Consider the following 60,948-nt stretch of genomic DNA (forward strand, 5'->3'; position numbering starts at 1 on the left):
GACATTGAATTTTTAGTATTGTTAGGTGGGGGAGGAGTAGGCGAAGGGAGAGGCTGAGCAGATAACAAAGGCTGTGTGGGAGAGGAAGGCTGAGGAAAAGGCAGAGAAACTGAGGAAAAGGCAGAAAACTGTGGCAACTGCAGGGGGTCACGGGATCGGCACACCACCAAGACGGCACGCACCAAGGCCCAACCACCCCAAACAGTGACGGTAACATAATTCCTTGCCGGGACCAGCTCCCAGAATGTTGAACCAACATGATCCCATACTTTTACATATACGGTTCCTTTTTCAGGAAACCAAGGACAGTATTTTTCCACTGCCCTGAATAGAGTGACCATATTTTCCATGGTTACTCGGACCCTTCCCTGTTTCAACAGGTCTACATCTAAGGTTCCTTTTTCAGGAGACCAAGGACAGAATTTTACCACTGCCCTGAATAGAGTGACCATATTTCCCATGGGCACTTGAACCTTTTTCTGTTTTAACCGGAGTTTAATATAGAAGAGATAAGTATAATTTTTATACTCCGTGTGACCCATAGTTAACCCGGACCATACACAGACTACTCGAACACATGTATCCGTGGACCCAAACCAATGACATTTCTCCGCACCTACCAAAGGGAATCGGGTTCCCACATGCACTTAGGAAAAAAGAAAGACCACGTGGGCACCAGATATTGGGCGAAATTCACCCCCGATATTTCACGTAGGTTCTTTTCTATTTTCCCTAAGTGTCGGCCGGTCTGAGAAATAAAGGGACAGAGTACAAAAGAGAGAAATTTTAAAGCTGGGTGTCCGGGGGAGACATCACATGTTGGCAGGTTCCATGATGCCCTGAAGCCATGAAACCAGCAAGTTTTTATTAGTGATTTTCAAAAGGGGAGGGAGTGTACGAATAGGGTGTGGGTCACAGAGATCACATGCTTCACAAGGTAATAAGATATCACAAGGCAAACGGAGGCAGGGCAAGATCATGGGACCACAGGACTGGGGCAAAATTAAAATTGCTAATGAAGTTTTGGGCACACATTGTCATTGATAACATCTTATCAGGAGACAGGGTTTGAGAGCAGACAACCGGTCTGACCAAAATTTATTAGGTGGGAATTTCCTCGTCCTAATAAGCCTGGGAGCGCTACGGGAAACCGGGGCTTATTTCATCCCTCAGCTACAACCGTAAAAGACAGCCATCCCCAAAGTGGCCATTTCAGAGGCCTCCCCTCAGGGATGCATTCTCTTTCTCAGGGATGTTCCTTGCTGAGAAAAAGAATTCAGTGATAGACCCTCTTCATTGTATCATTCCCTCCACAGTTTGAGTGTCTGGAGAACCTGTGAATACAATAAAATATCACTTCTGTGATTATGTTACTTTAAATGGCCAAAGGGAGATTGTCTGAGTGGGCCTAATGTTTTCACATGAGCTCTTTAAAAGCAGAGAACTTTCTCCTGTTGGGTGGCAAAAGAGGGAGTCACAGATTTGAAGTACAGGAGGGATTAGAACACAAGGGAGATTCTGTTACTGATATGGAGAAGGCTCATAGTAAGGAACTTTGAACAACCTCCAGGATCTGAAAGTAGCCCTTGGCTGACAGCCAGCTAGAATGAGGACCTCAATTCTACAATCAAAAGAAATAGAATTCAGCCAAGAACCTTAATGAGCATATAAGCAGATTCAACCTCCAGATAAGATCCTAGCCTGGCTTACATCATGATTTCCACCTTGTGAGACAGAACTCGGCTAAGCCCATCTGTAATTCTGACCTACAAAACTATGAATTAATAAATGGGTGTTGTTGGCTGGATGCAGTGGCTCACACCTGTAATCCCAGCACTTTGGGAGGTTGAGGCGGGCGGATCATTTGAGGTCAGTTCAAGACCAGCCTGACTAAGATGGTGAAACCCCATCTCTACTAAAAATACAAAAAAATTAGCTAGGCATGGTGGCGTGTGCCTATAGTCCCAGCTACTTGGGAGGCTGAGGCAGGAGAATTGCTTGAACCTGAGAGGCAGAGGTTGCAGTGAGCCAAGATTGTGCCATTGCACTCCAGCCTGGGCAAGAGAGTGAGACTTTGTCTCTAAATAAATAAATAGGTGTTGTTTTAAACCACTAAGTTTTTGGAGGTTTGTTTTGGCAGCAATAGAAAACTAATGCAGAAAACTTAGATGATTTTCATACTGGAATTAGCCAAAAGCACTTTAAATTACCATTAATATAACAGACGTAAAGGAAATGGATTAAAATATGAAGGATTTCAAAATATTTGTAATATCTAAAAATGAATGAAATATTTATGCTACAAACTGAAACAAAATACAGTACCCAGGAACTTACTGTATGGGTTTTAACAGCAGATTGGACACAACAGAAGACAGGATTCATGAACGTGAAGACAAGTCAATAGATTTGTCTCACGGGGAGGGAAAAAATGCAAATAACACAGACAGTGTTAGGCATTTGGGACACAGCCAAAAGGTAAAGCACATATAACTGGGGTCCCAGAGAAGAGAGAAACATTGGAACAGGAATAATATTTGAGACAATGGTTAAAATTGATAAAAATCCAGTGAAAGAGATCAAACTATGGGGTCAAGAAGCTTTGAGAATCCCAATTCAAATAATATACCAAAATTCATTTCCAGCCATGATGGAGTAATCAGGTCCAAACTTACCCACCTGCTATAAACAACTAGAAATAATATATATACACTATATGAGGTAACAGTTTTTGTATATTGAACAAAGGCAGCACAGGATTATAAACCTGAGAAAAGGAAAACAAATGAGGTGAGCTCTATGATTGCCCTGGCTTCCTGCCTGGAGGTACTTTGCAAAATGTGATACAGGGACGGGGGTTTGAAGAAGAACATGATGGTTCACAGAGTTAAGAGGTCAGTACTCAGGAAGTCCAAAGCTACTGGAAGTTTCAGCAGAAAAGGGAGTTGTTGACAAGAGAGAACAAGAGAAATCTGCATGAGGTCTCCTTGGGTTTGTAACTGAATATTAAGCTGTGTATAGTGGAACTCCACGAGGCAAGGGAAAGAGCAGTTGGGGAGCTGTAAGCTGAAGAGTTTCCAGAGGTCACACAGGGATGGAATGTGTGAGTTCTAGCAAGTCAGAGTGGAGAGTTCTTGTCAATCACCCCCAGGCAATCAGTGGAGACCCCACGGGAGTCATGTCTTAGTAGTGGGGATAAAATAGCCCTCGAAGGGAATGGGAGAAAATTTTTGCAATCTACCCATTTGACAAAGGTCTAATATCCAGAATTTACTAGGAACTTAAACAAATTTACAAGAAAAAAAAAACCATCAAAAAGTGGGCAAAGGATATGAACAGACAGTTCTCAAAAGAAGACATTTACGTGGCCAACAAACATAGGAAAAAAAGCTCAACATCACTGACCATTAGAGAAATGCAAATCAAAACCACAATGAGATACCATCTCATGCCAGCCAGAATGGTTATTATTAAAAAGTCAAGAAACAATAGATGCTGGTAAGGCTGTGGAGAAATAGGAATGCTTTTACACTGTTGGTGGGAACGTGAATTAGTTCAACCACTGTGGAAGACAGTGTGGCGATTCCTCAAGGATCTAGAACCAGAAATACCATTTGACCCAGCGATCCCATTACAGGGTATATACCCACAAGAATATAAAGCATTCTACTATAAAGACACATGTACACATATGTTTACTGCAGCACTAGTTACAATAGGAAAGTCATGGAACCAACTCAAATGCCCATCAATGATAGACCGGATAAAGAAAACATGGTACATATACACCATGGAATACTATGCAGCCATAAAAAGGAATGAGATCATGTCCTTTGCAGGGACATGGATGAAGCTGGAAGCCATCATCTTCAGCAAACTAACACAGGAACAGAAAACCAAACACTGCATGTTCTCACTCATAAGTGGGAGCTGAACAATGAGAACACAGGGACACAGGGAGGGGAACAACACACACCAGGGCCTGGTGGGAGGGAACTTAGAGGACGGGTGCAGCAAACCACCATGGCACACGCATACCCATGTAACAAACCTGCATGTTCTGCACATGTATCCTGGAACTTAAAGTAATAAATAAATTAATTAATTAATAAAAATATCCCCAGAGGGAAGGATACCATTAAACTTACCCTAACAAAGGTACAAATCAGTCTTGAAAGAATGAAGCATCTTAACCACTTGCTAGAATGAAGTCCAACATTCTTTAAGGGAATACAACAAAATCTAGCATTCGACAATGTAAATTTATTATGTAAATTTATTTAATATCCAATCAGATATTAAGATGTGAAGATATAGGAAATGTGATGCCTAGCTAAGAAAAAAATCAGATAATGAAAATAGACCAAGAAATTACAAATATGGTGGACTTTTAAAAATCTATTAAAATATTAGAACTATTCTTGAAGATTGAAAGGAAAGGTGAGGAATGGAAGATAACTTCATGTCAGAAATGATGCAACCCAAAACACAGAGGAATGAAAGCTTTAAAATGCAGAAAGAAAAAACAAAATTGTTGATATAGAATTCAAAACCCAGAAAAAATATTCAAAAATGAAGGCAGGCCAGACACAGTGGCTCACACCTGTAATCACAGCACTTTGGGAGGATTTAAAGAAGGATTGCTTGAGTGAAGGAATTCAAGACTAGCCTGGGCAACACAGTGAGACCCCATATCTACAAAAAATTTAAAAAGTAGCTGGGTGTGGTGGTGCATCCCTGTAGTCCCAGCTATTCAGGAGGCTGAGGTGGGAGGATTGCTTGAGCCCAGGAGTTCAAAACCAGCCTGGGCAACATAGGGAGACTGTTTCTACAAAAAATTAAAATATTAGCCAGGTGTAGTGGTGCATGCTTGTAGTCCCAGCTACTTGGGAGGCTGATGTGGGAGGATTGCTTGAGCCCAGGAGGTCAAGGTTGCAGTGAGCCATGGTTGCACCACTGCACTCCAGCCTGGGCAGCAAAGTGAGATGCTGTCTTAAGAAAAAGAAATAAACCATGATCATCTCAATGGTTGCAGGAAAATCACTTGGAAAATTAATATATATTCATGAAAGAAAATAAACACCTCTCAGTAAACTAGGAATAGAAGGGAAATTCCTCAGTCTGTTAAACAGCAGCTACAAAAAGCCACAGCCAACATCATATTAAATAGTGAAACCCTGAACGCTTACTCTCAAGCTAATTCTATTATTTAAAAAAAAAATTTCTAGAAACAGGGGGTCCTGCTTTGTTGACCAGGCTGGAGTATAGTGGCATGATCACTGTAGCCTCCAATTCCTGGGCCTAAGCGATCCTCCCACCTCAGCCTCCCAAGTAGCTGGGTCTCTCTCTGTGTGTGTGTGTGTGTGTGTGTGTGTGTGTGTGTGTGTGTGTGTGTGTGTGTGTGTAGAGACGGGTTCTCACTTTGTTGCCCAGGCTAAGCTGGGAATGTGTGTGTGTGTGTGTGTCTGTGTGTCCGTGTGTGTCTGTGTGTAGAGATGGGTTCTCACTTTGTTGCCCAGGCTGAGTCTCAAACTCCTTGCCTCAAGTGATCCTCCTGCCTTGGCCTCCCAAAGTGCTGGGTTTACAGGCATGAGCTACCATGCCCAGCCTCAAGCTCATTAATTCTTTTCTCAGTTGTATCAATTCTGCTGATAAGCCTGGCATTCCTAAGAGTTAAATTGATGGGTACCCAAAAGGTCAGCTATTTAATATTACAATCAGGAAAAGGAAAGATTCAAAGAGCAGGTGTCTAAGGACAACTGCCTCAGTAAAATATGAGTGTTCCTTGCTCAGTTCCCAGACCTGAGCCAATCTTCAGATCTAGAACCATTTGTCTACAGAGTTGTCCATGTGCCTCAGAGGAAGAACCCTACAGTTTTATGGCAGGCATAGATTATAATGCTTACCCTAGTCTCTCCCCAAAGTAACCTATGGCCATTTAGTTGGGTGACTATACACTTGGGAAAGGAAATACCAAGAAATTTTTAGGACTATCAGAAACAGCTTTCAAAGTTGACATCAATACACAGACACTGAAACCATCATCATGGCCCTCCTATCATGTGGGGACTTAATGGGTCCAGGCAATAATGGCGTCCTGGCCAAGATGGTAAATTTAAAACAATATTGCACTCTAGGGGATGAGAGTGTCACCATTAAAGACCTAAATGATGGAGTGGTGGTTACTATTATATTTCTGTTTAATTAATCATTCTGGCCTTTTCAAAAACCAGATAGATCCTACAGAATGACTGTAGACTATCGCAAGCTCAACGAGACCAAGTTTAATTTTGCAAAAGAGAAGTACAGCCCATGTTAAGCCTCCTTGGGATCTAAAGGTAACATATTACACGTCTAGAAGTGCTTCTCTGGCCCATATACCAAGTGATACAGAAGGCTGCCAGCTTTGAGTGGGGCCTAGAGCAGGAAAGGCTCTATAGTACACAGTCTTGGTACACACAGCCTTGTTGCTTAGATCATATGATCTGGCAGACTTTGGGGTGGAGGTGTCAGGGGTGGAAAAAATGAAGTGTGAGAGCATCCCTGGGATTTTGGAGCAAGGCCATTAAATCTGCAACAGAGAATTATACTACTTTTGAGAAACCACTCCTTGTGTTAGGCGCCATAAACCTCATTTTGTCATGCTGCTCCAGTCCATTTACTGACTAACCCACAAAATTGCCAATTTTCACTGTGGCCCAGAGCAAGAATAACTTTTAAACTGACCTGATCTGTCATGCACACTGTCTCTTGGGCCATATGACCTAGCATATCATATGGAGCTGACGTGTCTGTGCCAGATGGAAATGTTGTATGACACCCTTGGAAAGTCCCTGTGTGTCACAGTACAATCCATTAGGATTTGGAAGCTGTATTAATCCGTTTTCATGCTGCTGATAAAGACAGACCCGAGACTGAGCAATTTACAAAACAAAGAGGTTTAATGGACTTACAGTTCCATGTGGCTGGGGAGGCCTCACAATCATAGTGGAAGGCAAGGAGGACCAAGTCACATCTTACATGGATGGCAGCAGGCAAAGAGAGAGAGCTTGTGCAGGGAAACTCCCATTTTTAAAACCATCAGATCTTGTGAGACTTATTCACTATCATGAGAATAGCACGAGAAAGACTGGCCCCATGATATAATTACCTCCCACTGGGTCCCTCCCACAACACATGGGAATTGTGGGAGATACAATTTGAGGTGAGATTTGGGTGGGGACACAGCCAAAGCATATCAGAAGCAAAGCAATATCATCTTCTGCAGATAACTTTTCTATAGAGAAGTTTCTAGCTTGCTATGGAGCCAGTACCTTTTCTCTAATCCAGTCCCACCCCTCAAAGTTAATAACTATCCAGAATTGTAATGCCAAAGAAAAGGGAAGTTCCATAAATTAGATGGTATATTTGAGACCCTAGACAAACAAGAAAATAAACTCCAGGAAAATTTTTAAATAAGCATAAATGATTATTGAAAATAATTCACATTTTCTTATGAATGTTATATATTTCCTTGACCATATTATTCAATTATTTTAGAATCCATGATTCATAGCTTTTATATCTGAAAGGCCTGTGGGCCTGCTTCTATTGTCCACTTTTTTCTTCTGACTCTGGGTATACCTGGCAATTTTTGATTGAATGCCATTGTGCATAAGAAATTGTAGAAGCTCTAGATGAGCTTTTGTTTCTTTTGTTTGTTTAGAGACAGTGTCTTGCTCTGTTGGCCAGGCTGGAGTACAGTGGCACTATCATAGTTCACTGCAGCCTTGAACTCCTGGGCTCAAACAATCCTCCCACCTCAGCCTTCTGAGTAAATGGGACTACAGGTGTGAGCCACCACACCTGGCTAGTTTTTTATTTATTGTAGAGACAAGGTTTCACTATATTGTGAGGCTGGTTTCGAACTCCTGGCCTCAAGTAATTCTCCCACCTTGGCCTCCCAAAGTGCTGGGATTACAGGCATGAGCCACCACACACAGCCAAGCTTTAGTTTCTGAAGGTAATTATAGCAGGAGCAAATTACCTGAATTCAGTTAGTGAGCTCATTCAAGGTGTGGTATCAATCTTAAGATCTGGTCTATGTTTACTCCTTCCTAATTCCTAGGTACAGTCCTTCAGAGGTTCCAACTGAAAGCCTGTGGTATTTAACAAGGCCCATCATCACCGGTGGAATCTGAACTTCAAGTCTGATTTCCTTGGCACGTAATTTTCTACTAAAAGCTCTGCACCTGGCTGCTGTGAATTTCCAAATCTATCCCAAGCCATTTACCAATTAGTATATTCCTTGTGGGGAAAAGTAGCTTGGTCTATTGGACTTGTCTCTCTTCACTCCTCTTGTCACCAGGATCTTTCCATTCAGGTCCCATTGTCTTAGCTCAGGGCTCCCTCAGGTACTATCAGCCAGCTGCAGTCTCTTGCTACATGGGCTTCTTCAATATGACTGCTTACTTCATCAAACCAGCAAGGAAAATCTCTCCAGTCTGCTAAGAGTCTTATATAACATAACGTAGTCATGGGAGTGACATCCCATCACCTTTGCCCATAGTCTATTGGCTAGCAGCAGTCTCAGTTTGCCCACCTTCAGGGAAGGGATTATATAGGGCATTAATCATTGGGGGTCATCTAGGGTTTCTGCCTTAACTGCTAACAGAAGGACAGGGACAAGAGGGAGTACAAGCATTCAGCAGCACTCACAAATATCACAGTGAAAACAGCTTTCTTCGGAAGTTCATTTTGTCTCATTACTTGAACACTTAAGCATTCCTTACATCTCTCACTTGTAAAATTTGTTAACTAGTAACTTATATCACAGGATTTGGTGATTATAGAATAAAAAGCGATTGAGATGATTTTATCAGAAAATCACAAACAGATATTATTAAAATCATAGGATACTGTATTCCCAGCTACTTGGGAGGCTGAGCAGGACTGCTTGGGCCCAGGAATTTGAGACCAGCCTGAACAACATATTGAGAGCCCCTGCCTCCAAATATTATAGGATACCCAGTCTCGAGATGCAAAATACTGTTGACCCTGGAACATGGGATTATGGGCACTGACTCTCCAGCAATAAAATATCTGCATATAATTTCTGAATCCCCCCAAATTTGACTACTAATAGCTTACTGTTGACCAGAAGCCTTACTGATCATGTATACAGTTCATTAACACATTTTGTGTATTATATGTGTATTCTATTTACTATTCATTCAGTGAAGTGGATCATAAGAAGTTTTCATCCTCGTCATCTTCACGTTGAATAGGCTGAGGAGGAGAAAGAAGGGTTGATCTTGCTGTCTCAGTGGTGGCACATATGAAAGAAAATCCACATATAAGTGGACATACACAGTTCAAACCCATGTTGTTCAAGGGTCAACTATGTACACACTCAAACCTGTAAACTCAATCATATGGAAAACAAATAGGCAATATGTATACATATGTGAAAATGGGGTCATTTTAAGAAGAGAATGATGTTACATATTAAAGACAAAGCTGAGTGGCAAAATGGATGGGAAAAGAAAATAAGCATGCGTAAGATACACTTTAAACGATATACTTTATTGGTGATTTCTGGAGACTACAATCAAAAAAATTTTTACACATCAATAATCCCCACACTCAAATGCCAATTTACTTAATAATTTGGTGTATTTCTTTCCTAGCTTTTTCCCTCCACACTACACAGATATACCTAACTTTTTGTTCCATGTGTTTATCTATACACACACACTCACCTATGAAATAGGTGAATACAAATTTATACTTATATAGATTAAATACAAATTTATACTTATATGTGCATATAACTTTACTCATCACAAAATTTTTATATGTCAACCACCCAGAATCACTGATATAATGGTTCATATACTTCCTGTTTTTACAATATTAATCATATGGTTATTGTTTTATAATATTTTTTACTTAATGATTTACCATGAACATTTTCCCAAATTTGCCAGTAGTCTTAATTGGTGCATGTTATTTCACCTAACTGACATACCAATTTTTAATCATCTATCATTGGATATTAAATTGTCTTATTTTTTCACTACTTTAAATAATACTGCTGTTATGGAAGATACTCTGAAAATTTTAAATCTTATATTGCTTCACCATAAAATTATTACTCTTTATTAAAACATGGAGAATTTTAAGTTCTAAGCACTGTTCCTAAGGAAGGTATGTAAAAGCTTACTATGTGCCCTTTCTGTAATGGCTTTGCATTTTTGCACTGAAGATATTGATGAATAATATACGTAAGGTCTCCTGTTTGAGAGCTTTGTTTCAGGGATCCTGATGACTCATCCTCTCTTACCCTATTTCAGGAAGCATTTTTTCTATTTGTTTAGGAAAATAATCTGGGAGTTTGCCCCACATAGGATATTTTAAGCTTTATACTGTTCTTTTAAAAATGTCATACTCAATGAGCGTGGTGGCTCTCGCCTATAATCCCAGCACTTTGGGAGGCTGAGGCGGGCGGATTACCTGAGGTCAGGAGTTCGAGACCAGCCTGCCCAACATGGCAAAACCGCGTCTCTACAAAAAAAAAAAAAAAAAAAAAAAAAAAGAATTAGCCAGGTGTGGTGGTGGGTGCCTGTAATCCCAGCTACTTGGGAGGTTGAGGCAGGAGAATCACTTGAACCTGGAAGGCAGAGGCTGCAGTGAGCCAAGATCATGCCACTGCACTCCAGCCTGGGCGACAAGAGCGAAACTCCATCTCTAAATAAATAAATAATCATACTCTACTCCACAGTGAACATATCTTAAATTTATAATTGTTTGCCACCTCTACACCTCTTCCACAAAATGTTTGGTAAAGAACATGGTAAGTGTGGTGGCTCATATCTATAATACAAGTGCTTTGGGAGGCAAAGGTGGGAGGATCAATTAACGCTACGAGTTCAAGACCAGCCTGGGCAACATAGCAAGACCCTGTCTCTATTAATAAAAGAATATAGAGCATGATTCCTCTCATTTCTACCATGGGTTTGTTTATTTATTTATTTGACAAGGTCTGGCTATAATGCCCAGGCTGGAGTGCAGTGGCACGATCTCAGTTCACTGCAACCTCTGCCTCCTGGGCTCAAGCCACCCTCCTACTTCAACCTCCTGAGTAGCTGGGACTAAAGGTATGCACCACTACACTCAGATAACTTTTGTATTTTTTGTAGAGACAGAGTTTTGCCATGTTGCCCAGGCTGGTCTCAAACTTGTGAGCTCAAGCAATCTGCCCACCTCAGCCTCCCAAAAGTGCTAGGATTACAGGTGTGAGCTACCTACCACGCCTGGCTACCATGGTTTTATAAGCTCACTAAATTCTTAGTTTTCCTCGGCATACATACTCTGATAAACAGTGCCATTTAAATTATTTCTGAAGGCTTTCCCACATAACTACATTCAGTTTTGCCCCTTTTGAATTATTTGACATACAGTTCTTCACTCCTGGGTGAAGAATTCTGGGTGAAAAAACTGATCACATTTATTGACACCTCTGGAATTATACTTTTGTACTTTTTATTAAATTAAACGAACATTAACATATGAAGAATTTCCAATATTCTGGACATTTATAAGATTACTCGCCATGATTATTTGACAAATAATGAGACTAGTGATAGTCAAATGACAACTACTAGTATAATTATCCCACTCTCAAGTATAATCATAGGTTTTTATCTCCTGTGTGACTTCTCTGATGTTTAATGAGAGTTGACTTCCCACTGAATGCTTTCCCACAGTCTCTGCATTCATAAGGTTTCTCTCCTGTATGAGTTCTGTGATGCACAATGAGAGTTGATTTCACACTGAAGGCCTTCCCACATTCACTACATTTGTAAGGTTTTTCTCCTGTATGAATTCTCTGATGTTTGATGAGAGTTGACTTCCTACTGAAGGCTTTTTTACAGTCAGTGCATTCATAGGGTCTCTCTCCTGTATGAATTCTCTGATGTTTAATCAGTGGTGACTTCTCACTAAAGGCTTTCCCACATTCGTTGCATTTATAGGGTTTCTCTCCTGTATGCATTCTCTGATGTACAATAAGGGTTGACTTCTCCCCAAAGGCTTTCCCACATCTTCTGCATTCATAAGGTTTCTCTCCTGTATGAGTTCTATGATGGACAGAGAGGTGTGACTTTCCACTGAAAGTCTTCCCACATATACTACATTCATAGGGTTTCTCTCCTGTATGAATTCTCTGATGAACAGAGAGGTGTGACTTTCCTCTGAAGCTTTTCCCACATTTACTACACTCATAAATGTTCTCTTTTGTATGAGTTCTCCAATGTTTAGTGGGACTGGGCTTCTCATCAGAGGCTTTCCCATGTTCACTGCACTGAGGTTTCTCACTTGTGTGAATTCTTTGATATATAAGGCTGGACATAGTACATTTAATACCTTTATAAAATGCTTGTCTAATGTGTGTTTTTTCATGTCTAATAAGATGATATGAACTCTTAAAGGCTTTTGGACATTTGTCACATACAAATGGTTTCTCTCCTGTATGAGTTCGTTGATGTTTAATCAGAGTTGACTTCTGGATAAAGGTTTTTCCACATTCACTGCATTCATAGGGCTTCTCCCCTGTGTGAGTTCTCTGGTGTGCTATGAGGGTTGACTTCTGGCTGAAGGCTTTTGCACATTCACAGCATTCATAAGGTTTCTCTCCGGTGTGAGTTCTTTGATGTACAACTAAGTTTGCTTTCTGGATAAACACTTTTCCACATTCAGTACATTTGTAGAGTTTCTCCCCAGTTTGACTTCTCTGACTTTTTCTAAGGGCTTGCTTTTGGTGGAGGGCTTTCCCTCGTTGATTAGGGTCAAAAAATCTCTCTGCAGGTTGAGCTTTATGAAGATTATAATGGAGGCATACTTTCCAATATGCCTTACATCCATCATCTTTCTTTCTTACATAGCTTCTATTTTGACCAAGAAAGTTTAAATGATGTTTTGAACACCTTTCCCATGAATAATATTTTGGGAGTCTTTGTTTTACAGAAACAAAGTCTGCGTTGAGATAAATGATTTTTCTACATATTTTACATTCTTGACCACTTTCATCCTTCAGTGTTTCCTTGCCTATGAATGCAGCTTGCCACAGAAGTTTGTCTTGGCTTTCCTTGTAGTGATCTATCTGCTCGTCAACTTGCCAGACTTCTAGAAGAAAATGCAATGAATCATCAAACTTGTCTTCCCACTATAATTTATGAAATAACTAATCCCTAAATGCCCAAGCAGTGAACTCCTATCAACATGACTTGAGCTGATGTGGATGGAGGACCCTTCCCATGTCCCAGGCTCAAAATCAAGAAAAGAAATGTATTAGGTATCAAAATGAAGTGGGAATTTAAAGTGAGAGAGTAAACAGAACAGCTTGAGGATTTGAAGGGGACCATAAGGCACAAATGTTCAGGAATTCAGCAAAGTCAGAGTGTAATTTTGGCTTAAAGCTTATATATATATATATATATATATATATATATATATATATATTACACATATAATTGTATATGTGTGTGTGTGTGTGTGTATACATATATGAAAGGTTGCCACTGCTATGAACCTACCAATAACAAGACCAACTTTAAAAATTTTTCAGTTTATAGGCTCTGTACTATGCTTGTAATCATTTGGATTGAGTTACAGAATTAGGCTTTTGATGTCTTATATATAACATCCTTCTTGCCAATTTCTCTGGCTAGTGGGGAATCCTTCTAGTTCCTGTTTAACAAGCATGGGAGCCCTTGTAGTTATATATATATATATATACACACACATACACACACTCATGTCTTTATAGCTGAAGACATCACAGAACTTCTAGGGAAAACCAACTCTCACTGAGGAGTTCACAGTAGAAAATTTAAAACCTGGCTGGGCGCGGTGGCTCAGGCCTGTAATCCCAGCACTTTGGGAGGCCGAGGTGGGTGTATCACGAGGTCAGGAGTTCAAGACCAGACTGGCCAACATGGTGAAACCCTGTCTCTACTAAAAATACAAAAATTAGCTGGGCGTGGTGGCAGGTGCCTGTAATCCCAGCTATTCAGGAGGCTGAGGCAGGAGAATTGCTTGAAGCTGGGAGGCGGAGGTTGCAATGAGCTGAGATCCCACCACTGTACCCCAGCCTAGGTGACACAGCAAGACTCCGTCTCAAAAAAAAAAAAAAAAGAAAAGAAAATTTAAAACCTTAGAAGGAACTGATCCATCATTAGAAAGAATTGACCGATACATTTAAATATACTCACATTCCTAGAACTGTAGATAATAGAACAATCTGTACTTTAAAATAAGTATATTTCAAATGTACAAAGATAAGGTAAGAACTAGACTATGAAGGAAATAGCAGGAAATTTTGAAAAAAGACAGATGAGTATTTTTAAGGTAGGCATTATTTAAAAAAAAAAACTCTAAATAGGTTGAACAGTAGACTAGCCACAGATAAGACAGATTTAATAAATTAGATGACAGATCTTGGGAAATCACTTAGTCTCTAATAGGCTTCCCTTGGCATAAACATCACACATGTTGGTGCATCTTTGATACTGGAGTTAGAGTGTGCTCTGTGTTCATGATAGGCAGACAGCATAAGGAAGTTAGAGTGTGCTCTGTATTCATGACAGGCAGACAGCATAAGGAAGCCTGCACATGGATGCCTCCAGATTCTGCCTGTGCCTTTTTCCCTTATAATCCAGTTGTTTATCACTACTACATCACTGTAATAAATCTTACCCATGATTACAACTATATGCTGAGTTCCATGAATTTCTCTAGAGAATATCTGAGTATGGGAGTCGTCTTGGGGACCCCTGATCTAGGCAGTATTTGAAGATACAATGACTGATTCTTTTCTAAAATGGAAGAAAGGCATGTATCCTACCACTGAATGTCCAAAGTCCTTGAGTGTGGAAAATAAACAAGTCTGCACTTAGACAAAGTTCAGTGTAGCCACAAGGCTTTCAAGTCAGAAAGAAAATATTGTAAGCTACCATGAATAAGTAAAAATATCCCCTATAAAGAAATAATTATATCAACATCAGACTTCTTCAAAAAAGAAGCCAGAAGATTAAAGAATAATATCTTCTCTGTCCCGAGACAAGCTTTCATCTTAGAACTCTATACCCAGATAAATTATCATAAAGAAAGATGACAAAGACATTTTTGGACAAGAAAAGACAAAGAATTTGCCATACACAAAACCTGGCTAAGAATAATGCTTGATACTTCAGTAATTCAGAAAGATAATGACTAAAGAGGAAAAAGGGGGTAAAGAAAATCCAGCAAAGGCAAGAAAAAAGAAGTAATGAAAAGCAGGCTATGTAGAAAATATACCAAAAGAAGAAATACAAATATAGTAATTTCACAATAACTATATATTAACCCTATTAGTTAAATGCCAGCCATATCAAATTGCATTTTTAAAAAATCAGCTCCATGTTTTCAGAAGACAATTAGGGCAAAATGACAGAGATGTGTTGAAAATAAAATTACCGGAAAAGCTACATCTGGCACTTAGTAACCAAAATAAAATTGGCAAGATAATGCTTATATGCCAAAAGCAAAGAAGGATAAAAGATGAGAATATTATAAAGCAATTTTCACTTACAAAGATGTGAAACTCTTAAATATACATGGCAAATTGATTCCACTTATGACGGATAAGAGGTAATACATTTAGTATTATTGAAAATATACAGCCTGGGCAACATGGCAAAACCCGTCTCCACAAAAAAATACAAAAAATTAGCTGGGCATGGTGGCGCACACCTATAGTCCCAGCTACTTAGGAGGCTGAGGCAAGAGGACTGCTTGAGCCCAGGAGGTCAAGGTTGCAGTGAGCCATGTACACAACACTACACTCTAGCCTGGGTGACAAAGTAAGACCCTGTCTCAAAAAAAAAAATACACACATGTGCACACATGCACACATATACACACATACACACACATGCCTTACTACCTATTCCACTTGTAGTTCATACCATAGGGAAATTATGGCAAATTTTAACATGTACAAGAATGACAACAAAATATTAGAAACCACCAAATATCCACCAATAAAGGTATGGAAAGTGAACTATGACACTCATATTTCCGCTAGCACAGCAGTTAAAATAAATGATCTAAATCTAAAGTATCAGCATAAAGCTCAAAAGGTAATACTGAACACAGAAAGCAAGTTGCAGAAAGATCCCTATAATTTTTTTTTTTTTTTTGAGATGGAGTCTTGCTGTTGTCACCCAGGCTGGAGTACAGTAGCGTGATCTCGGCTCACTGCAACCTCTGCCTCCTGGGTTCAAGCAATTCTCCTGCCTCAGCCTCCCGAGTAGCTGGGATTACAGGCACCTGCTACCACGCCTGGCTAATTTTTGTATTTTTAGTAGAGACGGGGTTTCACCATGTTGGCCAGGCTGGTCTCAAACACCTGACCTCATGCGATCCACCCGCCTCGGCCCCCCAAAGTGCTGGGATTACAGGCGTGAGCTACCGTGCCTGGCCAAGATTCCTATAATTTGAGTGTAACAATCTGGTAATTTTACAAAAAGAATTCTATATTGATTACAGGTACAAATATATGTAGCAAAAGTATAAAAACATAGATTAGAAGGATACTCACAAAATTCATGATACTGTTTACCTGGGGAGGAGATAAGAGGAATAGGCCTCAGGAGGGGAAAAATGGGACTTCAACTTTATTTGTAAACCTCTGTTTCTTTTCTTATTTTTTTAATTTTATTTATTTATTTATTTATTTATTTATTTATTTATTTTGAGATGGAGTCTCCCTCTGTCGCCCAGGCTGGAGTGCAGTGGCGGGATCTCGGCTCACTGCAACCTCCGCCTCCCGAGTTCAAGAGATTCTCCTACCTCAGCCTCCTGAGTAGCTGGGATTACAGGTGCACACCACCACACCTGGCTAATTTTTGTATTTTTAGTAGAGACGGGGTTTCACCGTTTTGGTCAGGCTTGTCTTGAACTCCTGACCTTGTGATATGACCGCCTCGGCCTCCCAAAGTGCTGGGATTACAGGCGTGAGCCACCGTGCCTGGCCTGTTTCTTTTATTTTTAAAAAAATGACAAAATGTTAACATTTGCTAATACTGGGAAGGAAGTACAAGAGTGTTTGTTAAAATTATGATTTTCTGTACTTTTTTGCAGTTTTAAAAGAAAGGCTTTTAGGCTGGACTTCTGAAATGACAGAATGAGAGGAAGGACCTCAGTAAATCCTCTTCCCCCAAAAAGTAATGAAAATACTGGCAAAATCAAAAATTATCAAAATCAATCATTTCACGACTTTAGAAATTAACCAAAGGCAAACAATCAATTAAAAATCATTTATTCAAGAAAAACTATGCCAGACGTGGTGACTCATGCCTATAATCCCAGCACTTTGGGGGGCCGAGGCGGATGTATCACCTGAGGTCAGGAGTTCAGGACCAGCCTGGCCAACATGGTGAAACCCTGTCTCTACTAAAAATACAAAAATTAGCAAGGCATGATGACAGGCGCCTATAATCCGAGCTACTCAGGAGGCTGAGGCAGGAAAACCGCTTGAACCTGGGACACAGAGGTTGTAGTGAGCCAAGATTGTGCCATTGCACTCTAGCCTCGGCTAAAAGAGCAAAACTCTGTCACACACACACACACACACACACACACACAAGAAAAAAAAAACTAGTAAACCTCACTAAGAACAGCCAGGTCATGGTTCACTTGGCACTACTACTACTCTTCCTGCTCTCCCACTGGCTCCCCAGCTCCATGAAAACTGGTAGCCTCACAGCTACCCAAGGGGATGAACTGTTTTGGAGCTCTACCAAAAGCCCTATCCCCAGACGGCTGTTGCTATTTGATCTAACTTAAAGCTCAGCTCCAAGAAAATAAAGGACACTCTATGGTAACTCAAATCCACACAAAGAAATAAAGAGCACCAGTAAAGGTAACCTGTAGGAAAGTGTTAACACAGCAGAACTGATCTTTAGAAGGGCCTGCTCACAGGGCTGGCTCCTGGCTAAAGTCTGGGAACTTGGCTTGTGAAATATTCCCTATGTTGATATGATGGTTTTGCCTGCCTAGGGCACTGAACACCTGTTTTTCTTCTGGGAGCCTGGATGCCCGAACACTAGAGGCTGATGATTTTCTGGTATGATGTGCCTATTTTTAGTGGGTCAAACTGGACTTGCCCACAGACAAAGTGAAAGGAGCTTAACAAAAAAGGCCTAGCTTGCCACTTGGATGTGCAGTGCAGCTGTCTGGCCCTGTAGCATCTTGGCTTTGCATGGGAAAAAAAAAAAAAAACTATCCCTGTGGGGATTTATTTCCTATCAGGCACCCAGAAATACTGGTGGCAGTCATCCCATATGGGGATATGTCAGAGCACCTGAGATAAAGGGGGTAAAATCTTATAAGCTGAAACAGAGAAAAAAATTATATCAAGTATCAATAATCAGAATAGCTTTACACTGAAAATTAGATGACAATGGAGCAATGCCTTCAAAAGTCTAAGGGAAAGACATTTCCATCCTAGAACTCTACTTCAAGCCAAACTCTCCATTAGGAGTCAAACACTTGTAGACATCCAAAAATCTCAAAACTTCATCTCCCATGGACCTACATCCTTTCTTACGAAAGTACTTGAAGACTGTGCTCCAACCAATGAGGAAGGGGGCATGGCATAAAGAAAATATGGAACCCAGCAATGCAGAGGGTGAAGGGAATCCCCAGAGTGACACTGAAGAGCAATGTCAGGATGGTAGCTGTACAAGAAGGAATGAGGGTAATCCACCCAGATGAGAGCAGGTCAGAAGGCTCTAGAAAAACTCAGGGATATGACACTGAGGAAACCCTTGATATCTCCAGAAGCGCTCAGAGTCACTCTAGACAACTGGTGATAAGTATATGGAGAAAGAAACAAATGAAAGAAACAAAACAAGCCAGGAGAAGTGGTTCACTCCTGTAATCCCAGCACTTTGGGAGGCTGAGGCAAGAGAATGACTTGAGTCCAGGAGTTTGAGACCAGCCTAGACTCTCAGTCCAGTGAGACCCCGTCTCTATGAAAAACTTAAAAAATTAGCTGAGTGTGGTAGTGCACAGCTATAGTCCCAGCTACTCGGGAGCCTGAGGTGGGAAGATCGCTTGAGCCCAGGAGTTTGTAGCTGCAGGCTGCAGTGAGCCAAGACCATACCACTGCACTCCAGCCTGGGCAACACAGCAAGACTCTGTCTCAAAAAAAATAATTATTAACCAAAGGAACACAGTTATACAGGGAAGGTAAATTAATCATAGATTACTATGTGGCTTGGCTGTGTATAGTATTTATATATACAGTAAGCCCTCTGTATCCATGGGTTTTATGTCTGTGGATTCAACCAACCAAGGATCAAAACCCACAAATACGGAGGGCCAATTATACCATGCCATTTTATATCAGGGATTTGAGTATCAATGGATTCTGGTATCCATGGAGGTTCTGGAACAAATCCCTTGCAGATACAGAGAGCTAACTGTATAGTCATATTGTAAAAAATAGTACTGATGGAAAACAAATTTATGGTATAATCACATTGGGACTATTGGGAAACAAGAAGTCTATGTACATACGCATGCCTTTGGGTGGGTGACAGGAGCAGCGTGGTGAGTTCAATCTTAACCTTCCACAGTGAAACATTTCAAATAAGTTTTGTAAAATATATGTAAGTTATAAAGAATAGTAATACCAAAAATAATACCTGGGTATCCACCACCCATTAAAACAAATTATAGTTATCTTTGAAGTTCTTCATATGCCCATTTCATTTTCTTTCTTTTCAGATAATCAATATCCTAAATTTTATGTTTATCATGCCCTTCACTTTCTTTACAGTTTCACCACATTTATTTTATTCTTTAAACGTCAGGCATGACCTACTTTAATAAAACTAAGAGTTTTTTTTTTAAATCAAGAGAATACTGCCTTAGGTTGGTAAATCGGACATCTCAGATGAAACATAATGGTCTAGAAAAATGACCAGAATTGACAGAAAATACAAGAAGCTTGAATAAATCAATAATTGTTATTTTAAATGATAAAAACTGACTCCATAATCAAGTCTTGCCATATCCAGATGGTTTTGAAAATGATTAGTATCAAACTCTCAGGAAACTAAATTTCAGTCACAGTTTCAAAAATTACAAGAAGGAAAAGTACTCAGTTTATTTTATGCAGCTAGTATAACCTTGGATACCAGAATAAGAGAAGAAAGTACAAAAAAAGAAAATCTAAGATCTATTTTACTTCTAAACATTAATGCAAAATTCATAGGTTAAATACTAGTAAAATCAATTCTAAATTAATTTTTTAAAGTAGTTTTTTCCAATTCTGTGAAGAAAGTCATTGGTAGCTTGATGGGGATGGCATTGAATCTATAAATTACCTTGGGCAGTATGGCCATTTTCACGATATTGATTCTTCCTACCCATGAGCATGGAATGTTCTTCCATTTGTTTGTATCCTCTTTTATCTCATTGAGCAGTGGTTTGTAGTTCTCCTTGAAGAGGTCCTTCACGTCCCTTGTAAGTTGGATTCCTAGGTATTTTATTCTCTTTGAAGCAATTGTGAATGGGAGTTCACTCGTGATTTGGTTCTCTGTCTGTTATTGGTGTATAAGAATGCTTGTGATTTTTGTACATTGATTTTGTATCCTGAGACTTTGCTGAAGTTGCTTATCAGCTTAAGGAGATTTTGGGCTGAGACAATGGGGTTTTCTAGATATACAATCATGTCATCTGCAAACAGGGACAATTTGACTTACCAAAACAGAGATATAGATCAATGGAACAGAACAGAGCCCTCAGAAATAATGCCACATATCTACAACTATCTGATCTTTGACAAACCTGAGAAAAACAAGCAATGGGGAAAGGATTCCCTATTTAATAAATGGTGCTGGGAAAACTGCCTAGCCATATGTAGAAAGCTGAAACTGGATCCCTTCCTTACACCTTATACAAAAATGAATTCAAGATGGATTAAAGACTTAAACGTTAGACCTAAAACCATAAAAACCCTAGAAGAAAACCTAGGCATTACCATTCAGGACATAGGCATGGGCAAGGACTTCATGTCTAAAACACCAAAAGCAATGGCAACGAAAGCCAAAATTGACAAATGGGATCTAATTAAACTAAAGAGCTTCTGCACAGCAAAAGAAACTACCATCAGAGTGAACAGGAAACCTACAAAATGGGAGAACATTTTCGCAACCTACTCATCTGACAAAGGGCTAATATCCAGAATCTACAATGAACTCAAACAAATTTGCAAGAAAAAAACAAACAACCCCATCAAAAAGTGGGCGAAGGACATGAACAGACACTTCTCAAAAGAAGACATTTATGCAGCCAAAAAACACATGAAAAAATGCTCACCATCACTGGCCATCAGAGAAATGCAAATCAAAACCACAATGAGATACCATCTCACACCAGTTAGGATGGCAATCATTAAAAAGTCAGGAAACAACAGATGCTGGAGAGGATGTGGAGAAATAGGAACACTTTTACACTGTTGGTGGGACTGTAAACTAGTTCAACCCTTGTGGAAGTCAGTGTGGCGATTCCTCAGGGATCTAGAACTAGATATACCATTTGACCCAGCCATCCCATTACTGGGTATATACCCAAAGGACTATAAATCATGCTGCTATAAAGACACATGCACACGTATGTTTATTGCATCATTATTCACAATAGCAAAGACTTGGAACCAACCCAAATGTCCAACAATGATAGACTGGATTAAGAAAATGTGGCACATATACACCATGGAATACTATGCAGCCATAAAAAATGATGAGTTCATGTCCTTTGTAGGGACATGGATGAAACTGGAAATCATCATTGTCAGTAAACTATCACAAGAACAAAAAACCAAACACCGCATGTTCTCACTCATAGGTGGGAATTGAACAATGAGAACACATGGACACAGGAAGGGGAACATCACACTCTGGGGACTGTTGTGGGGTGGGGGGAGGGGGGAGGGATAGCATTAGGAGATATACCTAATGCTAGATGACGAGTTGATGGGTGCAGCACACCAGCATGGCACATGTATACATATGTAACTAACCTGCACATTGTGCACATGTACCCTAAAACTTAAAGTATAATAATTAAAAAATAATAAATTTATTAATTTTTAAAAATGCTTCACAATTAAGTAGAGTTTAGCACAGGAACACAAGAACACTTCAATATCAGAAATTTATTCACGTAATCTACCACATTAATAGATTAAAGGAGGAAAAACTGTCTTCTCAACATATGCAGAAAATAAGCATTCAAGAAAATACAACACTCATTAGTGATTTTTTAAAAAGTCTTATTAGGCCGGGTGTGGTGGCTCACGCCTGTAATCCCAGCATTTTGGGAGGCCGAAGTGGGTGGATCACCTGAGGCCAGGAGTTCAAGACCAGCCTGGCCAACATGGTGAAACCCCATCTCTACTAAAAAATACAAAAAATTAGCCGGGCATGGTGGTGGATGCCTATAATCCCAGATACTTGGGAGGCTGAGGCAGGAGAATTGCTTGAACCCAGGAGGCGGAGGTTGCAGTGAGCCGAGATCGTGCCATTGCACTCCAGCCTGGGTAACAGAGCGAGACTCTGTCTCAAAACAAAAACAAAAACAAAACAAAACAAAAGTCTTATTAACAAAATAGGACTAATAAAAGGGGCTCTTGATGAAAGATATCTTTCAAAATACCACAGCAGATATCATATTTAATAGTGAAAGCTATAGAAGTTACATCATTTCTGTGCCTCAGTTTTTTTCATATATAAAACAGGGATAACAACCAGCCTACTTTACAGGGTCATTGGGAGGATTCAACTATTTAATATGTGCAAAGCATACAGAACAATGCATTTGTGGCACATGGCAAGCATTCAAATGCTGCTTATTATTTTATTACAATCATTGTCTTCATGATTATTTCCACTAAAATCAGAAACAAAGAATGCAATATCATTGTATCTATTAAACATTGTACTACAGGTCCTAATTCATTGAGAGAAGAAAAAGAAATAAAATGTATAATTGGAAAAGACAATTGCCTTTATAAAGATAATTATTCACATAGAAGACCCAAGAGAATTAAAAAAGATTAGTATTAATAAAAGCCTTCAGAAAGATTTCTGTACACATTATTTCACGAATATCACTAGCATTCTCATATACTAATATTAACCAATTAGAAGATGTGATAGGAAAGAAGATCCCAATCACAAATGCAACAATAACTCAGAGGTATCTAGGAAGAAATTCAACAAAAAATGCACAAGATCTTCCTGAGAAAAAATTTGAAACATTATTAAATGACATAAAAGGATAACTGAGTAAGAGTTCACTGAAAGGAAAATTCAATAGTATAAAGATGCCAATTCCCAACCCACTCCCAACTCATTTCTAAACACATGCAATTGCAATTGGAATCCCAGAGTTTTCCTTGGAACTCAACAAACGAATCCTAAAATTCCTATGGGAGACCAAAGGATCAAAAGAGATAAGGGGACTAAAGCCTATTAGCTCTTAACAACATTAATTGATAAGAATGGTACAACAGGCCGGGCGCAATGGCTCATGCCTATAATCCCAGCACTTTGGGAGGCCGAGGCAGGTGGATCACCTGAGGTCGGAGTTCAAGACCGGCCTAGCCAAGATGGCGAAACCCTGTCTCTACTAAAAATACAAAAATTTGCTGGGCAGGGTGGTATGTGCCTGTAATCCCAGCTACTCAGGAGGCTGAGACAGGAGAATTGGTTGAACCCAAGAGGTGGAGGCTGCAGTAAGCCAAGATCACACCATTGCACTCCAGCCTGGGCAACAAGAGTGAAACTCCATCTCAAAAAAAAAAAAAAAAAAGTGCTTGCCTGGGCACAGCAGAGCAACTGGGTTTTGGCCGGGCACCACAGTGGCTCACGCCTGTAATCCCAGCACTTTGGGAGGCCGAGGCGGGAGGATCACCTGAGGTTAGGTGTTTGAGACCAGCCTGGCCAACAAGGTGAAACCCCATCTCTACTAAAAATACACAAAATTAGCCGGCCGTGGTGGCACATGCCTGTAATCCCAGCTACGCAGGAGGCTGAGGCAGGAGAATCATCTGAACCTGGGAGGTGGCAGTTGCGGTGAGCCGAGATCACGCCATTGCACTCCAGCCTGGGTCTCTAAATAAATAAATACATAAATTCCAGGCAGGTTTTAAGAAAATAAATAGCAAATATTTAAATTTTTAAAAAATTATATAAAAATATTTTTATGTGCTCAGCCCCCCCAAAAAAATTACTTAAAATTACACAAAAAGGGTCGGGCATGGTGGCTCATGCCTGTAATCCCAGCACTTTGGGAGGCCGAGGCAGGAGGATAACCTGAGGTCAGGAGTTCGAGTTCAGCCTGGCCAACATGGTGAAACCCCATCTCTACCAAAAATATAAAAAAAATTAGTTGGGCATGGTGGCACATGCCTGTAGTCCCAGCTACTCAGGAGGCTGAGGCAAGAGAATCGCTTGAACCCGGGAGGCAGAGGTTGCAGTGAGCCGAGATGGCACCACTGCACTCCAGCCTGGGTGACAGAGTGAGACTCCATCTCACACACAAAAAAAAATTACACAAAAAGCAAACTAAAAATTGATACATTTGATTATTTTACAATTAAAACTTCTACTCAAAAAGACACCATAAACAACCTAGACTAAGGAAAGATATTGACTATACACAAAATTGAAATCTAGAATATACAAAGAATTCATATAAAGCAATAAGAAGAGACAAACTCAACAAAAACATGAATAAAGAATATGAACAGGTGGCTGGGCACAGTGGCTCATGTGTGTAATCCCAGCACTTTGGGAGGCCGAGGCAGGCAGATCACGAGGTCAAGAGATCGAGACCATCCTGGCCAACATGGCGAAACTCTGTCTCTACTGAAAATACAAAAATTAGCTGGGCGTGGTGGCACACACCTGTAGTCTCAGCTACTCAGGAGGCTGAGGCAGGAGAATCACTTGAACCCGGGAGGCAGAGGTTGCAGTGATCTGACATCGCGCCACTGCACTCCAGCCTGGCAACGAGTGAGACTCCGTCTCAAAAAAAAAACAAAAACAAAAACAAAAAAAGAATATGAACAGGTAAGCCACAGAAGAGGAAATCTAACTAGTCAATAACATATGAAATGATAAATACTTTCAATAGTAATCAGGGAAGTGAAAATTACAATAATATACCAATTTACCCTTGCCATATTACCAAAATTCAAAATCTATAATTCTGTGTGTGTGTGTACACGAGTCTAAATCACACACTATCTGTAACATTAATTTTGCCACATAAGGTCATAGAGCTTTGCATTTTAACATTGATGATTCCTATTCAAAAGCTGAATTCCATACATTTCACGAAGCTGTATCTGCCCACCTGGCTGCAATCCATGCTTTTAGGGGATTAATTTGACATGATGTTAAAACCAGCTCTTTTTATTTCAAAGACTGGTAATAAAATACTATCAAGTATTTTCCCAGTCCGCAGGCCTTTACGGGACTCAAAAGGAATAGGTCAAAACCACTTAATGTCCTTTATCTCTAACATACCCTTTAAAAGCATAAGAGTGTTGGCCGGGTGTGGTGGCTCACATCTGTCATCCCAGCACTTTGGGAAGTGGAGGCAGGCAGATCACTTGAGTCCAGGAGTTCAAGAGCAGCCTGGGCAATATGGCGAAACCCTGTCTCTACCAAACAAACAAATTTAGCCAGGTGTCGTGGCATGTGCCTGTAGTCTCAGCTACTCTGAAGGCTGAGGCAGAAGGATCAATTGGGCCCAGGAGGTTGAGGCTGCAATGAGCCAAGATGGCGCCATTGCTCTCCAGCCTAGGCAACAGAGAGAGACCCTCTCTCAAAAAATTTTAAAAAGAAGAAAAAGTATAAGAGTGTTAAGGTTAAAGACGCTAAGGAAAAAAATTTCTTTAGAGATAGCCATTGGAAAGCTGCGGCATTTTCTCTCTCCAATAGGTGAGTGAGGAGTGTGTTCACCCCACCCCAATCTGATGAGAAGGATTTCAAAGAGATGACCTGTTCGATGTACATCCACTAGACTTTAGGGGACACAGAGAACTTGGCACCTGTCTTTCATGTAGAAAAACTATAAATGACAGGCTGAGGCAGTCTGTGGTAGTAGAGAAGAGGTTGCGTGGGGGTGAACTGTGGGTCTTACTCCCACAATCACACACACTCCACAAGCCAGATGTGGACCCTCTGGACATGAACAGGCTGGGTTACTTTGGAAAGAGGGCTTTTTGCTAGCATCAAGGTGACCTCAGCAAAAGGAGACTGAAGGTACACCACGGGGCCCGGGGATATATTAAATAACTGGTTGGGAAAGTGGCCCTTCCTGCATCAAGGAAATTGCAGTCAGGGGGCTCCAGCTAGGACATCTCCAAGGAAACCATAAAGTGTCAAGAACAGGAAGAATCAGTCTTTGGAATCTGCAACATAGAGAGGGCATCAGTATTAGATTACAACTTTGTCAGTTAGGTCAAACTTTTTTTGCCCATTGTATCTCCTTCCTTCCTTCCTCACCCACTACACTCAAGGGCCAGAGATGGCCTAGGTGTTGAGTGGGGGAGAAAGGGAAGGGAGAAGAGCTAGCTGGAAGCGTAAAGAAAGAAAACACTGAGCATGTTCTTTTTGCCACTAAAATCTTTCAGCCTGAAGCAGGTATTTGCTGGGAGAGAGCTTTTCCTTTAAATGAACTTTATTGTTTTCAATACTATATGTGATTAGACTTACTTTAAAACTAAAATAAGACTACCACTGACCCTCAGAAATTGAAAGGATAAGGGAATATTAAGAACAACTTTATACTAATAAATTTGACAGACGAAACTGATAAACTCCTTGAAAGACACAAATTATTGGCTAGGCGTGATGGTGCATGCGTATAATCCCAACACTCTGGGAGGCCTAAGTGGGCGGATCACATGAGGTCACAAGTTCAAGACTAGCCTGGCCAACATGGCAAAACCCCATCTCTACTAAAAATACAAAAATTAGCCAGGCATGGTGGTGTACGCCTGTAATCCCAGCTACTCGGGAGGCTGAGACACGAGAATCACTTGAACCTGGGAGGCAGAGATTGCAGTGAGCTGAGTTGGTGCCATTGCATTCTAGCCTGGGTGACAGAGCGAGACTCTCTCAAAAAAAAAAAAAGGAGAAAAGAAAGACACAAATTATGAAAGCTCATTCAAGAAGAAATAGATCATCTGAATAACCCAGTATCTATCAAACTTTTAAGGAAGAAAGAATACAATTCTACATAAACTCTTCCAAAGAATTGGAAAGAGGAGGGAATACTTCCCAGCTTGTTCTGTGATCTTATTATCTTGATTGTGGTGATGTGATCCTGGGTATATACATGTCAACACTTACCAAACTGTTTGCTTTATTTTTTATTTTTTGGAAACAGGGTCTTGCTCTATCACCCAGGCTAGAGTACAGTAGAACAATCATAGCTCACTGTAACCTCAAACTCCTAGGCTCAAGTGATCCTCCCACCTTAGCTTCCTGAGTAGCTACGACTACAGGCATGTGCCACCATGCCCAGCTAATGTTTTTTATTTTTGGTAGAGATGGGGTCTTGCTATGTTGCTTAGGCTGGTCTTGAACTTCTGGTCTCAAGCAATCCCCCCCACCTCAGCCTCCCCAAGTGCTAGAATTACAGGTGTTAGCCACTGTGCCCATCCCTGTTTAAGTACATATAATTTCTTGTATGCCAAATTAAACCACAGTAAAGGGTTTAAAATAGCTAAATCAGTACTTAGAGATAGTTATGGCATTCACAATGCTTATATTAGAAAAGAAGGGTCTCAAATGATGACCTAAGCATCCACCTTATGAAACTAGAAAAAGAGCAAATTAAATTCAAACTAGCAGAACGACAGAAATAAAAAAGATAAAAGCAAGAATGAATGAAATCGAGGTTTCCATTTCTAGCCACAATAGAGTAAGTCTACTACAGCCTCTCCTACTGATTATTGCAACAAAAATCTCTGAACAAAATACATAAAGTAACTACCCGAGGACTCTGACAAGTCAACAAAACCAGGAAGACTACGGAGGTGAGCCAAAAAGTAGAGAAGCAACTCATACATCAGTGGGTTCCCCTTTTATCCCTCATATTCTCTCTCAAGACTCTGACCCAAATACAGGTCCCAGTGACTTATGAACATACAGAAGTCCTGAGTTAATCCGGGACTCTTCACTCAAGAGAAAGCAAAGCTACATACCAAACCTTGAGAACTGAACTAAGATTTAAGCCACAGCTCAAGTCTGAGACTAACACCTGAGTGACAAATGTAAGCAGGGCAGTGAAGGCTTTGAACACTGCACAAAGACTGAACCCACCACTCGAGTCTCTAATCCCTAAATGGCACATGCACACGACAGATCAAAAGGCTTTGAAAACTGAACTGGTTGGAACTGACACCCATAGAAGGTGAGACAGACCTAGTGGTTTATTACCTGATAAAGATGAAAAGCAATAATGGACTGGGCGCGGTGGCTCTTGCCTGTAATCCCAGCACTTTGGGAGGCCAAGGCGGGTGGATCACTTGAGGTCAGAAGTTCAGGACCAACCTGGCCAACATGGCGAAACCCGTCTCTACTAAAAACACAAAAAATTAGCCGGGCATGGTGGCAGGCACCTGTAATCTTAGCTACTCGGGAGGCTGAGGCAGGAGAATTGCTTGAACCCGGGAGGCAGAGGTTACAGATTGCAGTGAGCTGAGATTGTGCCACTGCACTCCAGCCCGGGCAACAGAGTGAAACTCTGTCTCAAAAAAAAAAGAAAAAGAAAAAAGAAAAGCAATAACGACACAGTCACCACTATCCAGGATGGAATCCAAAATTATTCAACATAACAACCAATCACAAAAATGTGACCAATTCTCCAGGGAAAAAGACAATAACAGATGCCAATCCTGAAATAACCTAGGTGCTGGAAATATCAAAGACATTTAAGTAGTTATGACATCTAAGCTCCATGAGGTAATGGCAAACACCTGAAATGAATGGATAAATAGAAGTTCTCAACAGAGAAACAGAAACTGTAAAAATAAAAAAATTATAAAAATGATTGGAAAAAAAAACAGGGCCTCTGGGGACCTGCAGGACAATACCAAAAGGTCCAATGTTCATGTTATTAGAGTCCTCAAAGAAGGAGAAGAAGAGACTACTGTAGAAAAAAATTGCAAAAAATAATAACCAAAACCTTCCCATATTTGGAAAAAGACATATATTTACAGACTCAAGAAGCACAGCACACCAGAATCAATATAAACTCAAAAGAAACACCAGAAACATTATAATCGAAAGCCTGGAAAGCCAACTTAAAACATTTCTAATGCAGCCAGAGGAAAAAAAGGTACACTGCCTACGAGGAAACAAGGATTCAAGGACTGCAAAATTCTCATCAGAAACAGTGGAGGTCAGAAAACAATGGAACATCTTAAAAATACTAAAGGAAAAGAAATATCAATCCATAATTCTACATCCAGCAAAAACACCCTTCAAGAATGAAGACAAGTGCTCACTGTCTAAAATTGGAACATATACTAAAATTGGAACAATACAGAGAAGATTAGCATGGCTCCTGTGTAAGGATGACGTGCAAATTTGTCAAGGGTTTCATTTTTTTTTTATAACACAAAGGATAAATGCTTGAGGGGATGGATACCCCATTCACTCTGATATGATTATTACACATCATATGCCTGTATCAAAATATCTGATGTACCCCATAAACATATATACCTACTATTTACCCATAAAAATAAAAATTAAAAAAAAAGAAGACGAAATGTAAAAATTATCAGGTAAAGGAAAATTAAGAGATTTTTGTCAACAGCAGACTTCTTCTAAGAGAAATGCTGTAGGTTCTTCTTCAGGTGAAGGGAGATGATATCAGAGGGAAACATGGAACTTTGGGAATAAATGAGGAGCAACAGAAATGGCAAAATATATGGGTAAATGTAATGTATAATTTTTCTCCTTTTGAATTCTTTAAGATATATATGATAGTTGAAAGCAAAAAAATATAACACTGTCTGAGGGATTTAAAATGTTATTAGATGTAATATGTTTGAAAACTGTAACATGAAAGAAATTAAAGATATCTATACTGTTGTAAAGCTTCTACATATTACTTGAAGTATTAAACTATAAGTAGAATGTGAAAGGTTGTGTGTGACTATCTTAGTATCTACAGCAGCCACTGATTTTAAAAAATAACAACCAGGCATGACATCACACTTCTGTAGTCCAAGCTACTTGGGAGAGTGAGGCAAGAGGATTGCTTGTGCCCAGGAGCTCAAGATGAGCCTGGGCAACATAGTGAGACCCCATCTTAAAAAATAAATAAATAGGCCGGGCGCGATGGCTCGCGCCTGTAATCCCAGCACTTTGGGAGGCCGAGGCGGGTGGATCACGAGGTCAGGAGATCGAGACCATCCTGGCTAACACGGTGAAACCCTGTCTCTACTAAAAATACAAAAATTAGCCGGGCGTGGTGGTGGGCGCCTGTAATCCCAGCTACTCGGGAGGCTGAGGCAGGAGAATGGCGTGAACCCGGGAGGCGGAGCTTGCAGTGAGCCGAGATCGCACCACTGCACTCCAGCCTGGGCGACAGAGCGAGACTCCGTCTCAAAAAAAAATAAAATAAAATAAAATAAATAAATAAATAAATAAATAAATAAATAGGCCAGGCGCGGTGGCTCATGCTTGTAATCCCAGCACTTTGAGAGGCTGAGGCGGGCGGATCACGAGGTCAGGAGATGGAGACCATCCTGGCTAACATGGTGAAACCCCGTCTCTACTAAAAATACAAAAAAAAAAAAAATTAGCCGGGCACTGTGGTGGGTGGCTGTAGTCCCAGCTACTCAGGAGGCTGAGGCTGGAGAATGGTGTGAACCCAGAAGGCGGAGTTTGCAGTGAGCTGAGATCGCATCACGCCACTGCACTCCGGCCTGGGTGACAGAGCGAGACTCCGTCTCTAAATAAATAAATAAATAAATAAATAGGGCAGGACACAGTGGTTCACGCCTGTAATCCCAGCACTTTGGGAGGCTGAGGTGGGTGGATCACCTGAGGTCAGAATTCAAGATCAGTCTGACCAATATGGTGAAACCTCGTGTATACTAAAAATACAAAACTTAGCTGGGCGTGGTGGTGTGCGCCTGTAGTCCCAGCTACTCGGGAGGCTGAGAAAGGAGAAACGCTTGAACCTAGGAGGCAGAGGTTGCAGTGAGCCAAGATCGCACCACTGCACTCCAGCCTGGGCAACAGAGCGAGACACCATCTCAGATAGATTAGATAGATAGATAGATAGATAGATAGATAGATAGATAGATAGATAGATAGATAGATTTGATAGATAGATAGACAGATAGACAGATAGATAGATAGATAGATAGATAGATAGATAGATAGATAGATAGATAGATAGATAGATAGGCAGGCCAGGTGTGGTGGCTCATGCCTGGAATCCCAGCACTTTGGGAGGCTGAGGCGGGTGGATCACTTGAGGTCAGGAGTTCGAGACCAGCCTGGCCAACATGGTGAAACCCCGTCTCTACTAAAAATACAAAAATTAGCTGGGTATGGCAGTGTGCATGTGTAGTCCCAGCTACTCGGGAGGCTGGGGCAGGAGAATCGCTTGAACCAGGATGGTGGAGCTTGCAGTGAGCCAAGATTGTGCCACTGCACTCCAGCCTGGGCGACAGAGCAAGACTCGCTCTCAAAAAAAATAAAAAATAAATAAAAATAAATAAATACATACATACATAAAAATTTAATTTAAAAACAAGGAGACAGTGACAAACAGTAAAGAGGTATGTTTAAAATATAATATTTAAATTATAATTGCACTACTGGAAATTCATCCCAGAGAAATAAAAACTTATTACAAAAACCCACAGAGAAATGTTTGTAGCAAATTTATTCGTAATAGCCCAACACTGGATACAACCTAGATGTCCTTCAACAGGTGAACGGTTAAACAAACATGCATACCATGGAATGCTACTCAGCAATAAAAAGAATCAAGCTTGATACATACAACAACCTGAATGAATCTCTGGAGGATTATGCTGAGTGAAAAAGAACTAATCCCTTAAGGTTACATACAGTATGATTCCATTATATAACATTTTTCAAATGACAAAATTATAGAAACAGAGAACATATTAGTAGTTACCAGGCTATAAGAGGAGGTGGGCTGGGAGAAAATCGGTATGACTATAAAAGAGTGACGGTCAGGTGTGGTGTCTCGCGCCTGTAATCCCAGCACTTTGGGAGGCCAAGTTGGGCAGATCACTTGAGGTCTGGAGTTCGAGACCAGCCTGGCCAACATGGTGAAACCCCATCTCTACTAAAATACAAAACTTAGCCAGGTGGTGGCGGGTGCCTGTAATCCCAGCTACTCGGGAGGCTGAGACAGGAGAATCGCTTGAACCCAGGAGGCAGAGGTTGCAGTGAGACCAGATCGCACCATTGCACTCCAGCCTGGGCCACAGAGCGAGAATCCATCTCAAAAATAAATAAATAAATAAATAATAAAAAGAGTGACATGAGGGATCCTTGCAGTGACAGAAATGTTCCATATTTGATCTGTATAGATGTCAATATCCTGGTTGGGATACTGTACTACAGTTCTGCAAGATGTTACCTACCAATGGGGGGAATTGGATAAAGGGTACATTACGATCTCTTTGTATTACTTCTTACAAGTGCATGAGAATGTATAATGATCTCAAAACAAAAAGTTTAAGAAAATATTCAAATGTTCCAAAGAAGAGAGGAATGGGAAAATAGAATAACAACAGTCAGCAAAAGGGGGACAAAGAAGAAAGAAATAATAAAATGGTAGACCTACATCCAACAATATCAATAATTACAAAAACACACCAATTAAAAGGCAGATTGTCAGTTGAGATTAAACACACAAGATTCAACTATATCATGTCTACAAGAAACGCAATTTAAATATAAAGAATCTGTGTTCAACAAGAGACACAAGAAAGACAGTGAAAAGACAATCTAGACTGGGCGCAGTGGCTCACGACTCTAATCCCAGCACTTTGGGAGGCCGAGGTGGGTGTATTGCCTGAGCTCAGGAGTTTGAGACCAGCCTGGGAAACATGGTGAAATCCCATCTCTACTAAAATACAAAAAATTAGCTGGGCATGGTGGTGCATGCCTCTAATCCCAGCTACTTGGGAGACTGAGGCGGAAGAATCGCTTGAGCCCGGGAGGTGGAGGTTGCTCAGGAGGTGGAGGTTGCAGTGAGCCAAGATCACACCACTGCACTCCAGCCTGGGTGACAAAGCAAGACTCTGTCTCAAAAAAAAAAAAAAAAAAAAGACAATCTAACAAAGGGACAGTATGCTTGCAATAAAGCATTAATTAATATGTACTCTACCGAAAATAGTGCCACCAGGCATGGTGTCTCATGCCTGTAATCCTAACACTTTGGGAGACTGAGGCAGGTGGATCGCTTGAGCCCAGGAGTTTGAGACCAGTCTAGGCAACACGGCAAAACCCCATCTCTACAAAAAAATACAAATATTAGCTAGGTGTGGTGGTGCATGCCTGTAGTACCAGCTACTCAGGATGCTGATGAGGAAGTAGGATCACCTGAGCCCAAGGAGGTTGAGGCTGCAGTGAGCCATGATTTCCTGGGCAACAAAGTGAGACACTGTCTCAAAAAAAAGAAAGAAAATAGTACTATGGGCCGGGCGCGGCGGTTCACCCCTGTCATCCCAGTACTTTGGGAGGCCAAGGCGGGGGAGGGGGGAGGTGGATCACCTGAGGCCAGGAGTTCAAGACCAGCCTGGCTGACATGGCAAAACCCCATCTCTACTAAAAATACAAAAATTAGCCGGGTATGGTGGCACATGCCTGCAATCCCAGCTACTCGGGAGGCTGAGGCAGGAGAATTGCTTCAACCCAGGAGGCAGAGGTTGCAGTGAGCTGAGATCTCCCCACTGCACTCTACCCTGGGCGACAGAGCAAGACTCTGTCTCAAAAAAAAAAAAAAAAAAGAAAAGAAAAGAATAGAATAGAAAAGAAAAGAAAAGAGTGCTATGAATAAGTAGGAGGAAGGCACATACCATAAGAAATAAATGAGTTGAAGACTTACGCAGGCACCGTGTAAGATTTACACAAGTCACTCAAGTTCTCTATAAAATATGAAATGAGGATCAATTACATTACTAATCAAGGAAATGAAAGTTTCAATCACAATAAGATACTAATACACACCTACCAGAATGGGAACAAATAAAAGTCTGACAAGCAGAAGTGGCACGGAGGGAGCATCTACAAATGTTTCACAAACCAACAACATTTGGCCTTATCTATAAATTATTCACACCTCCAGAACCCAGACACCACAACCTAGGTATATACATAGGAAAGCTCTCACAGCAAATGTTCCTAGCAAACATGTAAAATAATGGCAGTATTATCATTAACTATATTAGCCTTAAACCGGAAACAACCCAAACACCATCAAGAGAGTAAATACTGGCTGAGTGCAGTGGCTAATACCTGTAATCCCACACTTTAGGAGGCCAAGACAGGAGGACTGCTTGAGGCCAAGAGTTCAAAACCAGCCTAGGTGACATAACGAGACCCCATCTCTATATGAAAAACAAGAATAGCTGAGCACAGTGGCACATGCCTATAGTACTGTCTACTCAGGAGGCTGAGGCAGGAGGATTGCTTAAGCCCAGGAGTTCAAGCCTGCAATGAGCTATGATCACACCACTGCACTCCAGCCTAGGTAGCAGAGTGAGACCCTGTCTCTAAAAAATAAATAAATAATTTAAAAGAGAGAAGAGTAGTTACTTTTAATTGTGTGATACCCAAACTAGAACACTATCCTGCAATGAAAATAAACATCATGGCTGAATCTCACAACTATAGTAGTGAATAAAAGAAATAAGTCACAAAATAATTCATACGGATGATTCTGTTTTTACAAAGCTCAAAAAAGAAAAGTTCAAACTAAACAATATATTGCCTGTGTATACAAATATAGATAGCAGAAGCTCTAACAAAAATCTTAAAAATAATTACCCCCGAATTTGGGATACAGGTTACATCCAGGAGAGAGGTAGGAGGATGCCATCTGGAAGGGGTAGAGTCGTAGTTCTCAACCTGAGTGGTGATTATCCAGGTGTTAGCTATATATTTCTTCTGAAAAGTACGCATGTGTTCTAAATGCTCTTCTGTATGCAAGATATAGTAATCAATAAGGATTTCTTTCTATCTCAAAGAAATAGAAAATGAAAAACACAAAAATAAACACAATCAAAAGCTGGTTCTGTGAAAAGATCAATACAATGGATAAATCTTAAGTCAGACTGATCAAGAAAAAACATACATTATCAATATCAGGAGAACAACATTACAGATCCTACAAATATTAAAAAATAATAAGGAAATCTTATGAAAAAAACTTTATTTTATTTTATTTCTTTATTTTTTTGAGATGAAGTCTCACTCTGTTGCCCAAGCTAGAGTGCAGTGGCACGATCTTGACTCACTGCAACCTCCGCCTCCCGGTTTCAAGTGATTCTCCTGCCTCAGCCTCCTGAGTAGCCGGTACTACAGGCACGTGTCACCATGCCCAGCTAATTTTTGTATTTTTAGTAGAGACAGGGTTTCACTATGTTGGCCAGGCTGGTCTTGAACTCCTGACCTCGAGATCTGCCTGCCTAGGCCTCCCAAAGTGCTGGGATTACAGGCGTAAGCCACCCCACCTGGCCAAAAAAAACTTTATATCAAAAACTTGATAGTTTAGATGAGACAAATTCCTTCAAGGCCACAAACCACCAAAGCTTGCTCAAGAAGAAAAGAGTTATCTGAATATACCTATAATTATAAAAAAACAAATTTGTAGCCGGGTGCAGTAGCTCACACCTGTAATCCCAGCACTTTGAGAAGCCGAGGCTGGTAGATCACCTGACATCAGGAGTCTGAGACCACCCTGGCCAACATGGTGAAACCCTGTCTCTACTAAAAACACAAAAATTAGCCGGGCATGGTGGCGTTTGCCTGTATTCCCAGTTACTCAGGAGGCTGAAGCAAGAGAATTGCTCGAACCAAGAGGTGGAGGTTGTGGTGAGCCGAGATCGCGCCATTGCACTCCAGCCTGGGCGACAAGAGCAAAACTCCATCTCAAAAAAAAAAAAAAAAGAATTTGTAGTTCAAAACTTACCCTCCAAGAAAACTCTAGGCCCAGATGTTTTCACTGATGAAGTCTACAGAACATTTAAGAAATAATGCTAGTCCTATATAAATTTCAGAAAACAGAAGAGGAGGAAACACTTACCAACTCATTTTATGAGGCCAGCATAACCCTGACGTCAAAACCAGACACAAACAGTGTAAGTGAAGAAAACTACAAATGATTATGACACATAAGCATAGATGCAAAATAACAAAATATGAGCAAAAATAAATAGGAGCATATCAAAGGAATGATAGGTCATTATCAAGTGGGGTTTACACAGGTAATGAAAGGCTGGTTCAGTATCTGCAAATTGGCTAGGCATGGTGGCTCACACCTGTAACCCCAGCACTTTGTGAGGCCAAAGCGGGTGGATCACCTGAGGTCAGGGGAGTTCGAGACCAGCCTGACCAACACGGAGAAACCCCGTCTCCATATATATACACACAAAAAAAATTAGCCAGGCATGGTGGCAGGTGCCTGTAATCCCAGGGATGCTGAGGTGGGAGAAACGCTTGAACTTGGGAGGTGGAGGTTGCAGTGAGCTGAGATCGTGCCACTGCACTCCAGCCTGGGCAACAGAGATTCCGTCTCAAAAAGAAAAAAAGAAAAAAAAAAAAAAGAAAAATCTGCAAATTGACTAGGCATGGTAGCTCACACCTGTAATCCCAGCACTTTGGGAGGCTGAGATGGAGGATCACTTGAGGTCAGGAGTTCAAGACCAGTCTGGGCAACACAACAAGACCTCATCTTTACAAAAAATTTAAAAAATAGCTGGGCATGGTGGTACATGCCTGTAGTCCCAGCTACTCTGGAGGCTAAGGCAGGAAGATCACTTCAGCACAGGCGTTCGAGGCTGCAATGAGCTACGACCATACCACTGCACTCCAGCCTTGGGAACAGAACGAGACTCCATCTCTAAATATAATAATAATTAATTAATTTAAAAATAAAGGAGAAGAAGTATGATCATATTCATTGATGCAGAAAAAGCATTTGCAACATTCAGCATCAATTCATGATAAAAATTCAAAAAACTAAGATTAAAAGGAATAATCCTCAAGCATTGTCAGCCCACCAATGGAAAACTCTACAAATAAAAAATTATACTTAATGATGAGAAAGTGAGTACTTTTGCCCTAAAATCAGGAATAAAGCAAAGAAGTCATTCTCACTATGCCTATTCAACACAATACTAAAGATCCTAGCCAGTGAAAAATGGCAAAAAGAGGCCGGGCATGGTGGCTCACACCTGTAATCTCAGCACTTTGGGAGGCCGAGGCAGGCAGATCACTTGAGGCTGGGAGTTCGAGACCAGCCTGATGAACATGGAGAAACCCCATCTCTACTAAAAATACAAAAAAAAAAAAATTAGCTGGGCATGGTGGTGCATGCCTGTAATCCCAGCTACTTGGGAGGCTGAGGCAGAAGAATCGCTTGAACCCAGGAGGCGGAGGTTGTGGTGAGCCAAGATCATACCATTGCACTCCAGCCTGGGCAACAAGAGCGAAACTCCTTCTCAAAAAAAAAAAAAAGAGGGCAAAAAAAGAAGTAAAGGACATCCAGATTGGAAAGGAAGAAATAAAACTGTCTTTATTTACAACTACATGATTGTTTACATAGGAAATGTCAAGCTATCTACAAAAAAGTTACAAGCTATCTACAAAAAAAGTTACAAGTTTTAATATGTAAACTTAGAAAGGTCCCAGGGTACAAGATCAATATACAAAAATCAATGGCATTTCTATAAGATAGTACTGGCCAATGGGAAATTGAAATTAAACAAAATACCACTTATAGTATCTTATAAGAACAAAAAAAGCTGGTATTAATTAAACAAAATGTGAAAGACTTATGCATTCAAAACTACAAAACATTGAGATAAAATTTAAGAAGATCTAAATAGAGATACATGCTATTCATTAATTGGAAGACTCAATATTGTCAGTATATCAATGATCCACAGATTCAGTGTAATCCCATAAAAAAATCCCTGCGGGCTTTTGTGTACAAATTCACAAGCTGATTCTAAGATTTATATAAAAATACCAAGGACCTAGAATAGGCAAAACATTAGGAAAGGAAGAACAAAGTTGGAAAACTCATACTTCCTGATTTGAACACTTAATGTTAGGCTACAGTAATTAAACAGTGTATTAATGATGTATAGACAGACACATCTCTGTTCAACTGTTTGGTTTTTTTTGAGACAGGGTCTTGCTATACCCCAGGCTGGAGTGGCAGTGGCGTGATCACAGCTCACTGCAGCCTCGTCCTCTCGTGCTCAAGCAATCCTCCCACCTCAACCTCCCAAGTAGCGGGGAGTACAAGTGCATGCCATCATGGTTGGCAAATCTTTTAAATATTTTATACACGGGGGCTCACTATGTTGCCTAGGCTAGTCTCAAGCTCCTAGGCTCAACTGATCCTCCCACCTCAGCCTCCCAAAGTGCTTGGATTACAAGTCTGAGTCACTGTGCCCGGCCATTCAAAGGTTATCAGCAACGATGGCAAAGTAAGTCAACAACAACAACAACAACGAAGAGTATTTTCAAAAATGCTGCTGGAAAAATTGGATATACATATGCAAAAAGCCCCCTGACCCTCACCTCATGTCAGATTTACAAACTTAACTCATTCTTTGTCATAGGTCTAAATTTAAGAGCTAAAATTATAAATCTTCTGAAAGAAGGCATAGGAGAAAAATCTCCATTGCTCTGAGTCAGAGATTTGTTTAGGATACAAAAAGCATGAACCATAAAAGAACTTGATAAACTCAGCCTTATCAAAATTAAAAACGTCTACTCTACAAAGCACAGTTAAGAAAAAAAGAAGCCATAATCTGGGAGTACATACTTAAAGGACTTGCATCAAGAATATATAAAGAACCTGCTGGGCGCAGTGGCTCACACCTGTAATCCCAGCCCTCCAGGAGGCCAAGGCGGGTGAATCACCTGAGGTCAGTTCGAGACCAGCCTGGCCAACATGGCAAAACCTCGTCTCTACTAAAAATACAAAAATTAGCTGGGCATGGTGGCGGGTGCCTGTAATCCCAGCTACTCGGGAGGCTGAGGCAGGAGACTTGCTTGAACCCAGGAGGCGAGGTTGCAGTGAGCTGAGATTGCACCACTGCACTCCAGCCTGGGCAACAGAGCAAGACTCCATCTCAAAAAAAAAAAAAAAAGATATATAAAGAACCTTACAATTTAATAGCAAAGAAAAATGGCAAAAGATTACAACAAATACTTCCACAAAGAAGATATAAAGATAGCAAATAAGGGCTCAACAATATTCATCGTTAGAAAAATGCAAAATTAAATCACAATGAGATCCCCCTACACACCTACTAGAAAAAAGGACTAACACTAACAATACCAAGTGCTGGCAAGGATGTGAAACACGTGGAACTCACATACATTGCTAGTGGGAAAAAAAAGTGGTATAGCCATGTTGGAAAACAGTTTAGCAGTGTTTTATAAAGTATTCCAACCTGGGAATAATGTTCTCTCAAGTTTATTTTTGAATAAATAAAGAGATAATATAAAAAACAAGAGTTGGGTGGGAGGAAGGTACTGAAAACAGGAGGAATCTGAAAACAGGTGGTATCAAGTCAGATTTGTAAGAGTCTGGGAAGGAATACAAAGAGAAAATAGAAAACAGTGTGAGGTTTACAGTGTTTACCACAAAATAAGAGCAGGCAAGAACATGGTGGGTACCAGGCTGGGTAGAGTAAAGGTCACCAGCAAAGCTTTGTTGCCTATACCAACTCCAAAAAATAATGTATGATAATTTCCTTGAGTCTAAAAAAAAAAAGACTCCAACTTTCAGCCTGAAAGGGCCCACAGTATGCCCAATAAAGAGGAAATGCTGACATTTGCATCTAGTCTGGTAAAAATACATAAGCACAAGAAGGGAGAAAAAGTTCTAAAAGCTTCCAGAAAGGACAGGGTGAGAGGAATGAGAAGGGGCTTGGCACTTCTCACTAACAAGCCAGGAGGCTGGAAGGTAGAAATGGGATCTCAGAACAAGAGTGGCCACAATCTATGTGAATGCCAAGCAAAGAACACAGAGACTGTAACCGGCGGCCAGGCAGAAGCCTCATTTGGACATGACGACAGTTCCGCTCATCAGAGCCTAGGCATGTCCACAAGTCCGAGGCTCTGAGAAGGGCTCCTGAGCACATCCCAGAGGCCAAGCTCTCACCAACCAACCTGGTCCCTTTTCCCTGGCCTGACTCACCTGACCTGTCCTCACCTGCACAGGTCCGTACCGGGGTCCCTCCATCTGCCATCCAGGACTCTTCACCTGGTCCCAACCTGAAGATCACATCTGGCTTCCCAACTAGATGCCCTGTTTAGGGGACATGACATAGGACTTTGTTATTAATGCTAAGGAATTCCAGAACCTAGGCCCACCCCTGCAGGCTGAAGGTGGCACGGCCTCGGTGATGGCCCCATGCACACAGCTATCTGCCCCTCAGTACAGAACATTCACATAGCAAGCAAGGGCACCAATATGCTCTCCAGTGTCCAAAGGAGACTACGAATACTACACAGTGGGCAGTAACCCAAACTCACTGAGGGTGGTAACCCACACTCATTGTTCCTAGGCCCCAGAGCTTGGAGCAGCTGAGAAAGAAACACAGTACTGGAGGCATTCTGCATCACCCTGTGGCGCGGTCCCTCACCCACGGACACCAGGTGGCTGTAGTTCTCAAGCATGACATCCCTGTAGAGGTTCTTCTGGGCAGAGTCCAGTTGCTGCCACTCCTCCAGGGTGAAGTCCACAAACACGTCCTTGAAGGTCAATGATTTCTGTAACGGCACATTCCTCTTTAGCACCCCAGGACCAGCCTGGGGCACTGGGACATGGCACCTCACACACATGGAGGGCTTACTCTGTGCCCTTTGAAGTTCTTTACATGTACTAAAGATTTCAGTCTTCGCCGCCACCCTAGAAGGAACTTGACAGATGAAGAGTGTGAGGCACACAGAGCCTAAATAACCAGCCCAGGTCACACAGCCAGGAATGAGGGATTCGAATCCATGCAGTCTGGCTCCCGCATCCACGCTGGCCTTTCTTTATATAACTGTTCTTATGCCAGTCACTAGTCAGTTTGGCATAGTATATTACATAGAGTATATGACTAAAATCATTTTGAACTTTATAGGAGAAAGAGATAGAGTATGAGAAATATCTTACCCTGGAAATTCATTCATTCAACACATGTTTACTGAATAGAGGCCAGGCTGGTAAGTCCTGTGACATAAAGATTGATACAAAATGACACTTTGGCCGGGCGTGATGGCTCACGCCTGTAATCCCAGCACTTTGGGAGGCCTAGGCGGGCGGATCACAAGGTCAGGAGTTCAAGACCAGCCTGGCCAATATGGTAAAACCCCATCTCTACTAAAAATACAAAAAATAGCTGGGCATGGTGGCGGGCCCGTGTAATCCCAGCTACTCGGGAGGCTGGCGTAGGAGAATCGTTTGAACCCAGGAGGCGGAGGATGCAGTGAGCCAAGATCACGCCATTGCACTCCAGCCTGGGCAACAGGGCGAGACTCCATCTCAAAAAAAAAAAAAAAAGACACCTCTTAAACTCAAGGAGCTTCAGTTTAGTGGAGGGAGAAAAGCGACACTTAGACACTCATAGAAGAAACAGAGGCAGCGAGGAAGCCTGCCTCACGGGGACAGTGACAGATGTAGGACGGGGTCCAGGTTGTCCACAAAGGAAGAAGTCAATTCTGCTTAGCGCTGACAGAGCAGGCCTTGCAGGGGACACAGAGCTACAACAAACAGTTCTAAACATAGCTAATCAATCATGACAAACCGTTCTAACCTTCACTCATCAATCATGAAACAAAGAACAGGAAGCCAGAGGTCTGTGGCCTGGGCAGCTGACTGAAGCAAAAGGGGAAAGGTCTGTGCTTGGCCTTGTCACCACCAAACAAGAACTCACTTCTACAAGCGCCCCAATTCCTTGCAAAGACTAATAACCCGCCTGTTTCTGCTCCAGATCCCATCCTGTCACGCCCACACTGGGTGGCCTTCAATTCAAGCCACTCGCTGCACCCATAAGGCCCAAATCAGCCACAGTGGCACCAGTTTACCCAGCTGTGCAGAAGGAGAGGGGCAGGAAAGCCAGCGTGCCAGAGGGTGGGGACAGGCAGGCTTCTCCAGCAGGAGGGCTTCTCAGAGCAATCCAGGAGCTGTTAGCCCAATCTGCCCCTCCCTCGTGATAGCTCCGGTGCTGGGGAACAAAACCACACTGCTGAGTGCTAGGATGATGTTGCTTGGAAGCCCTAACCTGTTCCATAGACCAGTATCTCTTGTAATGGTCCCAGTGGCATGGCTTCGAGGATCCCAGCAAAAGATGGGCCCAGTTACATATCACTGAGTGGCAATGTGCTCAGAAAACCCCAATCCATGGCTTCCTACCAGCCAGTCATAGTTTACTCAGTCCTCCAGTCCAGATGCAGTTTGTTTACCAATCCAGAGTCAACTTTATCTGGAGTAATGTCACCTGGTTTGATATTGTGAAATATATATTTGGTTTTTGTCCTGTCTCCTGGCAAGAAGCTCCTGCAACCCTTGGAATAGCCTCTGAAGTGATCAAAGTATCTTTTATATGCTAATGAGATGACTGTTAGCTGGCTGCCCCTAGGTAGCTTCTGGATGGAAGCTGGTCACCAGAAAACCACACAGGATTAGAAGGTTGGGAATTTCATCTCCATCCTCAAAACTCCTGGGAGGGGAGAGGAGATGAAGGTTGAGTTGATCACCAAGGGCCAATGATGATCATGCCTCTGTGATGAAGCCTCCGAAAAACCCCACTGTGGCTGGGTGTGGTGGCTGGCTCCTGTGATCCCAGCACTAAGGGTGGCTGAGAAGGGAGGATCACTTGAGGCCAGGAGGTTGGGCCTGCAGTGAGCCAAGACTGCACCACTGTTCTCCAGCCTGGGGGACAGAGCAAGACCTTGTTTCTCAAAAACAACAATAACGACAACAACCAAAGGGCTGGGTGGGTTCAGACAGCTTCCACACAGCTGAACACTTGGTGGTTCCTGGATGGTAGTGAGTCCAGAGAGGGCATGAAAGGTCCGTGGACCTTCCCACATCCCTTGCCCTATGCATCTCTTCCATCTGGTGGTTCATCTGTATCTTCTGTAATATCCTTTATAACAAACAGGGGAAATTCAGTTTCCGTTAGTTCTGTGACTCACTCTAGCAAATTAATCAAACACCAGGAGGGAGTCAAGGGAACCCCTGATTTGTGTCCCATCAATCAGATGTATAGATGATACCCTACTCGAGACTGGCATCTCAGGTGGGGGTAGTCTTGTGGGACTAAGCCTCAACCTGTGGGAGCTGACGCTAACTCCAGGTAGATGGTGTCAGAATGGAATTGACTTAGAGGAGACCCAGCTGGTGTCCACTGGAGAACAACTTGGTATTTGGGTAAACAGCCTGGGGCCTGGGATTACATCTCGTGTCAGGAGTGTTGTGTCAAGTGAGAGTAGACAGTAGGAAAAACTTGGGTTTCCTTCTTTATCTCTCAGACCCAGTAAAACAGCCATCATTCCATTGTCACGTTTCTAGTCACACAGAGCTAAATATGACAATGATGATGAAAGTTAATAACCACTAACAGATCCTCTGAGTAGAGTGTCAGAGGTTACTTCATAAAAATGATACTGCCTGTGCACATGTACCCTAGAACTTAAAGTATAATAAAAAATAATAAAATAAAATAAAATAAATTAAAAAAAATAAAACATATGTATGTGGCGAGGCGCGGTGGCTCACGCCTGTGATCCCAGCACTTTGGGAAGCCGAGGCAGGCGAATCACGAGGTCAGGAGTTCGAGACCAGCCTGGCCAACATGATGAAACTCCGTCTTTACTAAAAATACAAAAATTAGCCAGGCGTGGTGGCGGGCGCCTGTAATCCCAGCTACTCAGGAGGCTGAGGCAGGGGAATCGCTTGAAACCAGAAGGTGGAGGTTGCAGTGATGAGCCGAGATCACGCCACTGCACTCCAGCCTGGGCAACAAGAGCAAAACTCCATCTCAAAAAAACAAAAAACAAAACAAAACAAAGTATGTATGTGACTCTCTTAACAACTAAACCTCCTCTATTAGGAATCTTACTACTGTGTTACTTCATCTCAAATCTTTTAATAGTCTCCTGGTGACTTTGAGAAGTATCATGCAGAAAACCTCTGCATTTTCACTCCACTTTGAAACTGGTCATGTCTTGGGAACTGACTCATTCTACTAATCATATAGCAAAGAGAAAAAACATAGTTCTTACTTTAAAACATGAGCAATTCATTGTGTCACACATCTTTGTGTTTTGGTAAATTCATCATTAGAGAGAGAGAAAAAACATCAATGGAGTTTAAACCCTTTGTCTCGTTAAGTTGCAAAAAAAATTATTGGACTAAATAAACCATGCAGTGTCAAGTTCAAAAAAGAGTGATACTGCCTTTACAAAAATAATAAGAGTGAGAAAATTATGACATTGAAAGAGATCTGATCTAACCAACCCCTATCTTGCCTTTAACCTCCAAATTGCCCTTAATCATTCCTCGGCCTGGCCCAAGCAAACTTTGAGAGACATTTGTTTTATAGTTTAAAAGATAATAGACCACAGGTGTCCAATCTTTCGGCTTTCCTGGGCCATATTGGAAGAATTGTCTTGGGCCACATATAAAATACACCAACACTAAAGATAGCCGATGAGCTAAAAAATAAAAATCACAAAAAAAGTCACAATAAGTCTCATAATGTTTTAAGAAAGTTTACAAATTTGTATTGGGCCGCATTCAAAGCCATCCTGGGCCGCATGTGGCTCATGGGCTGTGGGTTGGACAAGCTTATAATAGCCTTCTGCAAAACTCAACCACCTTTGTAAAGCTGAGAGGCCACAAGGTTAGGAGGATATGAGGAGGCTAAAATCTGCTAACATGTAGACATAAAAGATTTCCAGCTATTATTCCGGAGGTCACAAGATTTGGAACTCCCCGATTACTCCCGCAGATAATATCACCATTATAGAACCTAAGATTGGCCTTTTGAGGCATTTTTTCAAGTTTTTGCATTTCTGACAACCAGTGGCTCCACCAGGACTGGCCAACCTCCACCAACCGGTCCTATGGCCCCACCCAGAAGCTGAATCCATGGCCTACCAAACTATCCTTGAAAAACCCTACCCTCCAAATTTTCGGAGATTGATTTGAGTAATAACTCCATCTCCCATGTGGCATGGCCAGACTTACATCAATTAAACTCTTTATTGCAATGCCGTGGTCTCAGTGAATTGGTTTTGACTGTGCAGTGGGTGGGAATAACCCATTGGCTGGTTACAGCAAAAATAAATCAGCCAGACACGGTGGCTCACACCTGAAATCCCAGCACTTTGGGAGTCCGAGGCGAGTGGATCACTTGAGGTCAGGAGTTCGAGACCAGCCTGGCCAACATGGTGAAACCCTGTCTCTACTAAAAATACAAAAATTAGCCAGGTGTGGTGGTGCACGCCTATAATCCCAGCTACTCGGGAGGCTGAGGCAGGAGAATCACCTATAATCCCAGCTACTCAGGAGGCTGAGGCAGGAGAATCACTTGTACCCGGGAGGTGGAGGTTGCAGTGAGCTGAGATCATGCCACTGCACTCCAGTCCTCCAGCCTGGGTGATAGAGTGAGACACTGTCTCAAAAAAAAAAAAAAAAAAAAATATATATATATATATATATATTTACACACACATAAAATCTATGCAGAAAAGATGACATTAGGAAAATCTGGTGGATTAGTCCGTTCTCATGCTGTTGATAAAGACATACCTGAGACTGGCTAATTTATAAAGGAAAGAGGTTTAATTGACTCAGTTCAGCATGGCTGGGGAGGCCTCAGAAAATTTACACTCATGGCGGAAGGTGAAGGGGAAGCAAGACACCTTCTTTACAAGGTGGCAGGAAGGAGATGTGCAAGCAGGGGAAATGCCAGAAGCTTATAAAACCATCAGCTCTCATGAGACTCACTTATTATCATGAGAACAGCATGGGGGAAACCGCCCCCATGACCCATTACCTTCACCTGGTCCCGCCCTTGACACGTGGGGATTACAATTCAAGATGAGATTTTGGGTGGGGACACAGCCAAACCATATCTTCTGGCTAGGTATTTATGGAGGAAAATAACTCAATAAAACTGAATTACCCATCTCACTCTGAACCCTCAAATAAATTACACAGGGATGAGATAGGTCTCCCTCTGTCATCCAGGCCGGAGTGCAGTGGTGAGATTATGGCTCACTGCAGCCTCAACCTCCCGGGCTCAAGCGATCCTCCTGAACTCAAGTGATCCTCCTGCCTCAGCCCCCCAAAGTATCTGGGACTCCAGGCACACGCCACCTCACCCAGCTAATTTTTGTATTTTTTGTAGAAACGAGATTTCACCATATTGCCAGGCTGGTCTCGAACTTCTGAGCTCAAATGATCCACCCGTGTCAGCTTCCCAAATTGCTGGAATTACTGGTGTGAGCCACCGCACCCAGCCTTAGAGATTTAAATGTGTACAAGATAACCATAAAATAGATCAAAGTTTTTAAAATTTTATAGTGGCTAAAAGCCTTTCTTTTCTGTGTTTTTTTTTTCGAGACAGTCTCACTCTGTTGCCCAGGCTGGAGTGCAGTGGTGTGATCTCAGCTCACTGCAACCTCTGCCTCCTGGGTTCGAGTGATTTTCCTGCCTCAGCCTCCCAAGTAGCTGGGACTACAGGCACCCGCCACCATACCCAACTAATTTTTGTATTTTTAGTAGAGACGGTGTTTCACCATGTTGGCCAGGCTGGTCTCGAACTCCTAACCTCAAGTGATCCACCAACCTCAGCCTCCCAAAGTGCTGGGATTACAGGCGTGAGCCACCACTTCCAGCCGGCTAAAAGCCTTTCTAAGCAATCCCCAAATTCAGAAGACATACAGTCACGGACTGATCAACATGACTGCCTAGACATTAGAAATTTCTAAATAGCAGAATGAATTTTTTTTCTTTTTTTTTGGAGACAGGGTTTTGCTCTTGTTGCCCAGGCTGGAATGCAGTGGCATGCTCACAGATCACTGCAGCCTCGACCTCCTGGGCTCAAGCGATCCTCCCACCTCAGCTTCCCTCGTAGCTGGAACTATAGGCACGCACCACCACGTCCAGCTAATTTTTGTATTTTTTGTAGAGACAAGGTTTTGCCATGTTGCCCAGGCTAGTCTCAAATTCCCGAGCTTAAGCAATTCTCCTGCCTCAGCCTTCCAAGTGCTGAGGTTACAGGCATGAGCCACAGCACTTGGCCAAAAATTATATTATGAAACATCAATATCAAAGTGAGAAAAGTATTTGAAATATACAAAACAATGGGCTAATTTCCTTTATACACTAAAATTCTAACAAATCATTATGAAAAAGACCACAACCTAACATATAACTGAATGAATATAAAATAAATATATAACTTACTATGTATCCCTTTCATATTCTTAAACACTAAAAAGGTTAATAATACTTAGTACAGTCAAGTATGTAGAAAAAACACCAAAGAAGTTATAAACTATTTACAGCATTTTTGGGAGGAATAATTGGTTAATATATATCAAATTTTACATTGCAAATACCGTTTAACAAAGCAATGACCTTTCTAGGATTTTACCCTATACCTTTAACACATCAGTAAGAAGAGACAGCCCAACAGTATGAATAAAATGCTCATAGCAACAGAAATGTTAGAGGCCTAGAAACACAAAAAGATTATAAACCTCACTAAAATTCACATATATGCTCATTAAACAATAAGATATTGTCTTTTATCCATAAGAGTCACTGCTGATGAAGAGTATTAGAAATTAAATACTCTCATATAAAGGCTGATTGATACATAATTTGGCTATACCTATTAAAGGTATTTGTTTCTTACTTTAACCAGCAGTTGCATTTACAGGACTCTATTCTAGTGAAATATTTATGTGTACTTAAGGATGTCCAAGGCAGTCCTATTCGTATTAACAAAAAGTAGAAGAAAGCTCTAAAAGGTCTGGCACAGTGGCTCACACCTGTAATCTCAGCACTTTGGGAGGCCAAGGCAGGTGGATCGCTTGAGCTCAGGAGTTTGAAACCAGCCTGGGCAACATGGTGAAACCCCATCTCTACAAAAATAAAAAAGGGCTAGGCGCAGTGGCTCACTCCTATAATCCCAGCACTTTGGGAGGCTGAGGCAGGCGGATCACGAGGTCAAGAGATCGAGACCATCCTGGCCAACATGGTGAAACCCTGTCTCTACTAAGAATACAAAAATTAGCTGGGCATGGTGGCACGCACCTGTAGTCCCAGCTACTCAGGAGGATGAGGCAGGAGAATCGCTTGAACCTAGGAGGCAGAGGTTGCAGTGAGCTGAGATCGTGCCATTGCACTCCAGCCTGGCAACAGCAAGACTCCGTCTCAAAAAAAAAAAAAAAAAAAAGTTAGACGGGCATGGTGGTTTGTGCCTGTAGTCCCAGCTACTCAGGAAGCTGAAGTGGAAGAACTGCATGAGCCCAGGAGGCTGAGGTTGCAGTGAACCAAGATCATGCCACTGCACTTCAGCCTGGGCAACAGAGTGAGACTGTCTCAAAAAAAAAAAAAAAAAAAAAAAGGAAAAAGAAAAAAATAAAAGAAAAAGAAAGAAAACCCAAATGTCCTGTGTTCCTGGGAACCCCAAAATGGTAGAACAACAGCTGTATTACCAGGTGACATTGCTTATGAGAAAAATGACCCCTGATTGGTAAATAATCTGCATGTGGACTAGGACTAGAGCGTAGTTAAATAAATTGCTCCATCTATACTCTGGAACTGTCATGATAAAAATTGACTCACACAGGACGGGTGTGGTGGCTCACGCCTGTAATCCTAGGACTTTGGGAGGCCGAGGCAGGTGGATCAACTGAGGTCAGGAGTTTGAGACCAGCCTGGCCAACATGGCAAAACCCCATCTCTACTAAAAATACAAAAATTAGCTGGGCGTGGTGGCGTGAGCCTGTAATCCCAGCTATCAGGAGGCTGAGAAAGGAGAATCTCTTGAACTCGGGAGGTGGAGGTTGCAGTGATCCGAGATCGCACCACTGTACTCCAGCCTGTAGAGCAAGATTCTGTCTCAAAAAAAAAAAAAAAAAAAATTGACTCACACATAAGGATGCCTGGGATACTTTTGTCTAAATGAAAAAAAAAAAGCAAATTTCAGAAAAGCACAGTAGGAGCATATTTTCATTAAAAACAACCCATGCAAAATGTTGTGGTTTTGTATATATATAAAACAAAAAAATTCTGAAAGGCACAACAGTAGAAGGGCTGAGACTGGGTTCATTTGTTGGAATGCAACAGAAAGGGAGGAATGAAAATTGACCCTGTTTTCCTGGCTTGAAAACTGGAAAAAGTAAATATCCTTTCAAATGGCATCATATTTTTTTCTCATAAATTGCCCGCCTTATATTTTTGACTCCTTTCTACCACATTTTTTTTTAATCATTGTTCATATTACATACATAAATCCTCTGTGTATTATATGCATTGCAGGTATTTTCTCTCAGCTTCAAATATGTCTTCTGACTCTACAGGTTTTAACATTTTAATACAGTCTAATCTGACAATATTTCCCTTTATGATTTCTGGGTTTTCCATCTTCATTAAAAATGTTTCTTGCAGGGCCAGGCGTGGTGGCTCACGCCTGTAATCCCAGCACTTTGGGAGATTGAGGCAGGCAGTTCAGTTGAGGTCAGGAATTCAAGATCGGCCTGGCCAACAGGGTGAAACCCCGTCTCTACTAAAAATACAAAAATTAGCCAGGTATGGTGGCACATACCTGTAGTCTGAGCTACCTGGGAGGCTGAGGTGGGAGAACTGCTTGAACCCGGGAGGCGGAGGTTGCAGTGAGCCGAGATCGTGCCACTGCACTCCAGCCTGGGCCACAGAGGGAGACTCTATCTCAAAAAAAAAAAAGTTTCTTGCACTGCATAAAGTTATCCATATATCCTCCTAAATTTTTACCCAATTTTTCAAATATATATTTAGGTCTACAACCAATCTAGAATTCACTTTTATATGATATAGAAGAGTCTTTGTTTCCATACAGATACTCAACTGTGCCACCATCATTCAGTAACCACTTTTTCCACGTAACTGAAATACCATTTTTATAATCTTGACTCACAGAATCCTATATAAGCAATAAAAGAAATCTAGAAGTCACAAAAGATTGTGAAATTAGACCACATTAACAAAATGTAAGTGTCCACTCCCCAAAATTAATAAGACAAGTCAAAGCAAATGAAGTATGAAAAAACATTTGCAACATATATGATAGAGATCTTATTTACTTGAGTTAACATAAAGGGCTACCATCCAGCAATCAAATTAATTCCACACCCAAGAGAAAAGGAGGCAAATGACTAGAATAAATAATTGAAATAAGGAAGTACAAATGGTGGTTAAAAAAAATGAAAAGAAGACTGGGCACAGTGGCTCACACCTGTAATCTCACCATACTGGAAGGTGAGGGTAGGAGAATTGCTTGAATTCAGGCATTGGAGAACAACCTGGCCAACACAGTAAGACTCCAGCTGTACAAAAAATTGAAAAATTAGCCAGGTGTGGTGGCATGTACCTGTATTCCTGGCTACTTGGGAGGCTGAGGTGGGAGGATTGCTTGAGCCTGGGAGGTTGAGGCTGCAGTGAGCCATGATCACACCACTGCACTCCAGCCTGGGCAACACAGCAAGACTCTGTCTCAAAAAACAAATAGCCCAGTGCAATGGCTCCCACCTGTAATCCCAGCACTTTGGGAGACCAAGACAGGTAGATCACTTGAGCTCAGGAGTTAGAGACCAGCCTGGGCAACATGGCAAAATCCTATCTCTACAAAAAATACAAAAATTAGCCAGGTGTGGTGGCACACGCCTGTGGTCCCAGCTATTCAGGAGGCTGAGGCAGGAGGATCACCTGAGCCTAGGAGGTCGAAGCTGCAGTGAGCTGTGATTGTGCCACCATACTGTAGCCTGGGTGACAGACTGAGACCCTGTCTCCAAAAAACAAACAAACAAAAAATATGAAAAGACACTAATTTCAGGAAATGTGAATTAAAATGCACCATTCTTATATGCTGCATCATGGCAAAAATCAAAGCATTGGATAATGCACTGTGATTGCCCACTTACGTGAAAAGGCATATACTGCCGCTAGGAGTACACATCAGTGTATTCTATTTGGAGGGCAAATTGACAGTTCTGAATCAAAATTCATGATGCACATGAATCTGACCTAGAAATCTCACATCTGACATACTCACATGCAGGCAACGGAATGTACTGTACATTGCTATGCTGTTTATAGCAGCAAAAGACTAGAAATATCCTAAATGTTCATCACTAGGAGAAAGGTAAATGAATATTGGTGTTCCCATGCAATGAAATACCAAGCAGTTGCTTTTGCAAACAAGGTAGACCACTGGTTTTAAACATTGGATAATTCTCTCCCCTAGGGGATATTTGGCAATGACTACAGATACTTTGGTTGCCAAAACTTGGGGAGGGATTCTACTGGCACCTAGTAGAGATAGAGGCTAGGGACCCTGCTACACATACAATGCACAAGAAAGCAGCCACAACAAATAATGATCAGAACCATAATGACAATAGTGCCGCAGTAAGAAACCCTAGGGACAACTAAATACAAGTAAAGTGGAATGATCATGAAGACAAGACCAAAAGGACCAGAATGAGCTCTAATTTGTTAGAGAAAAAGCGTGTCAGAGCGAGAACTAGCACACACAGGAGTGAGCAGACAAAGAGATTCATACATCCTGGCCGGGTGCGGGGGCTCACGCCTGTAATCCCAGTACTTTGGGAGGCTGAGGCGGGCGGATCACGAGGTCAGGAGATCGAGACCGTCCTGGATAACATGGTGAAACCCCGTCTCTACTAAAAATACAAAAAATTAGCCGGGCGTGGTTGCAGGCGCCTGTAGTCCCAGCTACTCGGGAGGCTGAGGCAGGAGAATGGCGGGAACCCAGGAGGCGGAGCTTGCAGTGAGCCGAGATTTTGCCACTGCACTCCAGCCTGGGCGACAGAGCGAGATTCTGTCTCAAAAAAAAAAAAAAAAAAAAAAAAAGAAAGATTCATACATCCAGACAGATAAGCATACATATTCTCTGAAAGACTGTACCAAAAAATGAAGGAATCTTGAGGATGGGAGAATTATTTTTTGCCTTTTCTTGAACAAAACTTTCATTTGAATTTTTACTATGTGTATGCATTACTTTTAAATGTTCAATTTTTTAATGCTCTATTCAGAATATTTTTACATTTTGACATCCATGTTCTTAAGGGAAACTGGTCTATAATTTTCTTTTTTGTAGTATCCTCTTCAAATTTCAGGTTAAGTGGCTTCACAAAATGAACTGGGTACCTTTTCATCTTTAATAGCCTGGAAAAATGGAACGCAGAAATTATCTAATCTTTACATTTAGTGAAAGGAGTAATTATGAAGGATTTCGGAGGGCAAATTTAAGTCTCACTACCTTTTAGTCAAAACCCGACTTCCAGGTATAACCTCCATAAACACTGGTACTACAGAGCAAGTAGATACAGAGAAAATTGTTCATGAGGTACTGTATACAATAGTAAAAAGAAATTAGGCCAGGTGCAGTGGCTCATGCCTGTAATCCCAGCACTTTGGGAGGACGAGGTGGGTAGATCACCTGAGGTCAGGAGTTCGAGACCAGCCTGGCCAACATGGTGAAGCCCCATCTCTACTAAAAATACAAATATTAGCCGGGCGTGGTGGCACGTGCACGTAATCCCAGCTACTTGGAAGGCTGAGATAGGAGAATCGCTTGAACCTGGGAGGCAGAGGTTGCAGTGAGCCGAGATCACGCCACTGCACCGCAGCCTGGGCGACAAGAGCAAAACTCCATTTAAAAAAAAAAAAAAGGCCAGGCACGGTGGCTCACACCTGTAATCCCAGCACTTTGGGAGGCTGAGGTGGACAGATCACCTGAGGTCGGGAGTTCGAGACCAGCCTGACCAACATGGAGAAACCTCATCTCTAGTAAAAATACAAAATTGGCTGGGCATGGTGGCACATGCCTGTAATCCCAGGTACTCGGTTGGCTGAGGCAGGAGAATCGCTTGAACCTGGAAGGCGGAGGTTGCAGTGAGCCGAGATCGCACCATTGCACTCTAGCCTGGGCAACAAGAGTGAAACTCCGTCACAAAAAAAAAAAAAAAAAAGAAAAAGAAATTAAAAACCTAAATATCTGTGAATAGAAAAATAGTTACATGATACATCCATACTATGAAATAGGAATTAAAACAATCTTTATATATTGACAAAGAACACCACCCAGGATATAATCAGGTTCAGAAAGCAAGATGGGTATGGGAATATGATGCCATTTGTGTAAAAGCATAAAAAATATATATACGTGTATGTTTTTAGTTCATTAAACTGACATAAATGCATCTACCCCACAGTTTCACCCAACTGTTAACAGTGGACATCTCTAAGGAGGAACGTGGTACTGGGGGGAGAAGAAATAGAAACTATTGGCTACTAGTTTCTTCTATGTACATTAAAACATTATACACAAACTTATTCTCTTAAACACAGTAAAAAAGACCAAGCGATCTAGAAGTGAAGAAAGAGGAAAAAGCAAGGTGAATCTATGTATTTAAACAATTCTTCTCTGAGAAGAAGAAGAAAAGATGAGGTACAGTTTCTGGAAGAACAAGTAGAGAGAGGTATCTTTTTGTTTTTCCTCTCTCCTGGTGAGGGGAAGGATTAGAGAAACCAGAGGCTGAGGACAAGTTGAACAGAAAACAGCCAGAGAAGAGGGGATAATTGGTATTTTCAAGTTTATTATATAGATTCCAAACTTTGCCTCAATTTCACTGGAAAAAAAGTAGGGGTACATTAGAACTCACCTGGGACATGGCCATCTTGTTGTGCTCCTGCAAAGGATGGAGATCTACAAATACAGAATTAGAAGGGTTGAGTTCAGTGGGTATAGACATAAGATCATCATCACCACCCTAATAATAATTACCTTTGCACCCTGGGAAGAATCATCTAAAAATAAGGCCTGGTAGCTTCAGCCTATTCCATGGGACGCTACTAAGATCATGTGGGTTTTGCACATGAAACTTTGTCTCCCTTACTGGACAGATGTATGACTTGTGTCCAAAGCCATCTACATGTCAGAAACCAGTAACAACTTAACATCTCCTTTATCTCAAGAGTTCTATTCCTAGCACAAAGATGCAAAATGTTCACTATTGTCATTTCCACTATGAAAAATCTGCCTATAATCCCTGCATGCGGGGGGCGCTGAAGGAGGATTGATTGAGGCCAGGAGTTCAAGACCAGCCTAGACAATATAGCAAGGCCTTGTCTCTACAAAACCGAAAATTTAAAAAATTAGCTGGCGTGGTGGTGCATGCCTGTAGTCCCAGCTACTCAAAAGGCTGAGATGGGAGGGTCTCTTGAGCCCAGGAGTGCGAGGTTAGTGAGCCATGATCACGTCCCTGCACTCCAGCCTGTGTGACAACGTCAGAGCCTGGCTCAAAAATAAACAAAAAAATAAAAAAATCTTCGAAGCAACTAAATGTGCAGCAAAGGGGACTTAGTAAAAAAATATGACACGTGCAAAACAAGCATACTACACAGGCTTTAAAGATGGTTTCTGAACTTTGTTTTCAGTTCCTGGGTGTTTAAAGGGAGGTTCCAACAAAGCAACTGCAGTGTAATCTCATTTTTGTTAAGCAATATGTACAAATATGAAGTCTCAAACAGTATTTATTCTTTTTTTTGTTTTTTTTTTGAGATGCAGTTTTGCTCTTGTTGCCCAGGCTGGAGTGCAGTGGCATGATCTCAGCTCACTGCAACCTCCACCTCCCGGGTTCAAGCGATTCTCCTGCCTCAGCATCCCAAGTAGCTGGAATTATAGGCATGCACCAACATGCCCAGCTAATTATTTTTGTATTTTTAGTAGAGACGGGGTTTCACCATGTTGGTCAGGCTGGCCTCAAACTCCTGACCTCAGGTGATCCATCCGCCTCAGCCTCCCAAAGTGCTGGGATTACAGGCATGAGCCACCGCGCCTGACCTCAAACAGCATTTATTCAAATGCTGACATTGGTTACATTGTTCGGTGATTTTAATTTTCTTGTTTATTTGCATTTTTGACAAGGAATATTAATTACTAATGAAACAAAAATTAAAATTTATTAAAAAATCACTTCTTATCAAACAGAGCCCTAGAGGTGAAAAGACACTCTCCAAGTGTGTATGAGTAGGATCTCTTGATGTGATTTGGAGGAAGGAGCCCAACCAGGGCTCAAAGGGCCGCAGGGAAGGAGAGATGTAGGGCTGGGTGGGTAATAGCCAAGCACTGTCAGTTCTGTGAGGGGCTGAAAACCACTGTGCCTGCTTCCCTGCATCCACCTCTCTAACTGGCCACCTACCCTGCTCCCACCCCACCACTTCCTCCTTTCCCATGATTTGCATTTTGATTGCCATGCTCCTCCTTCTTTGGCAGATTTTCAAAAGAAAGTTCCAGCAAGGAGATTCTGTGCAGAGTAACCATTTCATACTGCAGCAATCACTGTGATACCATCAGGACAACAGGGTTCAGCTCCGTGTAGCTTAGCAGGTCATGTCCCCTGGCCCACTTTCATTAAGCATTGAAATAAGGCAGCAGAGATGGATGACAGCATACCTAGAGACTACTCTGAAATTCTATAAACTAAAAATATATTTTCTGCACTTTGGTCAGGATGAAGGGACACTCAGCATTTCCCCTGGAAGCAGGTGCCTGGTTGATGGTGTGGGGCTGACTCAAATTCAGAAATAGCCAATGGCAAGAGAAGGAAGCATGGGGGTGCACAAATAGGTGTGCTAGGAAAGGCCAATCCTCTGTGGCTGGCTGTGATCCTTCCCAGCCTCATCCCGCCTTTGCAGGTACTACAGCAGGGCACCTGCCCCCATGGGGGACATCCATGCCTCCATCCACCTGTGACTTTCACCTGTCCCTCCTCCAGCAGGAATCAAACTGCACTGTCACATGGTCCTCCATGGCACCTGGAAGTAGAGCCAGCTTTGCTCTGTCTCAGCTGAAGTGAGGGACAAAGGCCACTACGGGTCCAGCTCTTCTAGGACCTGCTGTCCCGTGAGCCTCCTTTCTCTGCTCTGAGGATCTGGGTCTGGGCTCTTGCTGAGGCTTCTCCTCCAACTCGCCTCAGCTCAGCGTACCTCTCTTGTGTCCAAGGCGGCAGGACCAAGGGATTCAGAGACAAACACGCCCCAGTTGGGGCCATCACTATAGCACTAGATCTCTGCCTGTGACCCAGGGAACTCACCTCTTCCTGGGGCCTCAGCCTAAGTCTTCTGCGACTAAGTGGGGAAGCCAAGGCACAGATAAACTGGAGTCTGAAGTCGGTGAGCAGTGGTCTCAGGTCTGCACTCTGACCCTGGAAACACAATGACCACAGGAGATTCAATTAGCAACACCTATGCTCCCTTCCATGCAGTGAAGTTGAGTGAAACCCAAAGGTTTTTACCCAACAGAAGAGGGACAACCCCTCATTCTAGTTTTAAGAGTTAACATTCATGCACAGCTCAATTATCCTCAGTGAGCGAAACCCTGCCTTCCTGAGTCCGGGCTTTGGAATCAACTGATTGACTGCTGTGCCACTTTTATTCACTGAAGAAATGAGTGCCTTCCATGAGCCGGTTCTCCGTGTTGCAAATCCATCAGTGAACAAAATCTCAAATTCCCAGCTCCAGATTTCTAGTCTGGAGGAAGAGACACACTGGAAACAATAAACATGATAAACAAAGTACAGGAAAAGAAAAAGAAAAAGGATTCCTCGGGTTTGCTACCTACGGGACTTTGGACAGGTTGCCAAGCCACACTGTACCGTTTTCTCTCTATAACATGAAAATAATCATCGTAACACCTCACAGGGCTCCTGCTAATGTGAAACATTTGCAAGAGTGTCTGGCAGTTACCACCGGGTGAGGATACAAGCGCTGAGTGACTCAATCAATTAGTCACTCGCTGGCCCCGAACCTCGCCCCCAACACTCACGCCCACCGCCTGTGTCACTCAATCCCCACAAGGACGCTCACCCGTGGCCCCATGACCCCACGGCCCCGTAAACTCCCGTCATTCCTCCCGTCCCCCCTTCCCCCGATCAAAACCATCACCACCTCACCCTCCCGCTTACTTCACTGCCGACAGCCTGAAACCTCAGGGGCGGATGACAACAGCCAGTGTGAACGAAGCGCCACCCTCCGGGTCAGCCGAGCATTTCCGCTTCCCACAGCCCCCTGGGAACGTGAAGTCAAAGCAATGCGCACGCGCAGTGGCTTTGAAGGCGGGGCAACAAAGCCTGTGGCCGATGTGGCGCTCCTGGGCCCGCGCTTCAGTGGTTATGACAGTGTTCGCTCTAAGGGGAGAAGGAATGTGTGACCATTTCCAATGGTGAGTCGTACAAAAGGTCTGGGGAGGCGTACCTGGGCGGCGAGAGGCGAGAGAACTCCGCGCGGGCTTTCCAGTGCCCAGGCTCCTGCCGGCTCCGAAGCCGAAATCCCTTCTTCCACTTCGTTCTCTTGCTGTGGACGTGGGGTGTTCCCACCCCTCTGTCCCCAAGGCCACTGTTTCTGTCTTCCGCTCCTAGGAATAGGAAAAAGAGTCGCGCCTCTGGCATCCGTGGCAGCTCCAGAGCGCGGCCCTCTAGGGTCCAGGCAGGCCACATGGAGCGGGGCCCTAGGCCTGGCTCAGAGCGTCCTAAGAGCAAGAGGTCTGGCTCAGTCGGGGAAGTGGCCTGGAAGAGGGGCTTTGGAGCCGGGCTTCAGAGCCAGCAACCTCCCGAAGTGAGGGAAGAAAGCCTCATTCTGATTGTTCTCTACCCAGTGGTGGGGCTCCGGTTCCTAGGATCCTAGACACCCTGGGAGAATCTGGATTTTACTTTTTAGCGGAGAGGTGTTTTCTCTGAGAATGCCAGCCAGTGGCAACATGGCCCGCTAAAAAGGCCTGTAGTAAACTTGAGGAAAGTTTTCTGTTTCCTGTCTGGGTCTGGGAGAAAGAGAACAAGTGTTGTTCTCCATGCTTACTATGCCTGCCTGGTCACCAAGCGGGCCTCTTTGGGTCAAGTACGACAGAGTCTCCCTCAGGTACACAGCAAACCCTTCTGTGCTAGAGCCAGCTGGTGCCAGACACTGTTCATAGATGTGTCCACGACATTTGTGGAATCTATCAGACACGTATTTAATTTCCATTTGAACATGAGTGTTTTTCCTCTTTCTCTTTCTCCTCTCAGGTTAACTTGCATTCCCCAGATAGTTTGGATGAGTTACAACCTAAATCTGCAAACTCAATACAGCCAGACCCTGGGAAGTGACCCTCTCCAAGCCTCCTGTACAAGTCCCAGGAAAAGAGCCTGTTTTCCCTTGGACATGTGAGCAGTGAATTACTGCTCATTCAGAATTTCATGTGTATGTGTTACTGATGGCCAGGTTTAGAGATACCAACCTATTTATTTCTAGAGGAGAGATATCACTATCTTTTCAGATATCACTATCAGTAGGCAGAAAAGGGTTAATAGTATGATAGGGTTAATATGTCCTGAGGAGAGTAAAGAAACTGCAAACTGCAGAAGCACCTGATCTGTGGCCCTGGCCAGCATCTCTCCATATCCTGATTCTGTAAGATCAAGTGTTTATGCAGAAAGAGAAGGGACTGATGATTTGAATGTGACCAGATGCAGGGCATGCCCTTATTGCCATGCCAGCATTTGCTATTCATGATGTTAGTATTCAAAAATCAAGAAACACCCTTCCTGGGCCATTGGTGTCTACTAATCCATTGGAAGAAAAGACTGGAATCCACCACTTACTAGCTTCTTGGGCCTCAGTCCCCTCTTTTCTGCCATAGCTAAGGACCACCTAACCTAGATGGCTGTTGTTATTGTTCAAAGGGACATCTTTAGAGCCTCAAGCCCAGGAATAGCCCGTGGCAGGCACCTGGTAAATGTTAGTTTTCATTGTCCTATCCCAACACTATGAAACATGCAGCACTCTCTGCAACTGCCCCTGTGGATTTCCATAGGCAGGAGAGTATCCAGTATTGAGTGGAGCTGGTATTCTCAGAAACGAAGCCCCTTTCCTCATTTTGCGCCAATCTCTTCAGTCATTTTTACCCTAGTAGTATAATGCTTTGTCAAAGTCACTGTCATCTGATGTTAACAGTTGTTTTTGCCAGATGACTTTTCAAAAGGTAACTTCACCATAATACCGGTTAATGTGATAAAAACACTGCATGTAGCCAATTTTTTTTTTTTTGAGATGGAGTTATTGGCTCTTGTTGCCCAGGCTAGAGTGCAGCGGCGTGATCTTGGCTCACTGCAACCTCCACCTCGTGGGTTCAGGTAATTCTCCTGCCTCAGCCTCCTGAGTGGCTGGGATTACAGGCACACGCCACCATGCCCAGCTAATTTTTTTGTATTTTTAGTAGAGTCAGGGTTTCACTATATGTTGGCCAGGCTGGTCTCGAACTCCTGACCTCAGGTGATCCGCCTGCCTCAGCCTTCCAAAGTGCTGGGGTTACAGGTGTGAGCCACTGCGCCCAGCCAAATATTTTCTTATTTATTTATTTATTTTAGAGACAGGATGCCATTATGTTGCCTAGTTTGGAATGCAGTGTCTATTTAGAGGCGTGATCATGGCATACTATAGCCTCGGCTCAAAGGACCCTGGTCTCAAAGGACCCTGCCACCTTAGCCTCCTGAGTAGCTGGGACAAGTGTGCGCCACCACACCTGGCTAATTTTTTAAATTTTTTGTAGAGATAGTGTCTCGCTATGTTGCCCACGCTGGTCTGGAATTCCTGGACTCAAGGCCTCTTCCTGCCCTCAGCCTTCCAAAGTGTTAGGATTATAGGGTGAGTCACCACGCCCAGCCAGTGTGAATTTTCTAATGCTGAGTAAGTTGTGATCCAGAAGTAAATGTATCTGCAAGCTGATTTAAATTGTAGATTTTCTCTTCATTGCATATTTTCTGATGTTGAATAAAGTCTGAGTATTAACTAAAGTTTTTGCTTCTTAAATATGTAAGAATTGTCCTCAAAATCTCTATTCTTGAGCACAGTAGTAAAAATATTTTTACATACATTGTATTTCAAGGGTTCTGCATAAGCAACCTTGTTTTATTGTGACAATTTATTTGGGAATTGTATCAAATATATAATACTGAGATGTTCTCATTCCTTTTGTGAAAATACTTTTGTTTAAAAACCACTGCCTTCAAATGAAAACCACTAGGTTTGTTATGCTTGCCTCATCTTTTCTTGGTGTTTTTCTTTCATTTTTTAAAAATACATGTCTTTCTTTTTTATACCTAAAACAGTGGGTTTTTAAAATGTGATATGTGTATGCATTGTATAATGGTTACCACAATCAACTAATACATCCATCACCATCCATACTGTACCTTAGATCTGCAGAACTTGTTCATCGTAGAATGTTTTTACCTTTTAGGTCAGATGTGGTGGCTC

At 42.0% G+C, this 60,948-nt stretch overlaps 2 protein-coding genes and 1 non-coding gene across 9 annotated transcripts; 2 read left to right on the top strand and 1 right to left on the bottom strand.

Annotated features, from left to right (window-relative positions):
• Nucleotides 1–9,543: 9,543 nt before the first annotated feature.
• On the bottom strand, nt 9,544–57,716 carry ZNF674 (zinc finger protein 674). 7 transcript variants are annotated; one of them, XM_063601685.1, is made up of 6 exons: nt 57,624–57,716; nt 56,754–56,864; nt 54,321–54,364; nt 41,012–41,138; nt 40,579–40,674; nt 9,544–13,161 (listed from the first exon to the last, which is right to left on the bottom strand). In XM_063601685.1, exons 3-6 carry the CDS (start codon nt 54,333–54,335, stop codon nt 11,672–11,674), a joined length of 1,728 nt encoding a protein of 575 aa, XP_063457755.1. In that variant the 5' UTR covers nt 54,336–54,364; nt 56,754–56,864; nt 57,624–57,716; the 3' UTR covers nt 9,544–11,671. The 7 variants fall into 7 exon arrangements, with proteins under 7 accessions (XP_063457755.1, XP_008960204.1, XP_003809727.1 ...); XM_008961956.5 differs by having other exon boundaries at nt 9,544–13,164; XM_003809679.5 differs by having other exon boundaries at nt 9,544–13,164; nt 40,564–40,674.
• Nucleotides 29,625–29,727, top strand: LOC112438518 (U6 spliceosomal RNA). The gene has a single exon (XR_003026934.1). It is a non-coding gene; the product is annotated as a U6 spliceosomal RNA (small nuclear RNA).
• LOC134729790 (uncharacterized) lies at nt 57,630–60,708 on the top strand. Its single transcript, XM_063601686.1, has 2 exons — nt 57,630–57,880; nt 58,719–60,708. The coding sequence occupies exons 1-2, from the start codon at nt 57,657–57,659 to the stop codon at nt 58,858–58,860; spliced, it is 366 nt and encodes a 121-aa protein (XP_063457756.1). The 5' UTR covers nt 57,630–57,656; the 3' UTR covers nt 58,861–60,708.
• The last annotated feature ends 240 nt before the right edge of the window (nt 60,709–60,948 follow it).

The sequence above is a fragment of the Pan paniscus genome, chromosome X (genome assembly GCF_029289425.2).
Source record: "Pan paniscus chromosome X, NHGRI_mPanPan1-v2.0_pri, whole genome shotgun sequence".
Lineage (NCBI taxonomy): Eukaryota > Metazoa > Chordata > Mammalia > Primates > Hominidae > Pan > Pan paniscus.

Coding starts and splice junctions, on each gene's coding strand:
- LOC134729790 (XM_063601686.1), top strand. CDS start 57,657: ATGACAACAGCCAGTGTGAACGAAGCGCCACCCTCCGGGTCAGCCGAG. Junction 57,881..58,718: donor ATGTGTGACCATTTCCAATG/GTGAGTCGTACA, acceptor TTCTCCTCTCAG/GTTAACTTGCATTCCCCAGA.
- ZNF674 (XM_003809679.5), bottom strand. Junction 40,675..41,011: donor CAGCCACCTGGTGTCCGTGG/GTGAGGGACCGC, acceptor TCCCCTAAACAG/GGCATCTAGTTGGGAAGCCA. Junction 13,165..40,563: donor TGCAGGTGAGGACAGGTCAG/GTGAGTCAGGCC, acceptor ATTTTCTTCTAG/AAGTCTGGCAAGTTGACGAG.